This window comes from Papio anubis, chromosome 11 (assembly GCF_008728515.1).
Source record: "Papio anubis isolate 15944 chromosome 11, Panubis1.0, whole genome shotgun sequence".
NCBI lineage: Eukaryota > Metazoa > Chordata > Mammalia > Primates > Cercopithecidae > Papio > Papio anubis.
The window spans coordinates 65899742-65970984 of record NC_044986.1 but is presented as its reverse complement, the minus strand read 5'-3'; the positions used below and the strand labels follow the sequence as shown (position 1 = coordinate 65970984).

Genomic DNA, 71243 nt, shown 5'->3' with positions numbered 1-71243 from the left:
CAGCCTCCCAAAGTGCTGGGATTACAGGCGTGAGCCACCACGCCTTGTCTCCTCTGCCTTTTTGTTTTATTCAGGCACTCAAAGAATTGGATGATGCCTGCCCACATTGAGGAAGGAGATCTTCTTTACTCAGTCTACTGATTCAAATGCTAATCTCTTCTGCGACAAACTCACAGACATGCTCAGAAATAATGTTTTATCAGCTATCTGGGCAGCCTTCAGCCCAGTCAGGTTGACACATGAAATTACCTATCACAGCTATTGTCAAAAAAAAAAAAAAAAAAAAAAAACGGAAAATAACAGGTGTTGGCAAGGGTGTGAAGAAACTGGAATTCTTAGGCATTGTGGGTACAAATGTAAAACAGTGCAACCACTGTGGAAAACAGCTCAGCAGTTCTTCAAAAAGCTAAAGATAGAATTACCATATAACCAGCACCTCCACTTCTAGATATATACTCCCAAAAAGAATCAAAAGTGGAAACTCAAACAGGTATTTGTAAATCAACGTTCATGGCAGCATTGTTCATAATGGCCAAAATGTAGAAATAACCCAAATGTTCATCAATAGATAAATGGATAAACATAATGTGGTATATGCATACAATGGAATTTTTTTTTTTTTTTTTTTTGAGACAAGGTCTTGCTCTATTGCCTAGGCAGGAGTGCAGTGGTGCAGTCTCGGCTCACTACAACCTCCACCTCCCGGGTTCAAGTGATCCTCCCACCTCAGCCTCTGGAGTAGCTAGGACTACAGGCATGTGCCACCATGCCTGGCTAATTTTTGTATTTTTTGTAGAGATGGGGTCTCCCTATGTTGCCTAGGCCAGTCTCAAACTCCTGGGCTCAAATGACCTACTTCTGCCTCTGAAAGTGCTGAGATTACAGGTGTGAGCCACCAACCCATCCAGAAATATTCTTCAGCCATAAAAAGTAATGAAATTCTGACACATGCTATAACATGGGTGAATCTTGAAAACATTATGCTAAGTGAAATAAGCCAGGCATAAAAGGACAAATATCATATGATTCCATTCTTGTGTGGAGCCTAGAAGAGGCAAAATCATAGAGACAGAAAATAGAATAGAGATTACAAGGACTGAGGGAGAGGGAAGTGGGGATGTATGGCTTAATGGGTACAGAGCTTCCATTTATGATGAAGACAATGTTACGGAAATGTATAGGGGCAATGGTTGCACTACATGGTGAATACACTAAATGGCACTGGATTATACACTTAAAAATTGTTAAAATGGGGCTGGGTGCAGTGGTTTATGCGTATAATCCCAGCACTTTGGGAGGCCAAAGCGGGCAGATTACCTGAGGTCAGGAATTCAAGACCAGCCTGACCAACACGGAGAAACCCCATCTCTACTAAAAATACAAAATTAGCCAGGTGTGGTGGCGCATGCCTGTAATCCCAGCTACTTGGGAGGCTGAGGCAGGAGAACCACTTGAACCCAGGAGACAGAGGTTGCGGTGAGCCGAGATTGCGCCATTGCACTCCAGCCTGGGCAACCAGAGCAAAACTCTCAAAAAGAAAAAAAAAATGGTTACAATGGTAAATTTTATGTTATGTATTAATATATTTAGCACAATTTTTTAAAAATCACCAAAAAGTAGAGAAAGCTACTGAGAATAACATACATTTCCATCTATGGATATCCCTAATGAACAAATATTCACATTTGAACATTTTTGCTTCTGATTTTTAAAGAAAATAAATAAAGCTGTTCCTACAAAGTCGAATATCATTTGATCCACAGGCGCATTTCCTTTTCCCCTTACAGAGTCTCATGAATCTGATATATCTCTTTCCAGTTTTTTTTTTACTTTTCTTCTTACAGACATCCAGAAGCTATATATATATATATATATATTTTTTTTTTTTGGAGACAGGGTCTCCCTGTCACCTAGGCTGGAGTACGATAGTGCGATCATAGCTCACTACAGCCTTGACTTCCTGGGCTCAGGAGATCCTCCCACCTCAACCTCCCAAGTACATGGGACTAAAGTCGCAGCCCACCATGGCCAGCTAGTTTTTATTATTATTATTTGTAGAGACAGGGTCTCCCATTGCCCAGACTGGGCTTAAGCTCCTGGGCTCAAGCAATCCACCTGCCTCAGCCTCCCAAAGTGCTGGGATTACAGGCATGGGCCACAGCGCCCAGCCCTATGTATCATTATGCAACTAGCTTATCTCCTCAGCATTGTGTTCTTGAGCATGGATACATGGAATTTTAGTTCCTTCATTTAAAGTGCTGTATAATATTCCATACGGGAACATACCACAGTCCTCCCATTTTTCACTATTACAAACAGCGCTGCAACAGGCACCCTCGTGACGGTCTCCTAGAGCACCTATGTGAGTGTCTCTAGGGCTCATCTGCGGGCAGTGAGTGGGCCACAGGTAGTTGAGTTTCTAATTCCCCAAGCCCAGGGCCTGGGTGCCTCCTCCCTTTACCCAGGGAACTCATAGATATTATGTTTCTCTATAAGCATAGAAGACATTGGGAAGGACTGCCCCATTGGAGTTGCACATTGTTAATTTTACGAGTTCTTTTACTTTTTAAAATCAAGAGTTTATGGCTGGGCATGGTGGCTCACGCCTGTAATCCCAGCAGTTTGGGAGGCCAAGACAGGCGAATCACAAGGTCAGGAGTTTGAGACCAGCCTGGCCAATATGGTGAAACCTCATCTCTACTAAAAATACAAAAATTAGCTGGGCGTGGTGACGCGTGCCTGTAGTCCTAGCTACTCAGGAGGCTGAGGCAAAATAATTGCTTGAACCCACAAGGTGGAGATTGCAGTGAGCCGAGATCATATATCACTGCACTCCAGCCTGAGTGACAGAGCGAGATTCTGTCTCAAAAAAAGGAAAAAAAAAAATCAAGAGTTTACTTCTTTAACAACTTCTATTTGTTCCTCTGTTTCCTTTATTCTAGGGTGGTGGGGGTGTTGGTAGGGGGAGGGTATGGCAGGCACTCGGGTGAGACTTCCGTGACCCTTGTCCTTGTGTGTTCTCAGTGATGCGCTGTCCATAACCTTTTCCTTTGCATCCTTTGCACATTTCTCCATCTGGCCCTTTGATATCTTGCATTTGATTTTTACATTTTCAGGTCTGCTATTTGTTGCGTTCAATGCAAATTGAAGTCAGTTACTGTATTTTTTATCACTGTCTCCTACCACGGATTGTCCTTATCTAATAGAAGTACTCTCTTGTACCTTACATAGAGCCTGAAGTACACATATTCTGTCTTTGCCAATACAATGTTCAGTTGAGGAAGGTTATACTCCGAGTTGTGTGTCCAGTCAACAAAGACTTATTGAGCACCTACTACGTGTCTTGGGAGGTGCAGGAGCTACAGTGATCGTAAGACGCAATCCTCGCCCTCTTGTTCTCCTTTCCCTGTAACTGCCCCCTTTCCCATGGGCCCAGTTTTCCTCCTGGTGGCTCCTCTAATGGAGAGTTATTTCCACAGGCCCTTGGATGCATGGGTTGCCCTGGTTCCCACGCAGGCCCCTCAAACCCTGGCAGAGCCCTCCTCACAGAGCCAAGGCAGGGATATTGGGGTGTGTGGTGCCAGCCGGGTCCTGGCCAAGGTAACATTCTCCACAGGCCCATTCCCCTTCCGGGTATGAGTCCTTCTGATCCCCCAGGCACCATGGCCAGGAGCCTCTGGATGTCTGTGCTGCTCTGTGGTGGAACCTGTGTCCTGCTCTCACTGCCCACTCTCTGTCCAGATGGCTCCTCTCATGGGAGTTGGTTTCTGAGACCCACTTTTGCTGCCAGTAAGGCCCAGATGATGCTGAGGGGCCCTCCACCGACTTGCCCAGAGGTTCCCCAATGGAGCCCTTGTCAGACTCAGGAGGGCAGCTAAGGCCAGTCATAAAATCCCCCTTCAGGAGGCTGAGCCCCCGGCAGCTCCTTGCTGATGGTGTCGGTGTGGGCTTCTGCTAGAACTGCTCCAAGTACTGCCTCAAGCGCAGGCTTAGCTTCTCAAACTTGATGTGGATATTTTCTATTTGTGTGATTTATCCGGGTGTTTCCACTGGATATTGGGACTGGGGGCAGCCCTGGCATGCTGACTTTGGCAGATGGAGGAGAACACACAGGAGCAGCGAGAGGACGGGACAGTGCAGCCACCAGCGAGGTGACAGGTGGCATTAAAGGGCACCCGTACATCTGGCACAGCCACTCCCTGAGCCATTACACCTGGAAAGCCTTAGATGCCCCTTCTGGAGAGGAAAAGGTAGAGGCCAGAGAGGGACAAAGGTTTGGCCACAGCCTATAAGGAGTCCAGCACACTGAGCCTGGCCCTCTGGGGCTCACACATGGGATCCAGTGAGCCCACTGAGTCCTGGGGACCCAGACAGTGCAGGGGCCACAGTGCCAGGCCACTTCCGTTCCCTGGGTTGGCACCTGCTTAGTGAGCACCCCTTATGTCTCAGGCACCACAGCTTCATCTCTCGGGAGACAGCAGAGCAGAAAGCAGGTCACGATCCCATGCCCCAGTGGGGGAGACTGACCATACACAAACAAATCAGTGAAATGGATACCTGTGATTGCGGTTTATTATCATGACCTGTTACTATAGCCTGTTCAGTGCAAGGGCAAGTGCTGGGGGAGGGGTGGGTGCTGAGCCCTCGCGGGGGCTAAGAACTTTCCATGCATGATCCCATGTCCTCCTCACAGAGACCCGACCAACTGGGGATCATCCTCTTGCTTTTGCAGACGAAGAACCTGCCCTCCAGAACCCTAGCACTCCCACTTCTCATTCTGGCATCTAAGTCGTGGCCACCCTCCCCAGCCTCAGTCCAGGGCCCTCTGCAGCTGTCTAAAGACGGAGGCCTCCCTCTGGTGGCCACATGATGCCCAGGTGGAGGCACTGCTGGGAGACTTCACCTCAGATCCTATTGGTGGGGGAAGGAGGCAGCACTGGGCCAACAGGTGGCCCTGATCCTACTCAGCTACTCAGATGCAGGCAGAGTAGTTCAAATCCTGGTTCTTCCATTTATTCCACTAACTGTATGACCTGAATAAGTCAGCTGATCTCTAAGCCTCTATGTCCTTACTTGCCAAATGCAAATCATAAAGGCCCTGCCTTTTTGCTGTGATGACTAAATGGGATGAAGAATGAAATGTGCTAAGCAAATGCCTGGTACATAGTGACCGAATGAGAGCCAACAACAGTAACCTTGGTTGCTACCCCTATTGTTAGTATCCAGCCTGTTTCCCAGCCTATGAAATGGGAGTAGGAAAGTCTCATCTATCCCAGCTTCACAAAATGATCACTCTTTTAGTCAACAATTGTTTATTGAGCACCTACTATAATCAGGACCTATAGTATTTTAGGTCCCCCCCCTTGTGATCTGCTCTTTTTGGGGTACGGGGTGGAAGGCAGACTCCTGCTGCCACCCAAGCAGGTGCCCAGGCTCTAGGGAGTGGAGAGGGTGGAGTTGCTGAGTGCTGGGTGCCAAGCAGTGGGTCAGCTGCGCCACCTAGCGACCACATGCCCCCAAGTCAACTCTGCTCATTTTCTTGCTGGGAACACTTGTGCCTTCTGCCTGGGCTCTCAGGACTGCAAATCAGGCTCCCTCCAAGGTGTCACAAGCTATAGAAAGCCAGGACCTTGTGCCAGAGCCAGTGGCCCCATAATATTTCCAGGTGCTTCTCAGGCCCCAGGAAGGTGGTAGGCAAGGCAAGAGCTTGGAAGGAGCCAGGCTCTGGGATTGCTGGCAGGGCCTCTTGGCCTGCAACTTACTAAGCTAGTCTGGCCTTTATCTTTCTCTCCTGCAAAATGGGTTATCATAAAAGAAGTCCCTCCACACACAAAATTGAAATGAGCCTCAGAGGAGATGGGAAGGCGGGGGAGGATGTGAAAGTGTTGGGAGCTAGATCTTCCTGTGAGAGGACAGATGGAATCGTGTGAACTACGAATGAACCGAGTCAGCCCTGGTGACCTGCTGACTAGAGCAGGGACCCAGGGCTGAGGCTAGAGTGGTGGATAGGACCTCAAATTCCAGGCTGGAGGAGGTCAACCAGGGATTGTGGATAGAAAAGACAGATGAGGCCCTCAAATGCTGAGGTTGGGAAAGCGAAATCAACAACTGAGACTCATAAGAGGGGGCCTCAGAAGTAAGAGAAAAACTAGGTTAAGTTGGTGTCTTGGAGGAAAAACAAGAAGGCATTTCAAGGAGGAGAGAATGATCAACTGGCCACATGTGGCAGACAAGCCAAGGAGCTGAGTAATGCCACGGGGACATAGGACCTGGCAATGCAGTGGTCACTGGTGATGTTGATGAGAGCAATTTGGGGTGAATGGGACAAGAGTCTAATTAGGGACGTCCAAGAATGATGGGAGAAGAGGAACCAGAAACAGAGAGGACAGACCCTCTTTCAAAGCAGTTGCTGTGAAGGGAAAGAGAGACAGGGCAGGGGCTGGAGAGGAGAAATCATCAGGAGACTTTGCTTGTCTGTGTGCTCGTTTAAGATGGGAATACTAAGAGCCTATTTATATGCTCATGAGAATGGTCCAGCTGGCCCTTTGAGAAAATCTTTAAAATCCATAAACCCCAGTCAGACTAATTAGGGAAAAGAGACAAAAAGACAAATTGCCAATATCCAGGAATAAGAGAGATGAAACCACTACAGGTTCTAGAATAATAAGGGAGTGTTATGAACAACTTTATGTCAATAAGTTTGACAGCTTAGATGAAATTATAAAATTCTTTGAAGGACAAAACTACCAAAGCTCTCAAGAAGAAATAAGTAATCTTATATCAATTAAAGAAATTAGATTTATAGTTTAAAATCTTTCTACAAAGAAGATTTTCCAGGTAGCTTCACCAGTGAATTTTATCAAACTTTTAAAGAAGAAATACCACCGATTCTACAAACTCTTCCAGAAAATTGAAAAGAAAGGAATATTTCCCAGCTAATGCTATGAAGCCAGCATGACTCTGATACCAAAACGAAACAAAGATTTTACAAGAAAACAATCCTCCTAAACAAAGGTGCAAAGATTCTAAACAAAATTTTAACAAACCAAATCCAACAATGTATTAAAAGGGTACTTCATCATCACTGAATGGGGCTTATTCCAGGAATTCAGCATGTGAAAATCAATGAAATTCACCATATTCGCAAATTTTAAAATAGGCAGAAAAGGCATTCGACAAAACCTAACATCTAGTCCCAACAAAAATGTTCAGTAAACTAGAAATACAAGAGAACTTAGTAAACCTGGATAAAGAATATCCATGAAAAACCTACATCTAACATTATACTTAACGATGAAAGACTGAACACTTTCCCCCTAAGATCAGGACGAAGTCAAGGATGTCTGCTCCAACATTTGCTATGCAACACTGACCAAAACGTAGTGAAAAATCCAGAAGTAAACCTACACATATATGGTCAATTGTTTTTCAACAAAGGTGCCAAGGCAATTCAGTGGAAATTCACCTCTGCTTTCAACAGGTGGTCCTGAAACAATTGGATATGCATGTACAAAACAGATTAACTTTGATGCATACTTTGTAGCATATTAGAAAATTAACTCAAAATGAATCCTTGACTTAAATGTAAGAGCTTTACATAATTGTAACATAACTATAAAACTTCTAAAAGAAAATGTAGGAGAAAACCTTTGTGACCTTGGTTTAGGCAAACATTTCTTAGCTATGACACCAAAAGCATCATGCATGAAAGAAAACATTGATAAATTGGAGTTCATCAAGTTAAAAACTCCTGCTTTTTGGAAAACACCATTAGGAGACTGAAAAGACACACCACAGAGCACAGTAGCTCATGCCTGTAATCCCAGCACTTCAGAAGGCTTAGGTGGGAAGATCCTGAACCCAGGAGTTCAAGAGCAGCTGGGGCAACACAGTGAGACCCAATCTCTACATGAAAGAGAGAGAGAGAGAGAGAACAAGACAAGCCACAGACTGAAATTTTTCAATCATACAACTAATCAAGGACCTGTATCCAGAATATATAAAGTGTTGTCAAAATTCAATAATACAAAAACAATCTAATTTTTTAAGAAAATATTTCGAAAGACATTTCAGCAAAGAAATTATGTTGATGACAAATATGTCTAAGAAAAGCACTCAACATGATTATTAAGGAAATGCAAATCAAAACCACAGTAAAATATCACCACACACCCATTAGTATGACTAAGAAAAATGGCCATACCAACTGCTGGCAAGGATGAAGGGAAACCAGAACTCTCATACACTGCTGGTGCAAATTGTGCAACCGCTTTGGAAAATAGTTTGGCACTTTCTTAAAAAGCTAAACATATAGTTACATATAATCCAGCCATTCTACTTCTAGATATTTACCCAAGAGAAATGAAAGTACGTGTTTTTATAAAGACACATGCACAAGTGTTCATAGCAGCTTTATTTTTAACAATCAAAAACTAGAAACACAAATGTCCATCAGTAGGTGAATGGATAAATAAACCATGGTATATCCATATAACAGTATACTGCTCACTTTGGGAGGCCGAGATGGGCAGATCACGAGGTCAGGTGATCGAGACCATCCTGGCTAACACGGTGAAACCCCGTCTCTACTAAAAATACAAAAATTAGCTGGGCGCGGTGGTGGGCGCCCCCAGTCCCAGCTACATGGGAGGCTGAGGCAGGAGAATGGCGTGAACCCGGGAGGCGGAGCTTGCAGTGAGTAGAGATCACGCCACTGTGCCCCAGCCTGGGCGACAGAGCCAGACTCCGTCTCAAAAAAAAAAAGAAAGAAAGAAATGAACTTCTGATATATGCTACAAAATGAATGAATCTTAAAATGATTACTGAGTGAAAGAAGGCAGACAGAAAGAGTGCATGCTGTATGAGTCCACTTATATAACATTTTAGAAAATACCAAGTAATTTATAGAGACAGAAAGCAGAGCTCTAGTTGCTTGAGCATAGGGTGTGGGTGGCGGGAAGGGTTATAATAAACAGATTACAAAGGGACAAGAGGACATTTTTTAGAGTGATGGAGGTGTTCATTATCTTGACTGTGGTAATGGTTCCACTGACACATTTGTCAGATTAAATACATGCAGTTTATTTTATATCCAGTATACCTCCATAAATTGTTAAAAAATATATTTCAAGAATATTGTATTGGACATTTTTATGCAAAATCAGTCTTCCTTAATGCATCTTACAAAAAATAATTATATAATAAATCGAAAAGCAAAGCCCAAAATCTCCCCAACTTCACCAATGATGTAGGCTGCACAAATATTATTATTTTCTATGTGTGTCATGGTGTGGGAAAGGAATCGTTTATGGATCATTCTTCCATCCTTGTGAGACAAGAGGCCAAGATAATGTCATTGGCTTTGAAGCACAAAAGGGTGTCATGGCCAGGGAGTCCCCAACCACAGGATGGACAAAGCCCTCTCCTGGTACTCTGCTTCCATCCATTTCTTTTTTTCTTTCTTTCTTTATTATTATACTTTAAGTTCTGGCATACACGTGCAGAACGTGCAGGTTTGTTACATAGGTATACATGTGCCACGGTGGTTTGCTGCACCCATCAACCCATCGTCTACATTAGGTATTTCCTCTAATGCTATCCTTCCCCTTGCCCCCCACCCTCTGAAAGGCCCCAGTGTGTGATCTTTCCCTCCCTGTGTCCATGTGTTCTCATTGTTCAACTCCCACTTACGAGTGAGAACAAGCAGTGTTTGGTTTTCTGTTCCTGTGTCAGTTTGCCAAGAATGATGGTTTCCAGCTTCATCCATGTCCCTGCAAAGAACATGAACTCATCCCTTTTTATGGCTGCATAGTGTTCCATGGTATATATGTGCCACATTTATTTTATCCAATCTATCATTGATGGGCATTTGGGTTGGTTCCAAGTCTTTGCTATTGTGAATAGTGCTGCAATAAACATACGTCTGCATGTGTTTTTATAGTAGAATGATTTATAATCCTTTGGGTATATATCCAGTAATGGGATTGCTGGGTCAAATGGTATTTCTGGTTCTAGATCCTTGAAGAATCGCCACACCATCTTCCACTATGGTTGAACTAATTTACACTCCCACCAACTGTGTAAAACCATTCCTATTTCTCCACATCCTCTCCAGCATCTGTTGTTTCCTGACATTTTTATGATTGCCATTCTAACTAGCGTGAGATGGTATCTCATTATGGTTTTGATTTGCATTTCTCTAATGATGAATGATGAGCTTTTTCTCATATGTTTGTTGGCCGCATAAATGTCTTCTTTTGAGAAGTGTCTGTTCATATCATAACAAACAGTCTCTCAGACCACAGTGCAATCAAATTAGAACTCAGGATTAAGAAACTCACTCAAAACTGCACAACTACATGGAAACTGAAAAACCTGCTCCTGAATGACTACTGGGTAAATAATGAAATTAAGGTAGAAATAAATAGGTTCTTTGAAACCAATGAGAACAAAGACACAACGTACCAGAGTCTCTGGGACACAGCAAAAGCAGTGTTTAAAGGGAAATTTATAGCACTAAATGCCCACAAGAGAAAGCGGGAAAGATCTAAAATCGACACTTTAACGTCACAATTAAAAGAACTAGAGAAGCAAGAGCAAACAAATTCAAAAGCTAGCAGAAGACAAGAAATAACTAAGATCAGAGCAGATCTGAAGGAGATAGAGACACAAAAAACCCTTCAAAACATTGATGAATACAAGAGCTGGTGTTTTGAAAAGATTAACAAAATAGATAGACTACTAGCAAGACTAAAAAAGAAAAAAAGAGAAAAAAATCAAATAGACACAATAAAAAATGATAAAGGGGATAGCACCACTGATCCCACAGAAAGACAAACTACCTTCAGAGAATACTATAAACACCTCTGGGCAAATAAACTAGAAAATATAGAAGAAATGGATAAATTCCTGGACACATACACCCTCCCAAGACTAAACCAGGAAGAAGTCGAATCCCTGAATAGACCAATAACAAGTTCTGAAATTGAGGCAGTAATTAATAGCCTACCAACCAAAAAAAGCCCAGGACCAAACAGATTCACAGTCAAATCTACCAGAGGTACAAAGAGGAGCTGGTACCATTCCTTCTGAAACTATTCCAATCAATAGATAAAGAGGGACTCTTCCCTAACTCATTTTATGAGGCCAGCATCATCCTGATACCAAAACCTGGCAGAGAGACAACAAAAAAGGAAAATTTCAGGCCAATATCCCTGATGAACACCAATATGAAAATTCTCAATAAAATATTGGCAAACTGAATCCAGCAGCACATCAAAAAGCTTATCCACCACGATCAAGTTGGCTTCATCCTTGGGATGCAAGGCTGGTTCAATATATGCAAATCAATAAACATAATCCATCACATAAACAGAACCAAAGACAAAAACCACATGATTATCTCAATAGATGCAGAAAAGGCCTTCAATAAAATTCAACAGCCCTTCATGCTAAAAACTCTCAATAAACTAGGTATTAATGGAATGTATCTCAAAATAATAAGACCTGTTTATGACAAACCCACAGCCAATATCATACTGAATGGGCAAAAGCTGGAAGTATTCCTTTTGAAAACCGGCACAAGACAAGGATGCCCTCTCTCACCATTCCTATTCAACATAGTATTGGAAGTTCTGGCCAGGGCAATCAGGCAAGAGAAAGAAATAAAGGGTATTCAGAGAGGAAGAGAGGAAGTCAAATTGTCTCTGTTTGCAGATGACATGATTGTATATTTAGAAAACTCCATCATCTCAGCCCCAAATCTCCTTAAGCTGATAAGCAACTTCAGCAAAGTCTCAGAATACAAAATCAATGTGCAAAAATCACAAGCATTCTTATACACCAATAACAGACAGAGAGCCAAATCATGAGTGAACTCCCATTCACAATTGCTACAAAGAGAATAAAATACCTAGGAACACAACTTACAAGGGATGTCAAAGACCTCTTCAAGGAGAACTACAAACCACTGCTCAAGGAAATAAGAGAAGACACAAAGAAATGGAAAAACATTCCATGCTCATGGATAGGAAGAATCAATATCATGAAAATGGCCATACTGCCCAAAGTAATTTATAGATTCAATGCTATCCCCATCAAGCTACCACTGACTTTCTTCACAGAATTAGAAAAAACTACTTTAAATTTCATGTGGAACCAAAAAAGAGCCCATACAGCCAAGACAACCCTCAGCAAAAAAAAAAAAAAAACAACAACAACAAAAAAAAAAACCTGGAGACATCACGCTACCTGACTTCAAACTATACTACAAGGCTACAGTAACCAAAACAGCATGGTACTGGTACCAAAACAGATATATAGACCAATGAAATAGAACAGAGGCCTCAGAAATAACACCACACATCTATAATATCTGATCTTTGGCAAACCTGCCATGGGGAAAGGATTGCCTCTTTAATATTTAATAAATGGTGTAGTGAAAACTGGCTAGCCATAAGCAGAAAACCGAAACTGGACCCCTTCCTTACACCTAATACAAAAATTAAGTCAAGATGGATTAAAGATTTAAATGTAAGACCTAAAACCATAAAAACCCTAGAAGAAAACCTAGGCAATACCATTCAGGACATAGGCATGGGCAAAGACTTCATGACTAAAACACTAAAAGCAATGGCAACAAATGCCAAAACGGACAAATGGGATCTAATTAAACTAAAGAGCTTCTGCACAGCAAAAGAAACTATCATCAGAGTGAACAGACAACCTACAGAATGGGAGAAATTTTTTGCAATCTATCCATCTTACAAAAAGCTAATATCCAGAATTTAAAGGAACTTAAATTTACCAAAAAAAAAAAAAAAAAAAAAAAATCAAACAACCCCATCAAAAAGTGGGCAAAGGATATTAACACACACTTCTCAAAAAAAGAAGATATTTATGCTTCCATTTATTGAGAGGTGAGTGACCAAGGTTTGGAAAAGATGAGATGAGTGTCTGCTGGAGCTTAGCCATCTGTGACACCAGTGCTGGTCCACCGAAGCAGCTGGCCACAGAAGCAGTGTGAGGTAGAGGGGTGTCTGTGAGTGGTGCTGGAAAGAGGGAAGACAGGGGGTCCAGGTTCCGGGTTCCAGGTAAGGTGACCTTGGATAAGCGATTCGGAGCAGCCCATCTCCCACGGTGCCCCTGCCATCCTGCTGCCCCTAAAGGCAGCTGCCGTCTCCCCTCTGGGCACAAAAGGGGTTCTCAGAACAGCCAGAGTCTCCAGGACTACAAGTCCTCCAGCCAGACACAGAGCTTGACCTGGCCTTGTGTTCATTAGGTCAAACTGGGACAAGACAGAGGCTGCAGCAGTGGCTACAGTGAATATCCCCGGGACAGAGCTTCAGAGGCAGCTGCAGCCTCCACTGGTTTTGCACGCCTAGTACCGTGTGTGCAGAGAAGGCAACAGAGGCAGTACAGCAGAGGGGCTGAATGGCTCAAGAGATGCTACCTGGGCTCAAGTCATGGCTTTGTCACTTACCAGCTGCCTGCCTGGGCAAGTTACTTAACTGCCCTGTGCCCAATTTTCCCACTAAAAAAATGGAGATAAGAATTACCCTAGTCGTGAGGATTAGAGTTAATATTGTTCCTGGCAAAGTATGCTCTATGGTGTGTTTGTTATTGCTGTGTTATTGCATACTTTTAAAAACCCTCCTCCTGCCCCTTCTTACACATGGGGTTGGTACACATGGCAGACCAAGCATCTGACCACTTGACTTCTGGGTGTATAGACGGTTCCCACCGTTAGAGTTCTTCACGTTTGGACGTTTGGGGCTCTTGCTGCTTTATTTCTTTGTCTTTTTTTTTTTTTTTTTTTGAGACAGAGTCTTGCTCTGTTGCCCAGGCTGGAGTGCGGTGGCGGGATCTTGGCTCACCACAACCTCCACCTCCCGGGTTCAAGCGATTCTTCTGCCTCAGCCTCCTGAGTACCTGGGACTACAGGCGTGCACCACCATGCCCAGCTAATTTTTGTATTTTTAGCAGAGATGGGTTTCACTATGTTGGTCAGGCTGGTCTCGAACACCTGACGTCGTGATTGGCCTACCTCGGCCTCCCAAAGTGCTGGGGTTACAGATGTGAGCCACCGCGCCCGGCCTCTTGCTACTTTATTTCTATTGCCCTGGCTACTAAGAGCCTCACAAAAAATCTAGATCCCATGTCTTGGGGCCGGAAGGTTTGGGTGGACTGATTCACGCAAGTCCCGGCATCTCCAGCAGGGGTCGACGGACACCACGCTCTGCATGCGTTGCGCGGCAGCCACTGGGCACACTGAGGGCTGCAGGGAGAGCTGTAAGTGGACCTGTGGGCAACTCCGCTTCCCTGGTACCCCGTTCACCCCATTTCCTGGAGGTGGAGTCTCATGCTATACCTGGCCCAGGCTCTTTCCCTCGGTTCTCGGTAAAACAGGCGTGGTCACCTCTGGCCCTGTGGCTTCCCCCCACCACCACCCCCGCCTGTGTCCCAAGCTATGCGAAGTCTTCATCCCATGCTCCCTCTTCATCCTCGCATCCACAAGAGGTTTCCAAATCCAGGTTGCAGCCTTCCTTACCCCCGCCCCAACAAAACAGCACACAGGAAAGGCAAATAAATAAATAAATAAAAATAAATCATATTTTTATTGTTTGATTAACAAACTGGTTGGGGGGAGGGCAAGAATAAGACATGCGGGGAAATACCAGCTTTGATTAGTCAGAAACTCCTGTTATCTGTACAAAAAAATGAATGTTACAAAAATCACATAAAAAACTAGGCTCAAGGAAGCAGCCGCCCTTGCAAAAGAGGGCTCAAGGCACCTGGGAGGCTGAGAAGAGGCCAACCTGGTCATGGGCGTGGCTGTGGGGACAGCCCTTCCTTCTTTCCCTCCTGCCCTTCCCCAGATGCCCTTCCCTCCGGCCAGAGGGGCACACTCCCTCTCCCCGATTACAAGTGCTACAAAACTGCCTTGAATACCACCGGCCAAGGCACTGCCAGAGATGACATGGGCCCTGAGTGGAGCCCCAGGCTCTCCCTCCCCTGTGGCCCAGGCCTGGAGAAAGGAGGGCCTTGTTCCCCAGGCCCCAGGCGGGCACAGATTCTGGAGCTGCCTGAAGGAAGCCTCTTAGGGGAGGCCCAGGCTCCGCCCCCTGGGGAGGCAGCGGCCGTGGGACCCACACACAGGCACACACACCCCTGGTTTTGGTCAGTACTGAGTGTGGGCAGAGGGGCCGCAGCCCTGTCCAGTCCCATGATGTTGACTGAGAGGTGCTATCCCAGACGGTCCTTGCTGGAGCTGCCATCGCAGGCTGGGCCCTAATTGGGGTAGCACAAACAGCATCCCGTGCCCGCCGCCTCCACGCTGGCCTTGGCACCGGGTCCCAGGAGCCCATCAGTGACAGAGTGCTCCATGATGATGTCCTCCACCCGGGTGATGTACAGCAGCGTCAGCAGCACCCCCAGGAACTGAGAAGAAGGGGCAGGGCTGGTGAGGGCCTGCTGGGCATCAGAGCAGCCCTCCCCGCAGCTCCTGGCTCCCAGAAATCCAAGCAGCCAGTCCCAAGCCCTCATGGCCCTGTGTGACCTGGGCAACACCCACAGCAGAGACTTCTCTCAGCACCCACACTGCCCAAGAAGCTGGGCCCCCTCTCCCCCACCTGGGCCCCCTTTCCCTCTCCCAGGAAATCCCAGAGTTCCTCGCTGTGCCCGATCAGCAAGGGCCCCTCCCTTCTGGGATTTCTGCCTCCACCCCAGCTCTGTTACACACTATCTAGGGGATCTTGGCAAGTCACTGAAGCTTGTGGCTCCTCAGTTTCCTCCTCTGTGAAATGGGCATCGTAATAGTGCCTCCCTCACAAAAAAGAAGTGAAGCAGCAGTGCCTGCGCAGCACTTGGAAGAGCTTTGCCACCACTGCTATTGCCATTCACCCCTCCTTCCAGCCGTGCAGCCCTCCCTGGGCAAGTTCTGGACTTCTACGGAAAAAGCCCCTTCGCTCTCCCGCTCTGCACCTTCTCTGCCCTTCTGCAATCACCAAGCCACACTTTCTCTGAACCCATGGCCGGCCCACCTGGGGGAGCAGGATGCCCAGAAGGATGCCCGCCATGATGGTGTAGTTGTCCATGAACCAGATGATCACGGCGTTGGTGCAGCCCCGCACGTAGATGACATCCTGCACGGTGAAGCGCTGCATGGGAAGGAGCTGGGTCAGCGCAGAAGAGCACCTGGGCTGGCAAGAGCCACAGTCCCGACTCTGCCAGTTACACAATGTCCAGGCTAGTCCCTCAACCGCTGTGATCCTCAGTTTCCCATATGCAGCATGAGAAGGTGGCCCTAGATTCTGGTTCTTAATGGACAGTACTGTTCTCTAGAGAGGACTGGGGACACCGTGGTGGCACTTTTGGTTGCCCCAGCAATCGAGGTTGGGGGCTGAGGGACTGCAGAGCTCAGGGTAATCCTACTCCACAAACAACTGCCCTGCCTGCATGTTTCTCAGATATCCCTGCATGAAAAGCCTCACGGATGTTTTCCATACATGGAAAGCCTGTCTATAATTATCCAAGCCAATAGCCCCACTCCAGGTACATATAAAAAACAAAGCAGAGCTGGGCATGGTGGCATGTGCCTGCAGTCCCAGCTACTATGGACGCTCAGTTGGGAGGACTGCCTGAGCCTAGGAGTTTGAGGCCAGCCTAGGCAACAGTGAGCGTTTTTGTCTCGGAGGTGGGGGGGGGGGGGGGGGGGGAAAGCATTTCTGCATTGGTTTTAACATACCATGAATTTTCCAGAACTACTACTAGGTAAATTAAGGAATGATTATACATTTTTTTTTTTTTTTTTTTTTTTTGAGACGGAGTCTCGCTCTGTCACCCAGGCTGGAGTGCAGTGGCCGGATCTCTGCTCACTGCAAGCTCCGCCTCCCGGGTTTACGCCATTCTCCTGGCTCAGCCTCCCGAGTAGCTGGGACTACAGGCGCTCGCCACCTCGCCCGGCTAGTTTTTTGTACTTTTTAGTAGAGACGGGGTTTCACCGTGTTAGCCAGGATGGTCTCGATCTCCTGACCTTGTGATCCGCCCGTCTCGGCCTCCCAAAGTGCTAGGATTACAGGCTTGAGCCACCGCGCCCGGCCGATTATACATTATTTAATTCAGAACTTTATCAAGAGTTGTTCACCGTTTTTAAAAACCATGCCCATGCCAATGGCAAAAATGATGCCCATGGTATGTGAGTCGCCAACACAATGCCTCCTATCAGCTGCCCTGTAGCTACTGCAGCCTCAGGGATGCCTCACATCAGTGCAGACACCTGACTACATTGTATCTTCTCCTGCACCCCTCACTGCCTAAGCACTTACATGATGAACTATGTTAAAGAGCTGTAAATTGCTGTATTTCATTTCTACTTTATCTCAGATCATTATGTTAATTGTTTTGGAATCGGGCATGTAGGCAGGTTATCTGTGAATTTCACTTGGGGATAATACATAGGACATTACCACTGTTTGTTATTAAAATGGCCATTGGTTCTGAGGGGTTGAGAACCACTGCTGTTCTATGGCTCTCAAACATGTGTCAGAATCAGCCACTAGCCCCATCCCAAGAATGCGCATTTCTCACATTCCCAGGGGATGCTGTTGCTGCTGGACTGGGGACCCCACTTTGAAAGCCACTGCTCTGCATGTCAGGTCACCATTCCTTTTAGGTCCCTTCTCAGCACCACCCCTGCTTCTCTCTTAGACCAGGAGTGTTGCCCAGGAAGCTGACCCAAGGGCAGCCCCCAGAGGGGGTTACCATCCTCTAGGACTCCTGGGTCCCAGTGGAGGCAAGCTGGTACTGAGCATGGCTGAGCGCACAGCACACTGCGGGTACCAGGAAGGGCCGTGGTGGCTTCATGTGGACCAGCCCACAGTAGGTGCTTGGTAAACCCTGACAGGTGGCATCCCCCAGCCTGGGGGAATTCTTGGTTCCTTGAGCCCTTCTGTGTCTGAGTGGGGGTGGAAAACCCCAGCAGCCCTGGCTCTGGGTCACAGCCAGGAATGTTGGAAAATCTCAGTGGCCAGAACCCCGACCTCAATAAACCCCTCCAATCACCCCAGGGTGGAACAGGAAGAGCAACATTTCCAGGGAAAGGCGTTTCAAAGACATTACCTCCTTGTCAATAGTTTTGTAGCCACACATGGTGTTGACAACTTCTGTCTGAAATGGAAATGTATAATAGCTAATATTTATAATGGTTCTAACTCAAAAAGGCACTATTATCCTACCCATTTTACAGATGAAAACTGAAGCACAGAGTTGCACTGTCCAGCAGGGATGGAGCTGAGATTCCAACCCAGGCAGTCTGGCTTGAGTCTCCATCATAACCACCTCCTCCTCCGAGAAATGCCCCGTGAAAACACTGTAGGAACGCAGGTTCCATGACTTTTACAAGGGAGAACCGCCCCTCCACAAGCAGCAGATCAGGACCCCAGAGAAAGGCGTGCTGCCCAGGCTCCTGGGCTATGACCGCCTCACAGCACCGCTTCGCTCACATGGTAATGCACCGTCTCAGAAGTCAGGGTGGGGCTGTTCCTGTACCGCTGGCTCTTGGGGAGGAAAACCTCAGACCACAGCTGGCACAGGGTCAGCTGTGGTTTACCTGAAGTCCAGGCCAGGGCTCCTGGCCACACTTCCCTGTTCCATAGACCACTGCTCCACCAGCAGAGAGGGCTACCAAAACTTCCTTCTTGGGAAGAGAGGTGCTCTCCAGATTTCCCAACTACTGATTAATTCAGGCATAGGGAAAGCTGTGGTCACGCCCTAGACCTCGTCAAACCCCTCCCCAGGCAGGCCCTAACTCACAGGCTGCCGCGGGCACCTCCCATCACCACCTGTGCCCTGCAGGGTCTCCTTCTCCAACCACCAGGGAAGAGAGTGAGACTCCCTGGTCCAGCCCGTGACCCCCACCAGCCCTGCTGCTCTACATCTAAGTGAACACTGCCGTGGGGGATGGATGCCACAGGCGCCAGTGATGACTCAGGGAGTCAACAGCAGAGCCCCCAGTGTACCCTCTGGTGTTACATTTCCTGGGTCCAGATCCTGCTGTGCCACTTAGGAGCTGTGACCAACCTTAGGTGGGCTGCCAAGGAACCGGCACGCAGAGGTACTTAATACATATTTGTTAACTGAGCGAATGAATGAATGAATGAATGAATGAATAGGCTGTGATGATCACAGAACCCCACCTCCTAGGGCTGTTCTGGACATAAAGTAAGATGCACATGTAAAGTGCTTATCATAGGGCCGGACACATGGAGAAGCACAGGAATGCTGGCAGGTGTGATTTGTTCATAATTCCTGCCCTTGGAAAGGTAAGGGAGGGTGTCTTCTCTCCTTCCAAGAAAGAGGGTTGGGCTCCAGATGTCATCTGGGTCAATCTAAATGTCAGGGCTTGATGTGCAGGCAAGATAACTTCCCTCGGTCTAGCTGGTTCTCCAGGTAGCCTCAGTTCCAGCCAGTGTTTTTGGCCCTTCCAGGCCATAAACACGACCCCAATGGAGAGGGTCAGGCCTGGAGAGCAGGTGCACGGGCACATGATGGGAGTGAATGCTTTCCATCTCGTTGGTTCATCATTCATTCGTTCATTGAACAAATATTAACTGAGCACCTATTGCATGCCAAGCCCAGTTCTAGTCACTTGAAATACAAAAGTCTTGAACAACAAGACAAAGTCCCTACCTTCATGGAACTTACGCTGCAGAAAGGGAGATAATGAACATAACAAATAGGTAAGCTGCATGGTACGTAAGGAGGTGACAAGAGTGACTTCACTGGGCCAGCCCTGGTGACCCGGGGGTGATAAGTCTCTTAGCAGACAGGCGACTGGCATAGGCCTCTCTGGTGCCAGAGCCCAGAACCCTTCTCCAGGCCCAGGGGGGACTCACCTCGCCCTGCCAGAGGATGCATCCATAGTCTTTCCAAAAGTAAAGCCTGCCTGGGTTTACCTGCCTGACCACAGAATCGATATTCTACAAGAGGCTCTGCTGAAGTTCACAGGCCCCAAGACCAGGGTCCAGCAGCCTCTTCCATCCTGCACAGGGCCACAGGACAGGAAGTCAGAAAGGGGACTCCTGGGCAGCCAGAAGATCACAGCAACGTTCGTGTGTGCATCCTCTCACCCTGAGCAGACTGAGCAGCTAATGGGACAGGGAGGGGGGCCTTCACGACAGGCCCCTAAGGGGTAGCCGACAACAAAGAAGGGGAGGTTCGTGAAAATTTGTCCTAAGAGCTCAGCAGGCACAGCAGTCTGGAGCCATTTAATGTAGAAGCACGCTGCCCTCCGCACCAACAGCTCCCAAGGATATACCCTGCTATAACCAGATTTTACAGCCCTATGTGAACTTCTATGGCTCAAATCCTCTATTGGAAGCTCATTTAAGACATTTCTGTTAAAGCTGAGTGTTAGAGAAAAAGTTACTTTTCCTGAAGAACTGGTATGTTCTGCTGAACAGTAACAATGTAACAGACCATGTCTCCCTTTTCCTTTTGGCTGCCAGGAAACTCTAAGCTAGCGGCCTCCAACCTTTCTGGCACCAGAGACTGGTTTCAAGGGAAACAATTTTTCCACAGGATGGGGTGCGGAGGGGTGGGGGAAGATGGTTTCAGGATGAAACCATTCCACCTCAGATCATCAGGCATTAGTTTGATTCTCATAAGGAGCACGCAATCTAGGTCCCTTGCATGCACAGTTTACAATAGGGTTCGTGCTCCTAGTGCCACTGCCAATGTGACAGGAGGTGGAGCTCAAGCGGTAATGCTCCCCCACCCTCTGCTCACCTCCTGTTGTGAGACCTGGTTCCTAACAAGTCACTGACCGGTACTGGTTCATGGCCTAGAGGTGGGGGAGCCCTGCTCCAAGCCACCAGAAATGAGGCTCAGCTCCTTTTCAGTGAGTCCATGAGGCCCTGAGGCTTAGATAGCAGGATTTTATATTTTTCTCCACCATCTAGGCCTCCTATCTGAGAATACAGTTTCCACAGTCCTGATTTTTAATGTTATTTTAGTTTTTTACACTACATATTTCCTGTGTACTTGTTCAAATCCTAGGTTGAATGGTATAGTGTAAAATAAATAGATTTGGACACAAATCAACCAGTTCTATGGAGGAAGGGAATGCCCTGTTTCACGTTTAGAGAAAATCATCCAGGTGTGGTGGCACAGGGAGAATCAATGGTCATGTGTAACACAGGGTCAGATAACCCCGGCCAGGGGAAGGCTCCTCCCTACCTCGGTGCTCTCATTCAGATGCTGTCTTCAGATTCTACCCTCTCTGCAGACGGTGTCCGTGTTTATACCCCCAGCCTAGTCGTCCCCAGAACTCCAGACTCCTATATCCAACCGCATCTTTGACATCCCTGCTGGGATGCTGAACAGGCTCTCAAGCCCCCCATGTCCACACTGAGCTCCTGGTCGCCTCCTGCCTCCTTTCAGTCCTCCCCTCTCAGGCAGTGGCAGCTCCATCTTTCCTGTGGCTCAGACCAAAACCTGGGTATCCTCCTTGATTTCTCTCTTTCACTCATCGCCCACATCTGCTATGCCAGCAAATCCTGTAGGCTTACTTGCAAAATACAGCCAGAATGTCACCACTTCCAACACCACCACCACCACCCAGCTCCAAGCATCTGTCTTCTCCTGCCTGGTGCAGGGATGCTGCGGGCAGCCCTTAGCTGTCAGCCCCCTGCAGTAACTACTTCATGTGATCGTTAATTTTATATGTCAACGTGACCCGGCCATGGGATGCCCAGATATTTGGCCAGACATTATCCTGGGTGTCTCTGCAGGGATGTTTCTGCATGAGGCTAATGTTTAAATCAGCAGACTAAGTAAAGCAGATGGCCCTGCCCAAGGGGGAGAGGTCTCATCTGATCAGTGAAGGCCTGAACAGAAGACTGCCCTCTCCTCAGTAACCATAAGAGATTTCTCCCTGCTTGGCTACCTTCGGGCGTGAACTGAAACACTGGCTGTTCCTAGGTTTGGAGCCTGATCAGCCTTTGAATGGGAGCTCCACCCTCAGCTCTCCTGGGTCTCTGGCCTGCCCACTCACCCTGCAGATCTTGGAACTTGCCCGCCTCCATAATTACACAAGCCAATTCCTTATTATCAATCAATCCCTCTCTTTGCTCTTGGTGTATTAGTCTGTTCTTGGCTGAACAGAGCCAGCAAGTCCCTTCTTGGGTGGACCACTGGACTCATGCAATGCCTGGTCAATGTGGGTGGGAGTGTGAAGGCCTGGCCCCCTCATCCCAGTAGGGGACAACTCTGAAGAGCTGTCCTTGTAGATGTGGCTGAGGCCTCCAGCCGAACTGAGCTGAGGCTGCATCACTGCTCAGCTCCCTTCATTGCCCAGTCCCGCTTCTGGCTCCCGCTGCCACAGGTGCTGATCCAAGAGCACCTTCCTGGACAAGATGACCTGTGACCCCTGGATCACTGCGTATCAGCCCCTAACTCTATCCCTTCATCTAGCATGTTCCTCACAACAGCCAGGCTGATTCTTGTGAAACCAAGTCAGAGTGCCGCTCTTCCATGCAGCCCTGTATGGCCCCTGTCACTCCTCCCTGACTCCACTCCTACCATCCTCCCCTGTAACTCCCTGTGCTCCAGCCACTCCGTGCATTTCTCAAACGCCCTGGGGTGATTCCCACCCGGGGCCTTGGCACAGCTGTTCTTGCTGCCAGGAATGCCCCTCCTCCAGACACCTTCCTCGCTTTCTTCAGAGCTTCACCCAGATCTCACCTTTCTCAGTATCCCAAACTGCAATCCTCTACGCCCTACTTTCTTTTTCTCCTTAGCATTTATGACCCTCTAACTATCTTTTACTTATTTTGTTTGTCAGTTTTCTCCAGTAGGATGTCACCTCCACGCAGGCAGAGACTTTGTTTGCTACACCCCCAGAACCTGGAAATGTGTCTGGCATAGAGTAGGTCCTCAGCCAAAATGTGTTGAATGAATGAATGAATACAACTTCGGCTTCCACATCTCAGCTTAGGTATTCAGATGCTGCTGCCCTGGGTGACGAGGCTCAGGATCGCCCCATGCAGGCCTCTCTGGAAACTCTGCTCCTCCTCAGCAACCCCCTTCCCAGAGAACTACCCTAAAATGGCAGCTAACATTTCCAAACAAAGTTTCCCTCCTGCCCAGCCTTTTTTAGAGCTAGTGCACTTGGCACTGGCTCTCTGACTCATGGGCGAGGCCCCCACCCGCAGCTGCTCAGTTTACAGAATCTGGCAGTGGGCACAGAATGGTGGGGATGTCAGGAGAGAAACTTTCCATGATTATCTGGCCCATGAGTAATTGCAAAGCTCTCCACCTCGTTCCAATCCTGAAACAGTTTCTGGACACATTTGTCAAACACAAGGACTGATGAAGACTTTCACTTAAGCGCTGACTACACAGGACATTATCCCAAATGACCAAGGTGACAGAGCCGAGAGGATTGTGCTGGGAAGAAGAAGAGGCTGGCATTTACGTCATCAGACCCCCTTCCAAGCACTCTGCTGCTGAGGATCACCAGGACCTCAAGACTAAAGACTAATAGAGATGTCCAAGGTACAGGTTCTACCAGGCTCCACTAACACTGCAGAGCCAGCTCTCCCCGGCTAAGCTCCCCTGGCCTAGGCGCCTCTCCCTGCTGCCCTCACCTGGCCTGCACAGTTCTCCAGAGTGTAGCTCAGGTAACAGCTGCCTGCACTTCATCCCAGCCCTGCCAACCTTGGGCAAGACACCCAGCCTTTGGGTGCCTCAGTTTCCTCATCTGTAAAGTGGGTAAAATAACAGTACGTACCTCACAGGGTTGTGAATACTAAATGAGTAAATACCACCAAAGTGCCCAGAGCAGGCCTGCACAAGGTAGGTGCTCAATAGATGTTAACCAACACCACTAAGAAAGATATGGCCTCCCCACCCCCAACCCCTAGAAGCTCCATTTTCAGGAGCCCTTGAGAATCAGGAAAGCCTCCGCTCTGCCACCAACTCCTACTTCCCCGCCATCCACCCACACCACCCATCTTCAACTTGGGGAGAGAAACAAGAGAAGAGTTGTACCATCTGGGGTCCCTGACAGCCCCCCACCCCCCACAGGAACAGTGTCTACCGTGTTCCTGATGCAGCAGGTGTAGGGCACCCCACAGGCTAGGGGTCCAGGGGCACTGCAGTCGTGGTACTGGTTCTTGCTCCAGTCTCGGTAGTCCTCCCCGCCACAGCACTTGAACTAAGGAGGGAAGCAAGCAGGAAAGAGGAGCTGCCGTCATCACCCAGGCCCCGCTCCCACGACAGGAAAGGGCCCTGCCAGAAGACGGACGCAGTTCATGATGTGGGTCACCCTGGTGCAGGGAGAGGCTGTACACTTTCAAGTCAGAGCTGTCAAAGTGTGGCATGGCTGCCTACATGGTAGTGAACCCCCTGTCATTGGAGAGGTATGGAAGCCAAGGCTGGGCTGCCTCTTGATGGAATATCAGGATAGTGACTAGACTAGACACTGGGAGGAAAGGGGCTTCTTTGACAACTGGCCTCTACCTTCTTCATCTTCGTGTCCCCAAGTGCAGGTGCTGGGCTGGAAAAGATGGCCCTTAAAGTCCCAGAGACCAAGCATGACTCTGTGAAAGTCCCTGCACCTCAACTGACCTTTGCACCCGCCCTAGGAGCCACCCTGTCCAGCTCAGCTGGCCCTGCCCTTAGCAAGGAGAGCACCCGAACCTCACAATCTGCCTGGGACTCTCCCCTTAGCCAAACCCTCCCTGCCTCCCCTCCTTGCTCCTGTAGGAAGTAGTTGCTAATCCTCCTGATGGCAGGTATGTGACTGGCATTGTCCTGAGCACTGGAGAGACAGGGTGAGCAAAAGCAACGCAGCCCCTGCTTAGGTGGAACACATTCCAGTGGAGAGACAGAGTGAGCACTGGATGGAAAGGTGCTGTGCACCCCGGAAATGGAGAAACAGGGGAAGATTGGGGAGGGGCGGCTCTAGGTTGGAAGGTCACAAAAGGGCTCTCTATAGAGAGGATATTTCCTCTGAAACACGGAGACAGGAAGAAGCCAGCCGACTCATGCAAAGGCCCCACACAGAAACAAGCTTGTATTTCAGCAACAGGTGTGGAGGCCAGCAAGCCTGGAACAGAGAGAGCGCAGAGCATGAGGCTGAGAGGGCAGCACAGGCTGGACCATGCAAAGCTTTGCCAGCCAGCTGAAGCAGGGAGCTGGGACTGGAGGGCTCAACCAGGGCTGTGGTACATGTCCTGGTAGCCAGACACCCTTCAGAGTCCCCACAGTGCCCCTTAAGCCATCAGGTTTCGGGACCTGGAAGTGTCTTTCTGCAATGCAGTTCAAAGGGCATTTGCTTTGCAATGGAACAGACCCAAGGTCAAATCCTCAGACCACCACTCCCTGCTGTGCAACCTCAGGCAAGTTGGTCAGCCTCTCTGAGCCTCAGAGAGTTGTCTGTAAAGCAAGAATAAGGATGGCAGCTCTGCACAGCTGAGCTGTGATTACATATAGTGCCATGCAGGAAGCACTCAGCACTGGGCCTGGCACCAAGCAAGTGTTCATTCAGCATTAATCACCTCCTACCTCCACCCCAGGAGACATGAAATCCCCAAGCCAGCTAAAGGCTGGTTCCAATAAAAACATGTCACTCCACCCGGAGCAGAAGTCAGCTCTCCCGGCCCAAGCTGGCAGGCACATCCCTGGCAGGAAAAGGCCTTCCAGAGGCTGCACCTGTTGTGACTGAAGACAAGGTCTGGGCCAAGGGTGCGGCCACAGCAAGTGGCCCTGCGTGTGGGGAGAGGCTGGTCCCCACTGAGGGCTGGCACAGGGGCCCAGGCCAGCTGAGGCCCCCAAGATTATGTCCCAGGAAGTGCTGCCCCGGCTGAGTGGTCCTGCGGCCCTCACTCTGTTTGTCCTCACCCAGGAGAACATACCAACGATCCCCGCGGCTGGCGCTGTGGTCTCACCCTGTGCCTGGCACTGTTCTAAGCACGTCTCCTAAATTAAGTCAAGGTAATCCTCATGACGACGCCCCAAGAGCTTCCTGTCATTATTCCCCTTATGCAGGTGAGGAAGCTGAGGCTCAGGACCAAGTGAAGTTGATGTACAAAAGCCACCCAGGACAGCGGCTGGCCCTACCACTGCTATTATTGGTAGTAGTATTGCACCAACAGATTTGGGTGGACCTAGAGGGGAGAGATGTGTCCCAAAAGGAACAGGATCATCATCACATTCAAGAAGTGTCATGGAAGTAAGAGGAGTCTGGTTCAGTGTCCCATATTTGGGGGAAACTGAAATCAGTGAAGAGCTTTCTCCCGATCAGGGCTGTCTTTCACTTGACAAGGAGTGAGTTGTCACTGAAGAGACTTGGCAGAGGGGGCTTTGGACTGGGGGAGGTTTCTCCCCTCGAGGTTGCTCACCCTCAAGGAAGGAGGATCCTTGCCCATTGGAGGGTGGTACCCTAGGACCCCGCAAGGTTGCTTATAGCGACGCCTGACTTTGTATTTGGGGGTGGAAGATAGGAAGCCAGTGTAACTGGAGAGGGACAGAAGGGTGACAAGGTTTTGGGCCAGGAATGTGGGCAGAGGACTGGCTGAGAAGGTTGGGTCCTGGCTTCCCCATCCTTGGTGGACCATCCATGCTTACCCTTGCCTCCCAACCTGGCCAGTCACCTGCTTTGGGAATGGATAAGTCACCTGGCCCCTCACCCCATCTTCTTGAGCAGGGGCCTGAATGGGGGGCTAAAGGCACGGGGGGTGCATCTCTACCCCAAAGCACCTGGCTCACCTTTTTCTGAACAAAGTCCATGATGTTTTTGAAGTCCAGATCGTCATAGTAGTTCTCAATTCCTCTTCGAATGTTGTCGTTAAGGAAGGCAATGGTCTATTCAAAAGGAGAAATTACAAAGAAAAAGAACCACACACTCCTGGAGTCCAACTCAAGGTTCCCCGGAAGCCTGGATGGGTAGAGAATGCCATGTGCTGGTGCCTCCAGTGTTCACCTGATGCCTGAGTCCCTGTGCTATGTTCCAGCAGGAGTAATTCACTCCACTCCCTTTACAGACCAGACAGCCCAGGCCCTGAGAGGCTGGGCTGTGCTTGGGGACACACAGCCCTGATGCCGCCATGCCTGAGCTGAGACCTGGCTGTCCTGGTCCCAGGCCCAGTGTTCTTTCTACCGCCCGGGGATGGGCCCACACTGGAATCTTCCCTTTGCCCTCCAGAGCGCCTCTCCACACTCCTCCACTATCCAGCCTCTTGTTTTACAGATGAGGAGACCGAGACTTGGGGAGGGAGTGAGGTCACAGAGCAGGCTGGGTGGGGTATTGCCAGGACTGGAATTCAGGTCTCCTGACCTCCCTCACATGGACCGCTCTCTTCATCACTGCAGCGCTCAGTCCCCCTCGGCTGGGGCTGGGACAATTCCTGCCAGGAGGAACATGGCAGGCCGCCCTCTCCCAGTCACGCTGCACTTTCTGGATCAACAGCCTGGCTGTTGTGCTGAGACCCAGGAGCACAAAGGGCCCCACAGTGGGAAGGGGCGGGGGCAGGAGCGGGGGCAGTCCAGCTCACTGTAACAATTGCAGCTTTCAGAGCACGGAGGTCGAGTATCAGCAGAGACTGGGGACAAAGGGGGCATTCTCGGCTGCGCTGCCGGCCTGAAGAGCCAGACAATTCCCGGGGGTGGCACCACAGCGTACGCTGGGACAACAGGATCCTGGTTCCAGGCCCCATCACGGCTTACTTCTCCTCTCTGGGCCTCAGCTTCTCCACTGTGAGCCAAACCCGTAGGCCTATCTTTAAGGTAACTTCCAGCTCTGAGGATCAAAAACCAAGTCCCAGAGGGGCTGTCAAGCCTCATAATCAAGGACACGGTCCCCACAGCCACCCAGGCCTCTGCTACTTCTTGTAACTTCTGAGCCTCTGTTTGCTCACCTGAAAAATCAGGAGGAAAACACTCTCTGCCTCATAGGAATGTTGTGAGATTTAAATGAACAAAAGCTGTGAAGGTGTTTAGCAGGACACCAGGCACATCGTAGGTCCTGGTGTTATTATTCAAGATTTGTCTGTTTTTCAAGGAGACGAATACTCTATGGTACTACTTCGCACCCACATGTCGGTGGGAAACAAATCCCATGGGAAACCGAGGCTCCAACTCTTATTCAAAAAACTGACTGTGATGGAGGCAGCCTCTGAGGGTCGAGTCCTGGCCAGCCCCACTCTCACAAACACCCTGCAGCCCATAGAGCGATGTGGCTAGTCCAAGGTTGTCCAGCTCGCCACTGGCAGAGAGCCGCTGGGACCAGGGTGTCAAACTCCCAGTCTGACAAACTTGCTAAGAAACCAAGTTTCAGGTTTGGAGCCATCTCCCAAAATTATCTCCAGGATCAGGAAAAGATGAACAAAGCCTGTAGCACCCACCTCCTCCCTGAGCCTCACTCTGCTCAAAGTCAAGGTAAAGAAGGAGATCGAGGCCTGGCGCGGTGGCTCACACCTGTAATCTCAGCACTTTGGAAGGCTGAGGTGGGCAGATCACCTGAGGTCAGGAGTTCGAGACCAGCCTGACCAATGTGATGAAATCCCGTATCTACTAAAAATACAAAAATTAGCGGGGCATGGTGGCATGCGCCTGTAGTCCCAGCTACTCGGGAGGCTGAGGCAGGAGAATCGCTTGAACCTGGGAGGCAGAGGCTGCAGTGAGCCGCGATGGCACCACTGCACTCCAGCCTGAGTAACACAGCGAGACTCCATCTCAAAAAAAAAAAAAAAAAAAAAAAGGAGATGGGCTCGGGGAAACTGGCCTTTGTAGCCAGAAGGAAAGTCCTCTGCTGATGATAAACGCAGCTCTGGAGCAGGCCTGGGACTGCAGAAGACTGGAGTCAGCCCCAAGAGAAAAGAGGAGATGCAGGCTCCTGTGAACGGCTGTCAACTCACCAACCCATGGCCCTTCGCGGGCCTGGCACTGACCCCCAGGGCAGAAGTTGGGTGGGAGCATTGCCTTCCAGCCGAGCAGCCTGAGCAGAACAAGGATTCTCCTGGCCCCGGGCCCACCCTCCCAGAGGCCCCCAGCTCACGAAGCTTTTTCATCCTTGGGTGCCTGCTCCTCTGGGTGATGAAGGGACAAGCCAGCTGGCTAGGGTGTGGTTGCGGGTGCCTAAAAAACAGGACACCAGGGTGGGGCCAGTCTGCCATCCAGGGTGGGGCAGGGGAATGAGCTTACAGCATTGAACGACACGCTTGGCTGAGCTACGTACTCTTGGGGTGCCGCCAGGGTCAGGGCCTTGCCTAAGGCCACACGTGGGGAGGTTCCTCCCAGGCGGCTTGCCCTTACTCTCGAGGCACCACAGACACAGTCCTGGCCCACCATGTCCTCTGCACCTACCTGGGCCCACTGGCCCACTTACAGCACCCCCACTGGCCACTGTGCTGTTTGGACTCTCCCAGGGCTGCCAACAGGGTGTGATGAAGGTGGGAAGCCCAGGGCAGGAAGGAAGGGAAGTGGCAGAGTAGAGGCTGCTCTGTGGCTGTGGGGAAAGGCTCTGCATCTCTGGTGAACAGCCACAGCCTGCCTCTCCAAACCATCCCCAAACCATCCCGGCTCCTGGGCACTTTCCAAGGTTCGGACTTCAAGAGGGGCCTCGAAAAATTAGGCCTTCCATCTGGTAAGCTGAGCCCAGTTTTTGGGGGAAGGGGGGCCCTGCAGGAGCAACAGATGTCCCTGGGCTTCATGGACAGCAGCTGCCCCGAACACCCATCAGGGAGCAATTTGGGGCCTGCTGGCTCTTGCAAGTGTGCACTACTTGTATTTGTGTGCACGTGTGTATGTGTACCAGGGAGACGAGGAGGACACTGAGATGGTTCCTGTGCTGTGAGGGGCGATGGCGGGGTGGGGGGTGTGTGTGAGAAGATCCCATGAGGCAAGCTGGCTGTGCAGTTTGTTAACTGGAAAGTGCTTATGCCCACGTTGACAGTACTGGTAATGTTCTGAGAGACCAGGGGAGCCACTCAGAGGACAGGGAAGAGAGAATTCTAGCTTCCTCTGCCATTCTCAGATGCCCAACATACGCAGGGCCACTGCCCCCACCCCATCCCCCTCCAAACCAGGCCATGCCAGCAGGAGCAGTTCCAGTGAGGACTAGAAAACCAAGCTAAATTAAGCAAAGAGTAAGCAAACATCAAAGGCCACAAAGTTTGAAAGCATGTTGTTTAAAGCACCAAAGAAAGCTATGAAGAACTGCCCTTTCTAGCTTTGTCTTTTAAACCTAGTTTTTATCTGAAGCCTCCACATCACCCCTCTCTCAGGGTTTTTAAATGAATGAGGAACTGAGGCAGGTGAGGCATGTGGCGGCAGCTCCTCCAGCACAGAGGACAGAGGGGTAGGAAAAGGAGTGGAAGGGGCGGCTGCTGGAGTCTCCTACCAGGCCAGCTGCCTGCATAGGACTAAGACCCCCTCTGGGGAGGGAGCAGGCTAGGGGTCCCCTAGGCTGCCTCTGGCTAACACCACTTCCATGTCAACCTGAGACCTGAGGCTGGGAAGGCCCTGCTGCTGGTCTAGTGCGGGCCTAGCTCTCAAACTTGGAGGAGGAGCTGGTCACGGTGGTCCCTGCCTATAATCCCAGTACTTTGGGATGCCAAGGCAGGAGGATCACTTGAGTCCAGGAGTTCGAGACCAACCTGGGCAACATGGTGAGACCTCATCTGCACACACACACACACACACACAATTAATTATCCAGGCATGGTGGCATATACCTGTAGTCCCGACTACTCAGGAGGCTAAGGTGGGAGGACCGCTTGAGCCTAGGAGCTGAGGCTGCAATGAGCTGTGATTGCACCACTGCACTCCAGTCTGGGTGACACAGCAAGACTCTGTCTCAAAAACAAAACAAACACTTGGAGGAGAGGTGCTTGGCCCAGGATTTTCTTCCTTCATTTGCACCTGGAGCCAAGCCATCATCTCAGCCTTTCCCCAGTCCCTCTAGAATGGGGACTTGTCCTCATTGCCCCTGGACCCTAGCCTCTGCTCCAGTCCCGATAGAAGCCTAATGTGACAACCAGGAATGGAAGAGAACCCAGGGAGCCAGAAGAAAAGAGAATGCAGGAAGGGGCGTGTGGAGTGAGCATCTGCCAGACCCTTCCTCAGAGCCTGGCCGGGGTCACAGGCTCATCTCCATGGTAGGGGAGGGTTATGTTTCAGTGTCCTTGGGACTGGGGGCTCCAGCCTCACTCCCCGACGGCTGTCCACAGTGGGGCACACCTGTTGGGGAGCCTGGCCAGACCAGCGAGGAGCACTCTCTACTTCTGGACGGCCAACAGCTCTGCTGTAGGTGGGAAAGACACACAGCCGGCCCTCCACATCCACGGGTTCTGTACCCGCAGATTCAAGTAACCGTGGATGGAAAATATTTGGGAAAAGGAAAAATAAAAAATAACAACACAACAGTAAAAAATAATACAAATTAAAGAACAATACAGCATAAGCAACTATCTACACAGCATTTATACTGTATTAGGTATTTGGTTGTTTTGTTTTGTTTTGTTTTTTGTTTGAGATGGAATCTCACTCTGTCACCCAGGCTGGACAGAGTGCAGTAGTGTGATCATGGCTCACTGCAGCCTCTGCCTCCCGGGTTGAAGCGATCCTCCTGCCTCAGCCTCCCTAGTAGCTGGCATTACAGGTGCCCACCACCACACCCAACTACTTTTTGTATTTTTTCTAGAGACAGAGCTTCACTATGTTGGCCAGGCTGGTCTCGAACTCCTAACCTCAAATGATCCGCCTGCCTTGGCCTCCCAAGGTGCTGGGATTATAGGCATGAGCCACCATGCCCGGTCCTGTATTAGGTATTTGCAAGTAATCTAGGAGTGATTTACGGGAGGATGCGTGTAGGTTATATTCAAGTACTACACCATTTTATGTAAAGGACTTGAGCATGCGTGGATTTGGGTATCCTTTGGTGGGGGGGCATGTCCTGGAACCAATCCCCCTCGGACACCAAGGGACAACTGTATATATTCAGGTGTTGGCCAAGACAGCCATGGTGCCACCTACTTTCTCCTGCCTCTGACCTCAAGGTTGTGCCCAGAGCCAGCTTGTGCCAGTGCCATGATAAAATAGGCAGGCTGGTGCTCCCCACTGTTCCCTGACCACAGTGTCAGGTAGGACCACAGTGTCCACTGATCCTACCGTGGTGGTAGAGAGAGGAGGCCTGGGATGGGGATATACACACCCGCTACTGCCCGGACCCTCCAGGTGTCCATGCTCAGCTGCACCTGGCTGGGAACATGAGGAGCTGCCCACCTCTGACACCTGACACCCTCACGAGAAGTCCCAGAACAAGCTGGGACAAGAGCAAGTATCAAGAGGGCTGAGACCCAGACAGCTGGGGAAGTCACTCAGGTCCTCCTCTGGCCCCTGGCTGGGGTCAGGGTGTCATACTTCTCCTGCTCCTAAGGCCTGCTCTGTGCCCGGCTCCCCAGCGCATGGTCACTCGCCCCTGTATGAGTGGAGAAGCGGCTCCAGTCCGACTGTCAGGCCATGCCTAACAGCAGAAATCTTGCCTGGGGTCAAAGGCTGGGGGAGTTTCCTTCTTATATCCAGGAGTATGTTTAGCTTTCAATGCCTGGCTGTGGCTGTGGTCTGTGCACCTCGCTGAGAACCCAACATGTAATCCTTAGCCTAATGACTTGTTCTGATTTGTCATAACTCAGAGTTAACAGGGCCCGTGGCACTGGAGACTGAACTTGTTACGTTGTGGCTCAGAGAAATCCTCTTGATCAAGGAAAAATGGAATTGGGAAATCACCTCTTCCTGGAGGTTGACCTTGATTGCTCCTCACCTTTTTCTCCATCTTACACTGCCCTTCCTACCATCATCAACAGCCAGGCTACTCCTTCCCCATCTCCACCACTGGCCTGACTCCTGTTTTACAAAATCATATCACATTAGAGTTGGAAGGGATATTGTTTTTCTTTTTGTGATATTTTCCCCTTGATTATTAAAAAAAAAAAAATTGAGAGCTAGGGAAAAATATAAAGGGGAGGAGAAAAATCACCCTAGTCTCATCCCTCAGAGGAAATATGAGTTCACATGCTGATATTTCCATTCCTTTAAGTCTTTTTCTAGACCTATTTTTTTTTCATTGTAGAGATCTTACTGCATTTATAATTTTGTATCTCATTTTTTAAGTTTTCAAGATGATGAATCATGGCCTGAGCCTCCAAACAGCGGAGAGGCGTCAGTGAAGACCCTTCCTGGGCTGCATACCAAGGCCCTCCCCATGAGGTGACACTACCCAAGGGGAAGGAGCACCCTTCACAGGCTACCGCACCTGCAAGGTCTGGGGATGACGGGAAACCATCAGGCCTGACCTCAGGCCCAAGGAAACCTAAGCTGTGAGCACTGAAGGGCCCCTGGACGTTCCGCCAGCCAAGGCCTTCATCTCAGCCCAGCTCCATCACTTGAAAGAAGGAGGTGATGTTCTGTTGACCTACAGGGCACTGGAAAATGACAAATCAAATGGCCTTTGCAGCAGTGCGCTAGAAACTAGAACTGCTGCCCATCATGGAAGGATGGTTTATGAAGGCCATGCACGCTGCTGACCACAAACTGGACCTGGGCTCCAGCCAGGAAAGCGCTAACCCATAGTCCCTGGAAAGCCGCAGGCCGGCCGGGAGCTCTGCTGGCTGTACAGAGAGGCAGCCCCATGGTCAAATGGAATAAAGATCTCTCCCCTCACAGCTGCTGAAAAGTGAACCAGCATCCTGGATCTGCCAGCTCAGAGGAGAGGCTCTGACAAGTAGAAAAGAGAGACAGGGAGGGGCATGTAGCAAGACAGGACTGGGAAGCATTCCTGAGGCGCCTCTGCCTTGCTGTGTGCTCTCAGGGGAATTCTTAACTTCTGTGTGCCTCCATGACTCCATTGATGGGATGGCCACTTGCCCCTGTATGGGTGGAGAAGCCGCTCCAGTCTGACCGTCAAGCCATGCCTAGCAGCAGAAACCTTGTCTGGGGTCAGGGGCTAGTGGAGATTCCTCCTTCTATCCAGCAGTCTGTTTAGTTGGCCACAAACTGGACCTGGGCTCCAGCCAGGAAAGCACTAACCAGTAGCCCCTGGAAAGCCGCAGGCTGGCCAGGAGCTCTGCTGCCTGCACAGAGAGGCAGCCCCATGGGCAAATGGAATAAAGCTCTCTCCCCTCAAGTCTGCTGGAAAGTGAACCAGTATGCTGGATCTGCCAGCTCAGAAGAGAGGCTCTGATAAGCAGAAAAGAGGCAAAGGGAGGGGCAGGTAGAAAAGAGGAAAAGGGAGAAGCAGTCTCACGGGCAAATGGAATAAAGCCCCTTTCCTGGGGCTCATAAGACAGTAAGGCCCCTGGATTCCAGGTGTGCAGACTTGCCTGTGGTTAGGTCCCACTGCAGGAGGTCCCAGCAGAACTAGTGTGGTCCCTGCTCCCACCCGAGCTGGAATCACACTCCCATGAACATTTTCACAGGGCCAGACCCTGGGCCATCTGAGAGGTCTGCACAACGCGGGCTGTGGGACAGCACCTGCTGCCTTAAAAGCAACTGCTGACAACAAAGATAATTTGGCTGGGCACAGGGGTGCATGACTGTAGTCCCAGCTACTTGGGAGGCTAAGGCTGGAGGATCACTTGAGCCCAGGGGTTCGAGGCTGCAGTGAGCGATGATCGCACCACTGCTCCAGCCTGGGTGACAGAGTGAGACCCTGCCTCAAAAAAATAAATAAACAATTTTTTTTAAAAAAAGATAACTTGGCTCACAGCCCTAATGCATGTCCCAGCAGCGACTGTCCAGCTGCACCAGGACCAAGCTATCTGGGGCAGGGAGGGGTGCAGGCCAGGCAGTGGACACAGAGAATGGGGTTTCTGCAAACGCCCTGCTCCTCGAGCCCCACCTATGGCAGCAATGCAGGATGAGGACAAAGGAAGAAGATTATGGGAGGAAAGACGGAGTCCTGGGTTGGAGTCAGCCCTGCTCCACCACCAGCTTCTTGTGGGGACTTGACCACTATGTGCCAGAACCATGACTAGTCCTTCACATGCATTCTCTCATCAGATCTGTGAGCTAGGTGTCCCCTAATAATCCATGAGGCCAAGCAATTCACCCAAGGTGGCACAGCTAGTATGAAGTGCATACATCCTGCCTGAAGGAGCCAGAGCCGGGAGCCATGAGAACCTTTCTGGCTCTAAGGCGCCCTGATTCTGCAAACCCTGCCAGGGTCAGGATGCCAGGCATCATCCTGTCAACCTGCCCCTCTCCTCACTCCTCTAGACAGCACAACAGCCTCTGACGGTACTGCCTCCAAAACACACACCAAATCACCTTTTCAGCCCAGGCCCACCGCCTCCACCTCAGTCCAAGTCATCTTACCCCATTCCCAGGATGACCCCCACAGCCTCCCAGCTGGGCCCCTGTGTACACCTTCAACTCTTCCCTGTCCATTCCCCAACTCAGCAGCCATGGTAAAATATAAACTGGGTCACATCGCTTCCCACGTAAGACTCTCCAAAGGCTCCTGCCACCTCTAGAAAAAACTCCAAGCTCCTAACTCATGGCCTACAAGGACCTCTGTGACCTGCCTGACCAGCCCTTTCGACGTCACCTTCCACCCCTCTCCACCCCACCCATCCTCAGCCACATGGCCTCCACGCTGTTTTGCTCACATGCTAAGCTCATTTCTGCTCAGCTTCCCTCTGCTGGGACCTCACTCGGCTGGCTCCTTTTACCATTTCAGCACGGTCCTCCCATCTCCTCCCCAGGCACTCTCATGTCAGCCTGCTTCATTTTCTTAGTCACTGCTTTACTTGTTCAGTGTCTGTCATTCTCTTTTAGCAGAATGAAAGCTCCATGGGGGTTATCTGCCCTGCTCACTGCTGCACCCCTAGTTAACAGCCTAAGGCACCCACAGTGGGTGCTCCGTACACACATGGCCGATACACAAATCCACAGGCCCACCTGGTTCCGGAAGGTCAAGGCCACCACACCACCAATGAGCTCCATGATGAGGCAGATCCCAAGGATGTACATGAACTGGAAAACAGAATTCAGAGACTCACCTGGAGAGGGGCAGAGGGCATGTGTGGGGTACAGGGGATGCACCATCTGCTCCAACAGCAAGCACAAGGAGAAGCGTCCCTAGGGGAGCTCCTATCAGCTCCCAGGCCTCTGCCCCTTCCTCCCCTGAGAACGTGGACGTGGACAGGCAGGCCCCAGGAAAATCTGTCTCTGGAGCCGGAGGGCAGGCAGAGTGACTCAGCTGTCCCAGCCAGATCGTCACCTCCATTCGTCTTGGGGGTCTATGTGGAAGAGCACACCCTTCCCCCACCACCATAAGAGAGCTGGACCTCACTGCCACTGAGCCAGAGGGGCTGGGCCTGGCTTAATGGGCAGGCTGGGGCAGTATTTCCAGCTCCCCACAGAGAGCCCTCAGATGTGACCTCCCAGATCCCCCAGAGTGGGTGAGGGGGATGGCTGAAGCTTAGAGGATATGCACCCCCACCTCTGCCCTTTACTAGAGAGCAGGCATTATCCAAACTGATTTCGGCAACTTCCAGCCTCAAGTAGCACCCAAACCCGGTTTATAGCGGATTGCAGGGGCTTCCCATATAGGGGGAGACAATGAGGTCAAGAGACACACAAGTGCAGAGTGAACGGATCTGCCTACTCACTACCCCCAACTTTGGGGAGTCATCCCTCACCCCACAATAATGGGATGCAGATAGGATTGACTCCCCATGCCCCATCCCAGAATGGGCACATGGCCCAAGCCAGGCCCACCAGAGTCCTGGGACTTTGGCCAGAGCTGGTAGGAAAGACTCCCTGAAATCTAGAACCATAAGGACTCTGCTGGCCTGAGGCCAGCAGCGACCACCGCAAAGGGGGCAGCCCCGGCTGGCAGGGGCTAGGGAGATTGCCCAACCCTGCCCAGTGGCGCCATCTAAACCCCTGGACCCAGTGTGGGTTTGCTGGTTGCATGAGCTAATGACTCACCACCTCCTTTTTTTGTCTTTCCTTGCTCTCATTTGAGTGTGGTTTTTCCTACTCACAACTGAGCATCCAGATGAACACAGAGTTTAAGTAAGAGCAGTATTCCAATCAGCTTTAACATGCAGAAGGGGAGGTGGCCTGGGCACTCTTGGGCCAGTATGATCAGATGGGCTGATCTAAGGAGCTCTCTAAAGGAGGTGGTTTGAGGCAGGGACCAAAGAAACTGAGCTGCCCAAGGGCACAGGGGCAGGTGCCGCAGCTCTCCTGGGGAGTCCCAGCTGAGGGGTGGTGTGGTCCACTCACTGCTTGGAGAAGGTACAGGTTGTCACGGAGGGACGCCAGCACACCAATGAAGGAGACCATGAACATGACGACGCCCAGGAGGATGAGGATGATGGCTGGAGCCAGGAAGGCACTTTCAAGGGTTTTATATTTCTGCCGCTCGACCTCTGCATAGATGCCCACAGATAGGACCAGGGCCCCGATCAGCTGCAGCAAGAAAACAGAGGGTGAGAAAGAGACTAAGGTCACTTGATTTTCCAAAGCAAACAGTCATCTGGGGCTGTGGTACCTGCTGCGTGGGAGACTTGCCCCAGGTTACGGCACATAAAGGGTCCTGTTAGTGGCTGAACTGTTTCCCCAAAATTCCTCTATTGAAATCCTAACCCCCGGTACCTCGAAATGTGACTATATTTGGAGACAGGGTCCTTAAAGAACTAATTAAAGTTAAAATGAGGTCACTAAGGTGGCCCTAATCCAATATGACTGGTGTCCTTATAAGGGGAAGAGATTATGATACAGACACGCACAGAGGGAAGACCGTGTGAACACGCAGGGAGAAGGCAGCGTCTACAAGTCAGAGACAAGCCTCAGAAGAAATCAGCCCTGCAGGCCGGGCACGGTGGGTCATGCCTGTAATCCCAGCACTTTGGGAGGCCAAGGCGGGCAGATCACGAGGTCAGGAGATCGAGACCATCCTGGCTAACACAGTGAAACCCCATCTCTACTAAAAATACAAAAAATTAGCCGGGCGTAGTGGCAGGTTCCTGTAGTCCCAGCTACTCGGGAGGCTGAGGCAGGAGAATGGCGTGAACCCAAAAGGTGGAGCTTGCAGTGAGCCGAGATTGTGCCACTGCACTCCAGCCTGGGTGACAGAGTCAGAGTCCATCTCAAAAACAAAAAACAAACAAACAAACAAAAAAACCCTGCCACCTTGATCTTGGACTTCTAACCTCCAGAACTGTGAGAAAATAAATGTCTGTTGTTTAAGTCATTCAGTCTGGTACTTGATGTTATAGCAGCCCTAGCAGACTAATACAGACCCAATCTGGAGATGCCACTTTAGAGGAGAGTACAGATGGGTTAGGGGAAATGCCACTGGCTGGAGGGTCAGAGAACATGGGTTCGAGCCCCAGCTCTGCTACTTGCTAACCCTGGCCTTGGACAGGCATTTCCATGTGATTCTGTGTTCTCATCTGAAAGACAGGCATGAAGACATTCATTTCTGCACTGCTCACACCACGGCTCTCGTGAGAGAATGAACGTGGAAACACTACAGACCTGGAAGTGTGAGGCCGCCGTGACCTGTATTAAACAGGCAGGTCACCCAAAAAACATTCCAGAAGTGCTCAGGGCGACAGACATTTCACACAGTACCATAACACAGAATTTACTTTCAGGATGACCACAGAGAAGGCCAAAGGGTGAAGCAGGAAGAATTTTGAGGGAATTCGCAAGTAGAATCCCTCACTCTCAACTTTTCTAACAGTGGACATGCTGTTACAGAACACCCTGTAACTTTCCACCAGGAAAACCCAGGCTTCTTGTTGCTTGTCAACTGCCATGTGTGCTCACCCCAGGGCCTTGGCACAGGCAGTTCTGACAGCCTGGAATGCTCTTCCCTGACACCCGCATGGCTCACTCCCCCACCTCCTTCTCTTCTTTGCTCAGTTACCACCTGCAAACGGGGGCCCTTCAGGGCCACTTTATTTACAAATGGGAAGTTCCTCCCCGTGAAACTCCTGATCTCGTTTCTCTTTTTTATTTTCTCCTTAGAACTTACCCATATTTAACATACTACACTATTTCTGGTTGGTTTTTTTATGTTTTTGTTTTTTTTTTTAATTTGTCTTCCTCACTAGAACATAAGCTCCAGGAGGGGTTTTTCAATTGCTTTGGACATCCCCAGCACCTAGACATTCTGACACTGAGGAAGTAGAATCAGCATTTATGATCAACATCTGCTGAATGAACAAGATCTGGGCTTTCCAACAGACCCTCTGAATTCAAGTCAGGCACTGTCTACCCAGTCCCCTGACTGTCCAAGGATTCTGATTTTCTGGGCCACATATTCCAAAGGGCAGGGACAAGTCATCAGATAACTGGACTTCTCCACTAAGCTGAAGGCAGCATGGGAGAGTAAGTGGAAGACACGGTGCTGTCAGCTAGGGTCCAAGGAAAGGAAGGGATGATACAGACAGATGTTGGTGGGAAGTGACATGAGCACAGCCATCCCAGTGTCACCATGCAGAACACCGAGGAGGCTGCCCCTCCAGCCACTCACAGGGCTGCCTGAGCCTTAAACTGACTTCATGGGTCTCCTTACTGATCATCATGTCCTCAAGTAGATGTCCATGACCTCCTTCTAAAGAGAGCTAAATCCTGAGTAAAGGGAAGTGACTGCTTCCTCGTAAGCTTTGATGCCTGACAGGGAAGCCAGAAGTCAAACAAGCAGACAGAGCTTATGCAGAAACACAGGATAACAGAGGATTACCAGGAAACCATCTCACTTGGATCCAGTACGCTGCTATGTTTCAAGGCTAAGTGCCATTCCCCTTGGCTTGAAAGTTAATCCAGGATTAGTGAGACCCTTCCCCCAGTCTAGAAGGATGCCTTTCCAACACATGGGCCAGGAGGGACTCAAGACACTGACAAGCTCGGCCACCAGCCACTTACTAACAAGTTGGCCTTAGAAGGCAAGACACACACACACACACACACACACACACACACACTCACCCTCTACAGGAAAATGGAGACCATGAAAATATTTACTTTTGGTAAAGAAAGGTAAACCAGAGACTATCCGGTCAGTCATACTCCAAAACTCAGAACATGGAGAAATCACTGTTCGAGGGCAGCCTAAGTACCCCAGGTCCTCGGAGAGCAATGGTGAGCAGCCATTAAAAAGCCAAGTCCAGATTGGGCACGGTGGCTCATGCCTGTAATCCCAGCACTTTGGGAGGCTAAGGTGGGCAGATCACCTGAGATTAAGAGTTCGAGAGCAGTCTGGCCACCATGGCGAAACCCCATCTCTACTAAAAATACAAAAATTAGCCGAGCATGGTGGCACGTGCCTGTAATCCCACCTACTCAGGAGGCTAAGGCAGGAGAATCGCCTGAACCAGCGAGGTGGAGGTTGCAGTGAGCCGAGATTGTGCCACTGCACTCTAGCCTGGGTGACAGAGCAAGACTCCGTCTCGAGAAAGAAGAAGAAAAGACAAAAAAAAAAAAAAAAAAAGGCCAATCCCCCTCCTCAGTGACTCCACCTGTGAGGAATCACTCACTAAACTCAACCTGGACAAATAAAAGAGCCCTGAGGCTCATCCACCTCAAAGCAGAGAATCATGGTTAAATAAGAACCCCATAGAGCATGGAAGTTTTCAGAGCCCAGGCATGGAGTAAATAAAATATTCAAGGACTCGGGTACTTGAGGGTGGCAGAGGTAGGGTTTTATCTTCCATTTTGATAAAAAGCATAATTCTCACCCTGTCGTGGAACCAACACAACTATTATATCTTAACATTTTCAGAACTGGCCCAATATACTTTTGGAAGTTCTATGTTCCCTGTTGTAAAAGAAAAAAAATCCTTTTCTTCCTTGGCAGGATGGGGACAGCTGACATCCTTCCCCGTTCCCCTGCCCCCAGCCTGTTCCCATTCCTCCTTCCTGCCTGAGGCTGTGCTTCTGAGTGAAGGTACTCTGCTTTGGAAACCATCCCCCAAGTACCGGAGCTGCCACTGGCCCCACTGCTGAGCAGAACTGACCCCAACCCGCTCCATAAAGGCAGTCAGTGGCTTCTTCTATTTTTACAAGCTCCCCAGAGCCCTGGGACCCACTCCAGAACACCCTTGCCAGCAGAAAACAAAACTTCCCTTGCTCTGATCTCACTCTCTGCTGTTATAAAGCATTGCCATTTCCTTGCTAGTTAGCCTTGAGACATTCCCAGACCATAAACCCCATGGGAAAGCTCCCAAAGCAAATGTAAACCAAGGACTCCCTCAAGCCATCCTAGGCCCTATTTCTCCTGGTCTAGCAGAAGGAGCTGCCACCCCAACCCTCCCAGCAGCCTGGCAGGCAACTCCCAGGCAGCTCCTCATACAGCACAGGCCTCTCTGGCCTCCCCATTCAAGTGCCCCCAAGAGCAGCAGGCATGGGGAGAGGCCGGCATAAACCTTCCCAGGAACTTCGAAATTTCCAAATGATATTTACATCTCTGATGACATCAGTTTATCCATCTGAGGATAAAATTATCTGTCAATGCCAGCATGCAATCCCATCCGCTCCACTCTGCTAATTATAGCCTTCCACTAGGCAGCCGGCCACTCAGCTCTAGCACAGGAAGCAAATGGCCCATCTGTCAAGCAGGATGGCCTCAGCTAAACAGGGCTGGGGGTGGGGGGCACATGGCCATGCCCATTTAGGGCCAAAGAGGGAAAATGCGAGCTGCTGGCAGCCCACAGCCAAGCCCAAAAGCCCAGGCTTTGTGAACCACATGGCATCTTCAACAGGCTGCAGAAGAGCCCTGTGGCCCCACATGAACCAGGCCTGAAGGTCCCCTCTGAGCCCTGCATCCTGGAACCCTGCTTCCCCCTGTGCAGGGGGAGGCCCAGCTCCAGGCAGCTGCTGGGAAGCAGGAGACTCTGTGAGGCATTCCAGCACCTGTGCCTCCTGAAGGAAGCATCTGGTCACCCGTCCCGGCTGGCTCACCACAGCTGGGGCAAATCTGTGCTTAATGAGGACCTGCAAGGCCCATTTTCAGCCCTAAAAGGCAAACGCTAGGCTCTGTTGTGTTCCAGGCCCTGTATTACTCTCTGTAGGCTCACAAGGGGCCAGAAGACTATTGAGAAGGGAGGGTAAGAGAGGCTGGAACTGATGGTCCCATGGATGGAATTTAGGGAGCTTTCAAACTGGAGATGGAGAAAAATCAATCCACATCTTTACTTTTGTTTACTTTTAACTGAAATATCCCTTCCATGTGGGATGTGGCAACAAACTGAAGTAGTATTAACAGCACCTGCAATTTTGTCAGCAGTAGAAATCTCATATCTTTAATGTCATTTACATTCCTCATTACTTCAAACTTACAATAGTATTCGACTCACTGCTAGTCACTGCTAGATCTTGTGATTGAATGCACTGATAAAGTTGCACATTATTACATCAAAAATTTGGTTGTATAAAATGTTAATAATTGTATCCTACTATAATTGGTTTCTTTTGTAACCGTGTGTATTTCATTTTATGCATTTAAGTATCTTGTCCTGAAAAAGGATCCATCCACAGGCTTCCCCAGAGAACCAAAGGGTCCCTGGCACACAAAAAGTAAGAACCCCTGGTTTACAGGAAGCAAATATCATTCCTGCCAGGAGAGGTGAAGAGGGCTCTAGGAATTTGAATGAAAGGGACAGGGAAGAGGGAGAGTGCGGGACTTCAGGATGAGCCCCCTGTCGGAGCCCGCAGTTCCTGGAAGGCCCTGAGAACCACTTCATTCTGCAACCGTCTCATGGAGCAATCGAGGTCCAGGGCTCCATGTCGGGCCAAAACAAAGCGCTTTTCAGACTTTCCAGCTTGAAAGGGGGTGGGGAAGAGCTAAACTCCAAGGCTTGAGAGAGGTTTTGAATAAAGTGAGACTAGCAGGGCCCCCTCCTCCTGCCCAGAGAAACCCTGCACCTCCCTTCCTGAGGCCCTCTGCCCCGAGGCCCATCCTGCCTGGCCCCGGGCCAAGCCCACCCTGCAGACAGTCACCTGCTCTGCACACTGCTGCCCCAGCTTCCCCTGTCCCAGAGCAGAGTGCTGGCGGGAGCAGCAGAGGCAACAGAGGAGGCAGGAGTTCTGGGCCTCCATGGGTGAGCTCAGTACCCTTGGCCGTGTCACTTCCCGCTTGTGGGCCTCATTTTTCACCTGTAAAACAGTAAAGCCTGTTGGCTCTTATAGTGATTATGCTGTGCCACTATCCTGTCAGGGGTCATACCTGCATCATCTCATTTCCTTTCATCAACATACCCCCTCAAACACCCAAGAAACGACTAATCTCGTTTCACAGACTAGGCCCAAAGAGACTAAGCAGCACAGAACCCATGAGAGAGTCAGGATTCACAACCAAAACTCTGCCTGGCCAGCCACTAGGGCTACCAGACGGGCCTTTTGTGAATAACTGGGGGGAAAGAGGTGGAAACACCTTTGCAAAATACAAAGCCGACAATAGCAGAGCAGCAGTGCTGAAAGAACTTCCTAGATGATGCCAACACCTAGTGTGGTATCCACGAGCCACGTGTGGCTAGCAAGCTCTTGAAACGGGGCCCTGGTGCCTGAGGAACTGAACTTTCCATGTTATTTTGCTTTAAGTTAAATTCGACCACAGGTAGCTGGTGGCCACATATTGGACAGCACAAGTCTAGAGCGTCTCTCACTGGTGCTGCCCCTCACCACTCCTTCAAGGTTCCTTTCTGAAGGTAGATTCCATCCTTATAAAAAAGGTGGCCAGGTGCGGTGGCTCATGTCTGTAATCCCAGCACTTTGGGAGGCCAAGGTGGGTGGATCACAAGGTCAGGAGTTCGAGACCAGCCTGCCCAATATGGTGAAACCCCACCTCTACTAAAAATACAAAAATTAGCTGGGCGTGGTGGCGCACACCTGTAGTCCCAGCTACTTGGGAGGCTGAGGCAGGAGAAGCACTTGAACCCGGGAGGCGTTGGTTGCAGTGAGCCAAGATCGCGCCACTGCACTCCAGCCTAGCGACGGAGTGACACTCTGTCTCAAAGAAAAAGAAAAAGGCACATGCTTCAACCCTCCTGCCACAAGCTAGGGAAGGCTCAGCAAGTGTTCACCAACTTAGGAGAAAACAGTCTTCTCTCCTACATCGCCAGGGCAGCTGGGTTCCTGCCTTCCCACTCCCCTTTCCTGTAAGGAAAGCAAAACAGACCAAGGATAGGAGGTCCTGGCAGTGCCCCCAATCCAAACTGCTATAGGGCCCATTCTCTCTCCCCTAGGGAGCACCAGCCCCACCTCCAGGACCACCAGGCCGTACTCTAAGCTCTGGGGACACTGAACCTCCATCCCACTGACCTGGCCCTACTTATGCTTGAGGAACGGGGCTCCCTCACAACCCCAAATCAAAGTCAGCTCTTGAGAAAGCAGCAGAGGCTGCCTCCTGCCGCCAGCAAAGACGCATTCACTTGTCTTTGTCACTAGTACTTTGCTGTCAATCCTGCCTTGACTCTGGACAGGACTTCTTCCTTTATAAAAACTGGACATCAAGTACAGAGAACCTAGTTAATTGTAATCCTTGGTCCCCGACATTCTCTGACACAGCCTCTTTTGTTACTCTTTTTTTTTTTTGAGACCCTTTGAGACAGGGTCTCACTCTGTCATCTGGGCTGGAGTGCAGTGGCGTGATCATAGCTCACTGCAGCCTCAATCTCCTGAGCTCAAGCGATCCTCCCATCTCAGCCTCCCAAAGTGCTGGGATTACAAGTGTGAACCACCATGCCCAACTTTGTTTGTTACTTTTGTTAATGTCAGAGCACCATTGATCAAACCAGTCCTTCTGTCCCCACTGATCTGCTATGACCCCACTGTCATACTCTAAGGTTTTCCATAAGCCTGGGGCTGTTTCTGGCTATCTCCTCCATTGGTTGTTCTGTCTGTTTCTAAACAAACCTCCTTATTGTAATAACTTCAGTTTTACAACACATCATGCCATCTGGTAGGCCAAGTCTCTTCTTCCTGTCTTCTTCAGAAGTGTCGTAGATATTCTTAGATCTCGAATCTTCCATACACATTTTAGAATCATCTTCTCAAGTCTCAGGAAAAAAATCAACTGAACTGAACTTTGATTGGAACCACAATGAATCTATAGATCCGTTTGGGGAGAAATGGCATTTCTACTCTAGCAGGTCTTCCTGCTCCTACATGGAATAAATAGTAAATAAATATTTATTATTTGTAAATTATCCCTTTATTAATATTATTAAATAATAATCCCTTCTTATTTTATGTCTTCTTTAAACAATTATGGCTTCTTTAACAACAGTTCTCATTGCCTCCCTCAAGCTTTCCATGGTGTCTGAGCAGAGCTGGAGAAAGACATCTAAAGTCTTGGGTTCATCAGTTCAAAGGTGACAAACATGGCCTTTGGAAAACAAACCTCTCTAGGAAGCAAAGTGGGCACACCAGTCTGTTTTGCTACCCCTCCTGTTGGCAATAGTTGCAGAAACTTGATTTAAGACTCCCACAGGCACACAGCACATTCCAGGCTGTGAAGGAGCTATGCTGGGAGTTTTGCAAACCCCAGTTATTCAATCCAGCCAGGGCAGAGAGTGGAATTTCTCATCAAGGACAACCACAAATGAATGAAGTACAGGGTGGGAGTGGGGGTGGCATGCCTTGGGCTGTTTGGGGGAAGAGTTTGGGGACAGGCAGGTAGAAGTGGTAGAACAAATAAGTGACCAAGGCATTCTGAGACAAGATGCAGAGCAATTACTTCCTCCTGGGGAAACCAGAGAAGGACTCTGAAGGATGCACGGAGTTTGACTTCACGCAACTGGACCCTCCCTGAACACAGGGACTGGCCTAATATATCTGCTGGAAGAATAAATCTGAGAAATGGTTTATGGCTTCAGATGCCTGTAAGCCCAAAGAAGGAACTCTGCGATGATCCCAGTCTGGAACAGAGCCTTCCAAGGCTTAAGGATAAGAATGACTCATGGTTAATCGGAGAACCACAGAAACAGCCATGGGAAGGAGAGTCAAGAGCGACTTCATCTCCACCCAATACCCTCCTCGCCTTGCTTTTCTTTCTCCCTTACTCTCCAGACCTCTCTGTCTCTCTCTCCCCACCTTCCATGTGTCTGAACCAAGAGAGTCAGAGCCTGCCTCCCAGGGCTGTGTCCCCAGCGTACATGGGAAATGGTGTCTGGTGATTTTGTTCACAGATCTCAGCCCCGGGTGGACCTCCGGCCAGGCCCCCGCAGACCCAGCTGACTGAGTAGCCAGAGGTCAATCAGAGCAAAGACAGTGCTCCCGGATGCACCCTGGACGTCTGGCCCTGGTGGTGAGACAGGAAGCCCCAGCTCAGGCCACTGCTGGCAGCATCCTCTGTCTGGGGTTGGAGCTCCAGCTGAGGGGTAGGAATGGGGAATGGAGGCTGGAAGTCTGGGTATGGGCTTAGGGAGCCCAGGAATGAAGAGCTGGGTGGGGTGGGGTGGGGTGGGGCTTGCTTCCTCCCAGGGTAACCGCTCACGGGTATATTCCTGTGTCAAAGCATTGCTGGTCACCCCTCCTCCTCCTTCTGGCCAGGACCGTGTCCCTCTGCAGCCCACAGCACCCAATCAGCTAAGCCTCCACCACTCACAACTGTAGGCCGCCGCCAGCAGGAGTGAGTAAGATGGCCCAGGTCTCCCTTCTCTCAGACCCTTTGAAAGGAGACACGGGCTCACAGAGATGACAGGAGGCCTTTGTCCTATACAACAGCCTCCAGTCCAAGGTCCTGGCAGCCTTTCAGAGCCCACCCTGTCTGGGAACTGCTCCATGCATCCCCTGTTCCTCCACTGGCCTAGGGTCTTCCCTAGAGACTGCCTGAAAGTTATCCTCATGGGGCCCGACCGTGAGGGCAACAGGAGTTCCAGGGAAGGGGTCTGGGAGTGCCCTGTGGTCTCACTCTCCTGACCCCTCTGGGCTGCCGAGACGAGAAGCCACCATGAGGGAGAGCCATCTGAAAAGGAGCAGGCGGTGGGGAGAGCAGGTGCGGGGAGGAGGTGGGCGGAGATGAAGGGAACTCCAACAGCAGGAGCTGAGGATGTGAGGCTCAGTCAGAACTGCCGGCTCCCAGGAGACACCTGGCTGAGTAGGGCATATATAAACTATCTCTACACAACTTGGGCAGTGCTAAGGCTTATGATTATTTCATGGATCTTGTTTTTAATGTCAGATGTAGTTCTCTATATAAAAAAGAAATGCATCAAATTGCTTTTTACATATGTGGCCCTTGGTTTATTCTTTCCCCCTTTGCATGGAATCCCACATCTGAACTGTACCCTTTGCCCCTGAACTATGATAGAAGGCAGAGGCGGCAATCAGATCTCAAGTGTCTGGAATGCGCAGGGCCTTAATGAAGACATAGGGCCCCAGTTCAAGGGCTCATGTCTCCAAAGAGGACAAAGGGGAAAGGAAAGGAGCACTGGGCAGCTGGTCACATGGGCACCCTAGGCTCCAACCCCAGTTCTGCTACCAACTCTTTGTGACCTTGGGGAAGTCCCTTACCTTTTCTGAGCCTCAGTTTCCCAGTTGGCATGACAACCCCCAGGGTTGCTCCACTGCTCTGGGAGTCCATGGAAACTCCCCTCGAATCCTGGCATATAAGCAGACTGCGGGTGGCCCGTCTCCTCCTCTCGCCCCACACAATGCTCTGACTCCGTCCCCACGGGCTGCCCTCTGCTCTCCCACCTAGCCCAAGGATGTCACATTTCTGCAAGGGTAAAACCCTAAAGCAGACAGCAATGCCTTCCCTCCCCAGCCTGATGAAGGCACACACCTCCAGCACTGCCTCCCATAGCAGCCTCGGAAAGGACATGGTTTCCTGGAAATAATAAAGCCAAAAGGGGCTCATACCCATCTTCCAAGCTCAGCTCAAAGCCCTCCTCCCATTGCTTGAGCCCAGGAGATCACGGCTGTAGCAAACCATGATCGTGCCACTGCACTCCAGCCTGGGTGACAGAGCAAGATTCTGTCTAAAAACAAGCAAATGCCCTCCTCCCCTGGGAAGCCTTCTTGGATCACCCCTGCTACAGGGATATCTCTCCACTTCTGAATATCTATAAAACCAACAATGGGAAGCCCTTGCTGGTAGTGACATTGACAGCATTAACTATGCTCTTTGGACAGAGAATTCCAGGTATTTCTTATGGACAGCATGCAGGACATGGTGGCAAGATCCAGCAACACACACAACTTTGCCCTCAACAACTTCACAGTCTGCACGTACTATGCAAATGCATTAGGATGTCCCAGAAGTTCACAGAAGTTTGGTGGCTTAGTTACCAGACCACACTCTCCTCATGGAAGCCAGACAGAAAGTGGTTAGGGCCCAAGCCTGTTCACAATGGCCAAATAAACCACAATGTCCTGAAGCCAGATGCCACGCGAAAGCTCCTGGCACCCAGCAGGCGCTTAGTAAATGTTACTTCTTCCCCAGTAACCATGCAGTGCTGTTGTAATGCTGACATTTCAAAACCCAAGTCAGAAGCCAGAAACCATTTCCCCTTCAGACCCTCTTTGGTCCAGGGTTAATTCCAGGGAGGGAGGAGTCCCTATTCTGAATTCCAAGGCAGCACTCACTGATTCCACATACATTAAGCACCTCTTATGTAGCAGACACTGGGAATAAGCAGATGAGTTCCTGTCCTCAAGAAGCTCTGTCTGGTGAGAGACCTACCAGCACATCAACACATGTGGGAGTCATCAAAACCCTGGGGTAGATGGGATCAAGTGTGCCAAGGCCCCGGAGAGGAGACACTAAATGAGAAAGGCAAGATCAGGGAAGGCTTCCTGGAGGAGGTCATGTTTGAACTGAGTCCATTTAATGGACAAGCAGGAATTCCTAAGGTGGACAAGAGGGATAAGGAGTTCCAGATGCCCATGAAGGTACCACAGAACAGCAGGTCAGGTCAGCAGAGCTGGAATCAAGGACAGGCAGAGGATGAGGGAAGGGGAGGCAGACAGGGAGGTTCACAGAAGCCACAGCACCAAGGCCAGGTCTCATGGGTTAAGCCAAGAAGTCCATTTATTCATATGACATCTATTGACTGAGTGGTTGTTGCACACCATGCATTATTTAAAGCCAATGGGTCTCAAAGTTTTTGGCCTGAAAACTCCTTTTCATTCTTAAAAATGTTTGAAGATCTGGAGCTTTTGTTTATGATGATATCCATCAATTATTTACCATAAATTAAAACTAAGACTTATTTTAAATATTTATTAGCTCATTTGGAAATAACAAGAGACAGCTCGGAGCAGTGGCTCATGCCTGTAATCCCAGTACTTTGGGAGGCAGAGGTGGAAGGTTCACTTGAGTCCAGAAGTTCAAGACCAACCTGGGCAACACAGGGAGACCTCATCCCTACAAAAAGTAAGAATTAGCCAGGTGTGGTGGCACGGCTCTGTGATCCCAGCTACTTGGGAGGCTGAGGTGGGAGGATGGCCTGAGCTCAGGTCAAGACTGCAGTGAGCCGTGATTGCAACACTGCACTCCAGCCTGGGTACTAGAGTCGAAAGAGGGGAGGGGAGGGGAGGAAAGAAGGGAGGGGAGGGAGAGAAGGGAGAGGGAGAGAGACAGAGAAAAAAATAAATAAATATTGATTTATATGTTAAATAGCATATTTTTTTATTTAAAAAATTCCCCCAAAAAAACACACAAAAACTGAGTGAGCAGAGTGGCGTGGGCTCTGCATGTTTGTAAATGTTAACGTCTGGCTGCTGAGAAGGCAGCTGGATTCTCAGATCTGCTCCTCATCGGCTCCATTGCCACATCGAGTGTTCAGGTGCCTCTGGGACACTCCATCACATGCTCCCGAGAGAGTGACAATAGGAGTCTTAGTATTACTATGAAAGTGGTTCTAGATGCAAGAGCACCTGACAGTGGAACCCAGAGGTCCCTAGACCCACTTTGGGAGCTACTATTTTAAGAACTGGATGTGCAACGAGAGCAATGAAAGAAAACCACAAAAATCCCAGCTTTGGTGGAGCTCACATTCTACTTGGGGAGAGGCAAATATGTAAGAATAATATCTACTATGCTATGGTTATAAGTGCTACCAAGAAAGATAAAACGGGGAAGAAGGCTAGGGAAGCTGGGGAAAGTGGCCATCAGTGTGGCCAGGGAAGGTGACATTTGAGAAAAGACTTGGAGCAGAGGAGGCACCAAGCCACACGGATACGTGAATGAGCATCCAAGCAGGCACCATGGCCTTGGGATGTGCCTGTGTTTTCAAGAAACAGCAAGGGGGATGGGGCTGCTGGAGAGGGAGCATCTAGGAGATGAGGCAGTGGGCTGATCAGGAAGGAACTCTGAGGCCACTGAGAAGACTGACTTTTGCTCTGAGTGGGTGGGAGGCACTGAAAGTTTGCAGAGAAGTGCTCTGTTGCAACTGTGATCTTATTTTATTTTAAATAATTGAGACGGGGGTCTTGCTATGTTGCCCAGGCTGGTCTCGAACTCCTGGGCTCAAGCAATCCTCCCGCCTTAGCCTCCCAAGTAGTGCTTGCCACCACGCCTGGCTGTGATCTTTAAATGAGTTGCTTGGACTGCTATGCCAAGAAACTGGGAGATGGAGGTGGGATGGGCCGGTCAGGGAGCTACTGTGGTGACCAATGTGAGGTGACAGTGGCCTGGACCACAGTGGGCATGTGAAGGGTGTCCAGAAGCAGGCAGTGTATTTTCAGGCTGGAATAGGGAAATAATTGAAATAATTTAAGCAGGGGAGTCTCATATTCAGATTAACTTTTAAAAGTTCTTTCACCAGAGTGTTTCACATCAGCCTATGTGTTCATCATGATGGGGAAAGGTGCCATTGCAATGGAGAGGGCTGGTCAAGTTCAGGATGGCCAACCATGGTGTGTGCTATCTGGCTTAGTATTACTATGAAAGTGGGGAAAGTGGCCATCAGTGTGGCCACACACCCCTAATGGGATATTCCGTACTTCCCGCTGCACCCCTCTGTGAAATGCTCCTGCAGGAAATGTGTGGCATGAACCTAATCATGAGGAAGCTGTGAAGCTCTGAAGCAAATCCAGACATTCCACACATCAAGTGGCCTGGAGGCTTCAAAGGACTCAAAAGAAGCAAGGATAGTCTAGGCTGGGGGAGATTAAAGAGATATAGAGCCAGAAGTAATGTACAAACCTTGGTTGGATCCTGGATTGGGTAAAATATCAGCCACAAAGGACATTTGGGGAATGAGGTGCTTTCCAACACCGTCAGCCAGTTCTCTGATTCTCTTGAGAGACCAGCTGGGTGTCATACAATGTAATTCAATTCTGACACCATTTACCTGGAGTTAGCATCAGATCCCACAGGTTAACGTGCTCAAGCCCACGAGATTAGGCTGGGCATGGTGGCTCACGCCTGCAATCCTAGCACTCTGGGAGGCCAAGGTGGACAGATTGCTTGAGCTCAGGAGTTTGAGACCAGCCTAGGCAGCATGGCGAAACCTCATCTCTACAAAAAAATACAAAAATTAGCTGGACATGGTGGCGTGCACCTGTAGTCCCAGCTATTTAAAAAAATATAGTATTATTAAAAGTAATGGCAAAAACTGCAATTACTTTTGCACCAACCTAATACTTGGGAGGCTAAGGTGGGAGGATTGCTTGAGCCTGGGAGGTAGAGGTTGAAGTGAGACAAGATCAAGCCACTGCACTCCGGCCAGCCTGGGCGACAGAGTGAGACTCCGATGCAAAAAAAAAGTCTACAAGATTGCCTGACCTTCAGATGCCAATCACAAGTCCAGGACTCAAAGTCTGGCTGTAAGTCAGGGGTTCCCACAACCCCTTCCCCAAGTTTCATAATTTGCACGAATGGCTCACAGAACTCAGGGTTACTTGTATTAACCAGTTTATACAAAGAAATACAAAGAATACAAAGAATACAACTCAGGAACAGCCAGAAGGAGATGCACTGGGCAAGGTGGGCAGGCAGCTCCCAGGCCCACTCTGGGCCCACGCCCACCCCTCAACACCTCAGTGAGTTCCCAAACCCAGAAGCTCATCTAATCTCATTGTTCAAGAGTTTTTCTCTTCTACTGGTTGAGAGTTGGAAAAAAAAAAAAAAGTTTTACAGAGAGCCCAATCTCCAGCCCCCATCCCCCACCACCCACACCCTTTCTGTCCAGCCTATGGGAGAGGCTGAACTGTCCAACCCTCTAATTATTTGGTGTTTCTGGTGATTCGCCCCATCCTAAGGCCGTCTAGGGCCTTACCCTAAGTCGTTTCATCAGCATAAACTCAGGTGTGACAAAATGGGCTCACTATTAATAACGAAAGGCAGTCTTATCAGGAAATTCCAAGGGTTTTAAGAGCTCTCAGCAGGAACTGGGGACAAAGAACAAACATATTTCTTACAACACAGGAATGTCATAAGAAATGTGGCCTGTATGTAGGACTGAAAAGTCTGATTTCATGGTGATATTTTTTTTAATCAGATGGACAGCAGTGGTGTGAGGAAGAATGCCCTTTCTGGGAAGCCGAATGCTGGGGTATTTAGAGGAGTGGGGTCACAACGATTGCAGTCTCCTTGTAGCTAGGTTGGCAAAAAAAAAGAAGCGGTGTATTTAGAGAGAGCTGTTAAGGCAAGATGTCCACAACTGATAACTCAGAGGTGGGCAGATGTTCTTTGAATTCTTCCTTCCATTTTTCTGTGGGCTTAACTTAAAAAAAAAAAAAAAGTCCATTTCCCCTATCGCAGCTTGATACAGGAAGTATTGATTAGGGGATACTCCAGCCGCCTGATAATGCTCCCCGTCTGGTATGAGAGAAGGGGGCTCTCTCGGCCCTACCCCAGCCTATCCCAAGCATCAGAACCAAGGAACAAAGAGCCGCTGCCCCACACATCAGTGCACTAACTTTCCAAGAGCCATGACCCGGTCACACCGGGGCACACTGGGTCTCCCCAGGCAGGCTGTGGACCGCCAGCTGGGGGTCTTTCAGTCCTTTAGAGCATCTTTCCCCAGTGCCTGGCACGGGGCCCAGTGTGTGCACCTGGTGATTAAGGGTGGAGATTCAGGGAGCCTTGGGTCTAGCTTCCAGAAACCGATCAGCTCTACTAATGAGACTGTGGGGGAGCGGGCGGAGCCTGGAGTCTCGTGGGTGGGGACAGTTTTCCAGGCAAGCCTTTCCTAATTGGCTTTCTGAATTTCCCCTAAGCAACGAAAGGAACCACCTGGCCCCAGTAGGTCTTGGATCAGGGACAATGTAGGCAAGTAACACACAACAGTCCCCACCAGGACCCCAGAACCTATAACATTCAGGGCCTCAGAGGTCACCCCTCAAGTTTCAGATGCACTGGGCCATTGTTTATCAAAAAGAAACCCAAAGCAATGTATAAGCTGTGATGCTGTGTCCTGATTTTTTTTAATGCGCTATGAGAGATGTTTTAGGGACAATTAGGTGTGCTTTGGCATAAACTTAGTATTTTCTTAGGCATGACAATGGTGGTGTGGCTATAACTATATCCAAGAACATTCTTTTACCTTGTCTATAGCAAGCAAGTTCTATGTTTTCCAAGAAGAGTTTTTTGTGTGTGTGTGTGTGTGTGCGTGTGTGTGTGTGTGTGTGTGGGTGTGTGTTGTTTTATTTTGTTTTGTTTAGAGGAGACAAGGTCTCACCCTGTTGCCCAGGCTGGGGTACAGTGGTGTGATCATAGCTCACTGCAGCCTCAACCTCTTGGGCTCAAGCGATCCTCCTGCCTCAGCCTCCCAAGTAGCTGGGACTGCAGGCACATGCCACCATACCAGGCTAAAGGAAGAGGTTTATTTACTACAGGTTTGAATCTTCCTTTGCCTAAAACTCCAGACCAGATTCCATGCCATCAGGAAAGTCTCAGTGGCCACAGGCAAGGGTGAGCTCACCGAGGCCTCGGTCTGGTGGCCTGTTCTGGCCTGAATTAATGCCCAAACCAGATGTTTCACTAACTGCTACCCTGGAGCTAAATACAGGCTGTAATGGGAACCTGCCTATTACACATCCAAGTGCACCTATTAGGAAACAGGGTGCCGAGGGCTTTAGAACATGCTCCTCGCTGCATGGGGAAGAGGCCTGGGGGAAGGGAGAGGGAGGGTCGCTTGTCATCTTAAATCCTTTTCTCCTCTGCTTTAAGAATATCAGGACAAGAGAAGATGCATGCAACAAGCCAATATGACTGTGAAACCCTGTGCAGAAAGTGGCAGCCGGGAAAGGAGGTAAATGTCAGGAACGGGCTCCCAGAGGGCTGGCGCTGATGCGACCCAGCAAAGAGCCTAGGCCAGCTGGAGGCGCTGGACCACTTACGAGCTGCGTGATGCTGGACAGACCATCTCCCTCAGAGCGCCAACTGCCTCTCCACTGTGACATGGGAATATAATGGTCACGCGAAGGAGACTCTGAGGTGGCGAAACTACTTTGTAAATGTAAGATGCTGGACCATAATGAGAAGCCACTTCCTTAACAGTCAGCAGTACACAGACTGTGTTAAGTGCCTGCACCTGACCAGGAGATGCCACACTGCCTACATTCTCAGAAAAGAGGTGGAAGAAACTACTAAGAACTCCCAGTGTCTCCCAAACTCCAGCCATTCTCTTATCACGTCTCCACGTGGTCAGGTTGGCCAGCTACTTGCATTATTATTAACTCAATGTTTTAATAAAACCTCACTGGCTTTTCTTACTCAAGTAAATACGGTCCTGACCTAAACTAATCAAGACCTACACAATCACAAGTTTGAGGTACTAATTATTTTTTTAATACACATCACACTTCCCACATGCACATTAAAATGTTTAAATGTTCCCCCATAGCCCACCTACAATCATCTCGTGCACCACCAGGAATCAGCGGGGGGACGCTGATCTGGCCCAACCCCATGATTTTGCAGATGGGAATCTGAGGCTGAGAGAGAGGCTGGCACGCCCACCAGGTCACACCGCAAATTAGCCCTCACTCAGCAGCTGCAACCCGGGTCTCCCATCTCCCAGGCCAGTGATCTGTCCGCCACAGGCCGCCCTCCCTCATCAGGAACAAGACTTCTCACGCCCTGGCATATCCTCTTCAAAAAAAGAAAAATTTAAGGATGCATTTCTGAAGGACAGTGATGCTGGCCTCACTTCTGCCTTCCTGCGGCTCCAGAGAGCCAATGGGACCTGGGCCCTGGCGTCTGGTGCCACTTCGGGTCAGCTTGCTCCCTCCATCCCAAGGTGGCAACCAGCCCACCTCCCTGGGAGAGCCTGTGGCCCCTGCCCTGGGGAGCTGGTGCTACTCCAGCAGAGATACCAGTCCGTGTGTTAGCAATGTCTTGTAACTTCTACATAAAGTTACTAATCTAGCCAGGATGGCCTTCTGGAAGCGCAGAGCCTCAGGGAGGATCAGAGACACCCTCATGCTTAGAACATGTTTGATGAGTGACTAAATGACCAAACCAAAGGACAAACAACACATCCCCAAAAAGTCCATCTCTCTAAGAAAAGTTCTCCCAAGAAAGAAGAACAAACATCTAGGCCAGGAAGGAAGCGGGTAAGTCTGCCGAGAGAGAGAGGCTTCACACCCCACCTCCAGTTCTCACGAGTGAGTTACCTAACTCTCTGAGCATCTCCTTCCCAAGTGCAAATGAGGCAAGAGCAGCGCTGTCTCTTAGGCTGCTGGAGGATGAAATGAGAGAATGGCTAGAAAACAGCTCAGCCCAGAGCCTGGCACACAGGAAGAGCTCGTTAACTGTTAGTTTGAAAGACAATATAGGACAACCTAGGAGGATGCAGAAGGCACAACCCAGCTAGACAGAGTGTGGGGGAATTCCTGGCTGAAAAAAAGTCAAGTTTCATTCCATGTGAGGCCAGCACCAGGAGACCACAGTGGAGAAGGAAGATACTGTAGAAACAAACAGGCCAGAAGAAGGCCCCACTCCATCTCAGGGTCTGTGGGTACCTGAACAACTCCTGCCCTCATCTTGTCTCTGCTCTCAACATGAGTCTACCCGCCTAGTGGTTGGAAAGCCAAGTGGCCACTGCCACTCCCAGGGGAAGCCCAGAGCCCAACACCCTGAAGCTAAGTGTCTCTGCCACAGCCTCCTGGGAGCCTCTGGCCAGGCCTGCTTGCTCCACCCAGATCACAGAATGTCTGCAGCTGTCGGAGCATGCTGCTAGGACTCAGTGAGCGCCAGCTTCTCAAGGGGACAGGGACAGGGCTGGCTCATCTGTTCCTGTGACCCGGTCCCTCCCAGGTCAGAGGCTGAGTCAGAACCAAGCCAGAGACATGAACAGGGTTCCCTCAGCCTGGGTTCTGACCCGGCAGGGAACATTCTTCTCTTCTCTGTGAGAAGTCACAAGTCAGCACTCTGTCCCCACCCCCTGGCTGGACAGGAAGCTCCTGGTTTGAAACCACTGAGTAGTGTCCATTGTCCCCCCTGCACACTAGAGATTGTCCCATTGGCAGAGTTTTAGAACCAGGGGCACATGCTGGGTAGACTGGGGCTTGGTTTCCTTCTCTCTGAAAGGAAGGGGTAGCACTAGATGCCCTCTATGGCCCCTCAAAGTTCAACCCACTGGAAGTCCAGGCCACATACTAACTGCCCCACACAATGGGTGACGCTCCTGTTCTGAAGCTGTCAGGGAATCCCATGTTTTACAGCTCAGCTTGGCAAGCAGTTTTGATTTAACTGTTTTCACAACTGGCAAGTCCTTCCCGAGAGCTAGCTCGCATCTACCCTCCTCAGTTTTAACCTCTTTCCATCAGGTTTTCCTTGCAAAGGGGAAGCCCTAAGAAACCAGCTGTAGGGCATGGCCCCCGGCCTGACGAGGGGCCAGAAACCTCACTACCCACAGTCTCACTCCTCCCCCAGCCCCCCTGTTCTCACCCTGCTCCTTCCCCCTTGGTTTTGAGCACAACCCACAGAAGGAAGGTGGTTCTCAGGGCCCTGCTCAATTGGGCCCCTCCCTAGTAAGGCCACCTGCTGAGGCAGAAGGGCTTGCATTTTCCTATGGCTGCCCGAACAAATGACCACAAATGGGGTGGCTTAAAACAGAAGTTTAATCTCTCACCGTTCTGGAGGCCAGAGGCCAAGGTGTCTACTGAGCCATACTCCCTCCAGAGGCTCTAGGGGAGAAGCCCTCTTGCCTCTGCCAGCTTTTAGTGGCTCCCAGAGTTGCTCAGCTTGTCTGCCTCCGGCTTGTCTGCCTCCGTCTGCTCACAGAAGGCCATGTACTCAGTTCCCTCTGTGTGCCCATGGCCTCCTCTTCTGTCCATCTCAAATCTCCCTCTGCCTTTCTCTTATAAAGACACTTGACACTGGATTTAGGGCACACTCAGGTCACCTAAGATGATTTCATTTCAAGATTTTGAACTGAATTATATCTGCAAAAACCTTTTTTCCAAATAAGGTTACATTCACAGGTTTTAGAACCTAAACATACATACCTTCATACTTTTTTTTTTTTTTTGAGACGGAGTCTTGCTCTGATGCCCAGCTGGAGTGCAGTATCACCATCTCGGCTCACTGCAACCTCCACCTCCCAGGTTCAAGCAATTATACTGCCTCATCCTCCCAAGTAACAGGGATTACAGGCATGTGTCACTATGCCCGGCTAATTTTTGCATTTTTAGTAGAGACGGGGCTTCACCATGTTGGCCAGGCTGGGCTCTAACTCCTGACCTCAAGTGATCCACCCGCCTCAGCCTCCCAAAGTGCTGGGATTACAGGTGTGAGCCACCGCACCCAGCCAAGAACATACCTTTTTAATGAGGCCACGACTCAACCCACAACAGAGCTCACCCATCAGAGTGAGAAATCAAGGCCTCATCCTTCTGCTAACTGGCCCCTAGCTTACCACCATGACCCCAAGCAACGTTCTCTCCCCTGTTTGGCCCTCTTTCACCATCTGTGAAGTGGGGATAGATCACCGCCTGCCACATCTCTCCTATGGGGGCCAGAACTGGGGTCACTGACCTGGAGATCACAGCCAGCTTTCCAACACGATAATCCTGCATCGAGACTTCTCAAACTCGAGATATCATTTAAGGAGGAAGAATTATCACCAGCCACCCCACAAGTTTCTGAATCCCTGACTCATAAAACTCAAGCCTGATTCTATAGAAACTTACTCGGTTACAAAGGTAACCGCACAGAAACCTTGTCTTTAGAGCACATAAAAGAATGTTTTGAAGATAACCAAAAGGAAAGCAAAATTCTACAACTCACAGACTCCTCTCCCTCCCACAACATACATCCCGGTTCCCTGCAGGAGAAGCCAGCTCTCATAGTCTCCCACATTCCCAGGCCGGTGGTCTCCACATACCTCCACCAACCCTTCCTCACCCACATGGGGCCCTACTGACTCCCCCTACTCTTCTCCCAAACCCCTGGCTAGAGTGTTCTCTTTCTTTCTGGGCCTCTCCCAACTGTGTTTGCTAACTTTCCCCAGCTCAGAGAACCTGTCCAGATTGTAAGAGAGGTCAGAAGAAGGTCTCAAATCACTCAGGATTCACCTACAGAGAAAGGTGTCCTGGAAATCGCCAGTACCATCAGAATTCCCTTACAGATACCACCCGGAGCTGTGGTTTCGCCTCCAGCTGCGGATTAGAATCACCCAGGGAAGTTTAAAAATTATAGGTAGGGCCAGGCGCGGTGGCTCATGCCTGTAATTCCAGCACTTTGGGAGGCCAAGGCAGGTGGATCACGAGGTCAGAAGATCAAGATCATCCTGGCTAACACGGTGAAACCCCGTTTATACTAAAAATACAAAAAATTAGCTGGTTGTGGTGGCAGGTGACTGTAGTCCCAAGCTACTCGGGAGGCTGAGGGAGGAGAATGGTGTAAACCTGGGAGGCGGAGTTTGCAGTGAGACGAGATCGCGCCATTGCACTCCAGCCTGGACGACAGAGCGAGACTCCGTCTCAAAAATAAAATTAAATTAAAAAATAAAAATAAATAAAAATATTACGGATAAAGCTGGGTGTGTTGGCTCATGCCCGTAATCCCAGCACTATGGGAGGTGGAAGCAGGTGGATCACTTGAGACCAGGAGTTCAAGACTAGTCTGGGCAACATGGTGAGACCCTGTTTCTACAAAAAAAAAAAAAAAACACAAAACTTTAAAATTAGCCAGGTATGGTGGCACATGCCTGTGGTTGTAGCTACTCAGGAGGCTGAGGTGGGAGGATCACTTGAGCCCAGGAGGTCAAGGCTGCTGTGAATCATGACTGCACCACTTGCTCTGGGTGACAGAGCAAGACCCTGTCATTATAATTATAATTTTTTTTTTTAAATTACAGGTGACTGGGCCTAGCCCAGACCCACTGAATCAGAAGCTCTGGTGATGGGGGCGGGTCGGGAGTAGACACGTGTCCTTGTGAAATCCTCCCAGGGTAGGAGGCCTTGAGCCATGAAGTCGAGGTCCACTGGCCAAGAAGGTACTGTCTTTTGACTCTGGGAAGTGACCTAGTCTCAGAATCCTGTGCAGTCTCAGCAGCCGACACCCCACCCTACTGCACCTAGGAGATGGTCCCAATCTGCCACAGGGCGGGCCAGAGGCTGGCCTCAGCCCACCACCAGCCACAGTGTGCCCATGCCTGCACCCAGCACCTGGCACATGGTGAGTGCCCAGAAATGAACACCCTGACCCCAAGCACCCACAGTCTCCCCACACTGCACCCAGCACAGCTGGAGAGGCTGGCATGGCCAACCCTCTGGTAGGAGATGGGAAACAGCCTGGGTGGGTAGGGGGTGCTGTGTCACTCGTATAAGGTCACAGGCAACATCCTGAGAGGGACTTCCAGCAGCCCCAGGAATCGGGAGTTCCCGCTCTCCCAGGCAGTGGGAGGGCTCTGAGGAGGGAAAAACAAGCCCGTCTGGGCCAAGGCTGTTTTCCTTCCACCCTCCAGGGAAACATTTGCTTCCCTGCAGGCCCAGATGCAAAATGTCTTGGCGAGAAAGTCCCTTTTGGAAAAAATTAAAACCCAACAGGCACCTTCCCCACAGTGAAACGGTTCTTGTCTCAGGAACAGATGCAAATGATGGTTCTCACACAAGTTACTTCCATGCTCAGGCCTCAGTCTCCTCCTCTGTAAAATGGGACAAGGCACACGGGGTCATTCTGAGAATGCAGAGAGATGACGCAAAGTGTGGCGAGACACGCGGCAGATGGCGTCTCCTCCCAGCATCTGCATGAACGGTTACCCAGCCAGATGCCCACTCAGAGCTCTGTGGGCACTGCCTCATCCAAGCCTCACCCCTGTGGGCAGCACAACAGCTATCCCGTCCCAGCAGACAAGAAAACCAAGGCGCAGAGAGTGTTCCATGACTTGTCACATGGACATTCTCCTCACCCGCCAACCAAGAAGTGCTCATCCTCCTCAGCTCTGCTTGGCCTCCAGACCTGGTCTTCCCAGAGGGCATTTCTGACCTCAACACTCAGGCCCAAGAAACATTCTGTAGCCCGCCCTGCCTCTCCCAAGACTCATCTCCACTCCTCTCTGCGAGGCCTCCCTGCCCAGCGAAGCCCTCAGAGTCCTCCCAAGGACTCCTCTGTAAAACACGACAAGACTCCCTGTCCTGCCCAGCTCGAGGGTCACTCTGAGAATCCAAAGAGATGAAGCAAAATGTGGCAGTCAGGCCACCACAGTCACGCAGCCCAGCTCAGACTGGCCCTTGATGGAACCAGTTCCTCCAGCCAGTTGGTCTGACCCTTTGGGCATGCATGTGGTCTTTTCCAGGGACTGGGCCCTTCCCACCCCTTAGTTCCTGGGTTACCACGGCACACCACCAGAGGCAGAGATGGCTGCCATCTCCTTCACAGGCCGACCCTCTAGCTGGGGAAGGTGACACCGTAAGTCTATGGTGTCTCTTCCTCACCTCCACCGGCTCAGGGGCCTAACTTGGAGCTAAACAACTCATGCTGACTGAGGGCTAGGACCTCTCAGAGCCTTGCAGGACACTTCTCAGACAGCCTGCCTGGCCCTGCGTGCCTGTTGTGGCCCAGTGCCTCTGACAGTGTGCCATGGTAGCCAAGAAACTAAGAGGTGGGAGGGGCCCAGCCTCTAGAAAAGACCACATGCACGCCCAAGGGGTCACACCATCTGACTGGAGGAGCTGCTTCCATAGCCATCTGTTCTAGGCAGGCTGAGTACCCCTAGGGGCAAAGGAGCCTCCTCTGACAAGACAGATTCCAGAAGTTTTCATCTCATCATCTCATCTCATCTCATCTCATCTCATCATCTCCCCAGCTACCCCTGGGCAATGCAAGACTCCCAGGTGACTCTCCCTCCCTCCATCCATGGGCGGGGGGCCCTAGAGTCTCCCTCCCTCCGTGGGCGGGGGTCCCTAGAGTAGACCCTGTGCTTTTGTACCTCTCATCTCACAGGATCCTCCCCATCGCCCTCTGGGGTACCCACAGAGGAGGCATCTTGGAGGCTCAGAGAGCTGGTCCTTTACCCAATGTCACACAGAATAGCCAACACCTGATCTAGGTCTCTGGATGGCAAGACCACAGGGCCTGACAATGAAACCCTGCTTCTCAGTCACTCGAACCCCAAACTCTTCACACAACCAGGCCCCTGCCACCCTCTCCACCCACAGCACGGCCCTTCCTGGGCTTCCTCATCTGTGGCAGCCATGCTTTCGACCTGCCTCAGGGACTCTGCACTCATGGGTCTCTCTGCCTGGGATGCTCTGGACAAGTCTTTATGGCTGTCCAGAGTCTTTATTCTCTGGACAAGTCTTTATTCTCTATTTGAGCTTCAGCTGAAATATCAGCTCCTCATAAAGGCTTTCCTGACCACATCATCGAAAGTAGAAACGCCCATCCCTCCCCACTTGCTTCCTAATTTTCTCCTTAGCACCTATCCCAAGTGATATTTATTTACTGCTCTGTCTGTCTTCCAGGGCCTGGACTAAGCCTGCCTTGTTCATAGTTGTTTCCCACACCTATCACAGTATCACAGCGCCTGGCACTCAGTAGGCATCAAATAACTATTTGTTGACTTAATGAACAAACAAATCAACCAGAGAGCACGGCTGGTTAAGACTGAATGCTCCTGCCTTCCAACAAGAAGTCGAGTCAAACCCATTCGCATCTAAAAGTTCTCTCTGAGAAAACTTGTTTTTTTGTTTTGTTTGTTTGTCTGTTTTGTTTTTTACCCCCGCAAAGTTTTCTGACCAGACTTACCCAGAAAACATCTTTCCCCTGTGGGGAGCCAGTTGGTACAGAAATTTCATTATCAGTCCCTTATCAGGTTGACCGTGAGCCCCACCCCACGGTGGCATTGTGAATCACCTGGGAAGAAAGGGCTCCGGGCAGGAGGGCAGGTGGTTATTCCTGCTTCTCCAGGAACCAACCCAAAGGCAGCAAGGTCCAGTCCTACGACACAAAGCAATTCCCCTATTAAAGTGGGGAAGGAGACCATGTACAAAGTCGAGGCTAAGAGCGAAGGACATTTCTCAGGGCCTTAGTTTGCTCATCTATAAAATGAAGGTGTTGGAAGGTTCTCCACACCCCGGGCAGGGCTGCAGGCCTGATTCTCTGGATATTAAAGGCTCTGTGGCCAGACTGGGGGAGGGGAGGACCTCTCTGTGCCCGAGGCCTGAGCCCAGTCTGACGCTGTGAGATCATCTCTGACGGCCCATTAGGCACGGCTGGCCACTTCTCCAATATGAAGGCTGCTCCACTTTCATCTTCACTATTTGAGTTTCAGTATTTGGATTGCTTATCTACAGCCAGAAAATGAACTTTGCTCGACAAATCAAACACAATAAGAAAAATGATTAAAGAAATAAAATGTCTACATATATTTACAAGATGTCCAGATGAATGTTTACTGACACATAACAGTGGTTGAATCCCAGTGGTAGAATCAGAGGGGACTTTTGTTGTTTTCATTGTACTTTCCTGAATGCCTTAATTTTTTAAGCTATGGACATGTATTATTTTCACAAAAACAAGAAAGCTCTTCTTGAAAGTAAAAATCTCGTCCTGCTGCACTCCAGCCTGGGCGACAGAGCGAGACTCTGTCTCAAAAAAAAAAAAAAAAAAAATCTTCTGGAAACTGTCTCCGGAGAAGTGCTTTCTTTTCGGCCTGGCTTCACCTAGCGCTTCACTGGGAGGCCAGGGACGTGGCCTTTTTCAGAAAGGTTATCTTCCACCGTCACCCTGACAACAGGGAGGAACATACACGGTGCCTGGAAAGGTCATGAGGTCCCGAGGAAGAAACTGGAGTCAGGCAACCTGGGTCTGGTCTTGGCCTGTCACTAACTTGCCGTGGGCTTTCAAGCAACTCACTTCTCTTCAGGCCTCTGATTTCTCCTCGGTAAATTTAAAAGGCTGCACTAGAGGTGTCTTTAACAGCCCTTCTCATTCTTAGTCTATGGCTCTTGAGCAGCAAGGCCAGAGAGGAAGGCAGGAAAAGAACGGCTAATCTGTGAGTAGTTGATGGCGTGTTCGTCATGTGCCAGGCACTGCTCTAAGCTCTTCAGATGTATTAATCCATTTAATCTTCTCAGCAACTCTCAGGTAGGTACATAATATCCATTTAGAGAGGTGCATGGAAGTTATGCCTAGGCCACTTAAACTTTAAGTCTCAGAGCTGGGATTTGAACCCAGGCAACAGCGTACAGAATCCACACTCTTAACCATTAAACTATAAGAAATGTAAGAAATCACAGGCCAAGCTCTGATAAGTAGGTTCATCCTTGGAGAAGGCCCAGAAAGACTTTCTATTGCCTCTGGCGTTCACTGCCTCCACGACCTATCCACCCTCAGCTCCTCCCTACTTGCCCCCAACTCCCACCAAGTCCTTTTCTTCCTGATTAGTCAACACTCCCCAGCCATGACACCTCTACCCACTTGAAAGTCCTACCCTGTTATCAAGGAAATAGGCTTGGTGCTCTGAGGGGAGCCCATAGCACCATGATCAGCCCTGCCCACTTTGCAAAGTCAAGGCCTCAGCAGACCTGACCACTGCGGGTTACACCCCCAGCCAGGCCTCTGCCCCACGTTGGATCCCGCCTTGTAGGTGCAAGTGGGACTCAATCACCATCATGCAACAAGCCTCTCCTGAGCACCTACTGTGTGTGCAGGCCCCAGGGCCAGCATTCAGAGGAGGATATGGATGAGCGACAATCCTGACCTCCGGGAGCCCACAGTCCAGCAAGGAAAGCAGTCCTGTAAGCGGATCTCTAAGATACCCTGTGGGCAGTGCTAAAATTAGAGGTGTGTCCCCAACAGGCTGAGGGTGCATGTGTCAGAATGATTCACCCTGTATGGTGGGAAGAGGAGGCTCTAAGTGCCTCTGTGTGAGCTCATTTCTCCCGCAGACATCTCCATGACTTACTGGAAGGGCGAAGGAGCACTGGCCTGAGGATGCGGAGACCTGGGGTATATGCCAGCTCTGCCAAGTGAGCCTCAAACACACCCTTTTGCAGCCCCAAAGTTCCCTGCTGAAAACAAGAGGGCCCTGAGTGTGGGACAGATAACCATAAGTGGTTTAGGGGCATATTCATAGGGACTTACAGACTGAGCTTTCCTCATTCAATGCCCTTTCCACCCCTCCGATTGCATCAAGGACTTGCCAACCTACCTTTTGAACAGAGAGGGTGGGCATCAGGGTCACAGCCTTCAGCACCCACGACATCTAGCTAGGATTTAGTATCATTGTTTTGTTTTCCCTGTACTATATTTACTTTAAAACTTTACCTGCTATTTATGATGAGGGGTCTTGGTTTCTCATTCATAATACTAACATAAAACCTTCTTTTAAAAATAAATTTAAAGGCGTGTATATTCAGGGCAACTTGAATCTATGTGCCTAGAAAATAAAAAAATATATAATTTAAAAAAGGGAAAAAAGAAAAAGAAATTTAAGTTTAAAAAGTAAGTTTAGGCTGGACGCAGTGGCTCACGCCTGTAATCCCAACACTTTGGGAGGCCCAGGCTGGTGGATCATTTGAGGTCAGGAGTTTGAGACAGTCTGGTCAACATGGTGGGACCCCGTCTCTATCAAAAATACAAAAATTAGCCCAGCATGTTAGTAGGTGCCTGTAGTCCCAGCTACTCGGGAGGCTGAAGCAGCAGAATCGCTTGAGCCCGGAAGGCAGAGGCTGCAGTGAGCCAAGATCACACCACTGCACTCCAGTCTAGGTGAAAGAGTGAGGTTCTGTCTCAAAAAAAAAAAAAAAAAAGTAAATTTAAATAAGCATATTAAGTAAATAATATTATAATTGGTATCACCTCTATATAGGACAATTTAGTAACATCAAAATGTTAAATGCACATACAAAAACAGGCAAAGCTATTCTATACTGCTAGATAATCCAGTGGTGACCACCCCCAAAGGTAAAAGATAGTGCCTAGAAGAGGGCTTGAGGGGTATCTGGCTTCCGCTGTCCATTCTGCTGGTTGACCTGGGGGCTCACTGTACAGGTGTGTTCACTTTGTGAAAACTTATTAAGCTATATACACTGATGACAGGCGTGTGTCTGCATGTATAACATATATTCACATACCCCTTAACTCAACAACCCCACGCCTAGAAATTACTCCGCAGACATATACACCCATGCAAAATGACACATTCAGAGATACTCACCGTGTCACTGTTCTCAGTTAAAAAAAAAAAAGAGAGAGAGAGAAAGAAGGAAGGAAGGAAGGAAGGAAGGAAGGAAGGAAGGAAGGAAGGAAGGAAGGAAGGAAGGAAGGAAGGAAGGAAGGAAGGAAAGAAGGAGAAAGAACGAATGAACATTGGAAACAACCTAAGAGTTCCCCAGCTGGGGACTATTAAATAAATGTGGCATAGATTCCACTCTAGTGGTACATAGTTTTGTGCATAGTGTGCTACCTTATTTTAAATATACATATGTTTGGCCTAGGACATCCTTTGACTAGGATAGCTCAGAAAAGAGTGACAGGAAACTGATAACAAAGGCCCCCTCTGGACTGGGCAGGCCAGGAGAGAGGAGTAGGAGGGGAGGCTTTTCACTAACCACTACCCTTTTCTCTTTTTTTTTCTTTTTTTGAGACAGAGTCTCACTCTGTTGCCAGGCTGGAGTGCAGTGGCGCTATCTAGGCTCACTGTAACCTCCACCTCCCGGGTTCAAGTGATTCTCCGCCTCAGCCTCTAGCTGTAACTGAAACTACAGGCACGCGCCATCACACCAGCTAATTTTTGTATTTTTAGTAAAGATGGGGTTCCGCCATGTTGGCCAGGATGTTCTCGATCTCTCAACCTCATGATCCACCTGCCTCGGCCTCCCAAAGTGCTGGGATTACACCTCACCCAGTCTTACCCTTTTCTACTTCTAAATTTTGTACCAAGCCATCATGATGGAAACCATGCATTTCCATCAATAGTAATTTATTTTTTATTTTTTTGCAAGAGTCTCATGCAGGCTGGAGTGCAGTGGCACAATCTCAAGTCATTTCAACCTCCATCTCCTGAGCTCAGCTGATCCTCCCACCTCAGCCTCCCAAGTAGCTGTGACTACAGGTGCATGCCACCACGCCCAGCTAATTTTTTTATTTTTAGTAGAGACAGGGTTTCACCATGTTACCCAGGCTGGTCTGGAACTCCCAGGCTCAAGCAATCTGCCCATCTTGGCCTTCCAAAGTGCTAGGATTACAGGCATCAGCCACAACACCTGGCCAATAGTAATTTTTTTTATTTTTAGACCGAGTCTTGCTCTGTCTCCCAACTGCAGTGCCATGGCATGATGTCAGCTCACTGCAACCTCCGCCTCCTGGGTTCAAGCAATTCTCATGCTTCAGCCTCCCGAGTAACTGGGATTACAGGCACACGCCACCACATCTGGCTAATTTTTGTATTTTTAGTAGAGATGGGGTTTCACCATGTTGGCCAGGCTGGTCTCAAACTCTGGACCTCAGGTGATCCTCCCACTTCAGTCTCCCAAAATGCTGAGATTACAAGTGTGAGCCACTGGGCCCAGCCCCAGTAGTAATTTTTAAAGTAAGCAAAAAGTCTTACAGAAGGTACAAGCCTGTCATAAAACTCATGAACCCTCTAGACTTAAAAACAGATGCAAATTGTTAGCACTTTGTACTTATAAAGCAAGTAACCCTTCCCTCAACCCCAGAGATGGACCCAGAGATAATGGGCTTTCCTGTAAATGGTTTCCAAATAACAGTAAACCTGGTCCAGGACAAATTACTTAACTCACACTGGGCCCTGCCCTGCAGTCAAACTCTGGCACCTGGAGCTGCCCTGGCAGAGCTGGCAGGTGGCTGAGTTCTTGGCATGAGTGTGGAGATTTTAAACAGAAATACTTCTCCAGAGGGGAGTTAAGGATTAGTAAGGCAACCTCAGTCGGCAGAGGAGGGAGTCCAAGTTCTGAGAACCGCCCTGCCCAAGAGAAGCAAGGCAAGGGTCATTGAGTGGGCTTCTCTGGGAGCTGCAAAGGACAGCGACAGAGCAAAGCCTTAAAAATTAGAGTTTCGGGGGCCGGGTGCGGTGGTTCACACCTGTAATCCCAGCACTTTGGGAGGCCGAGGCGGGCAGATCATGAGGTCAGGAGATCGAGACCATCCTGGCTAACATGGTGAAAGCCCGTCTCAACTAAAAAATACAAAAAAAATCAGCCGGACGTGGTGGCGAGCACCTGTGGTCCCAGTTACTCGGGAAGCTGAGGCAGGAGAAGGGCGTCAACCTGGGAAGAGGCGGAGCTTGCAGTGAGGCAAGACTGCACCACTGCACTCCAGCCTGGGCGACAGAGCGAGACTCCATCTCAAAAAAAAAAAAAAAAATTAGAGTTCGGTTTTATTTAACTGCATGATGTATGTTTGTACTGCACTTGTTTTGCTCATATGTCACTCTTTCCCCATATTGCTAATCCTAAAATAATTCAGTGAGGTGCAGGGCAGAGATTCACTTATTCATTTTACAGATGAGAAAATGGAAGTGTGAGGAGGTAGAGAGATTGGTTAGTAATTTATACATCTGGGGAAAGGGTGAAGCCCGAAATACAACTCCCATCTTCCTACCTCCCTACCCATCAACCTTGGGCTCTCCTCTTTCAATTCTGACCTACAGAGAGAAGGGCTCACAGGCCAGACAAGGGGCAGGCACAGAAATCCTAGGGACGTAAAGGACCTATGAGACCACCTAGGGCAGCAGTTTTCAATACTGACTGCACACTAGAATTACCTTAATTCTGGTAAGTAATTTACTAGAATTAAGCTTAAGTAAATTTAAATAAATACCTATGCCAGGGCACAAGAATCTGTAGATTCTGATGCAACCGCTGATTTCTAGCTCAAATCACCCGCACTCCCATCCCACATATGACCCTCTGTCTCCCTGGAGCTTCCACCAACAGGTCCTTGCTCCACCCTCCCACCCCAAACATACTGCTCATCTCTCTTCCACATTACCTGGAGTCAGAGAATTGGATTGGAAACTGGTCTCAGACTAGTTTTATAGATGGAAAAGTCAACGAACAGTTCTGAGGCCCAAAACAGGTAAGTGACTTGCCTAAGATATCCATAAGTCAGTAACAGAGCTGAATCTGGATCTCCGATTACTAGGCAAGGCCCCACCCACAAAGGGGTCACAGGCAAAACCAGTCCTGATGGCAAATCCAGCAGCTCCTGCTAGCAGAAGAGACCCAGCAAGGGGTTAAGGAGGACAACAGGGGAGAGTGTGTGTGTGTTTGGTGGGAATGGGGTGTCAGTAACCACCCTGGGGTCCCTGGCCAAGTCTGCTCTCCTGGTGTACTGGAGGCAGGGAGTGATCCCGGAGTGACGGGGCAGAGCTGGCCTGTAGGAAGATATCTTCATCTCTAGACCAGGGCCCAGCCTAATCTGAGACACCCTTACAGAAACCCAGTATTTTGGGGCAGCTTACACCACAGGTGTCCAGATTCCCTGCGCATGATAGTAATCATGTCTCACACTTCTTGAGCTCTTAGCTAGGCACCGTACCCGGCCTATTTCATTTAATCTCCGCGAGTATCCTACAAGTTGAAAATAATTACTGTGTCCATTTACAGATGAGGAAACCATGGCCGAGAAGGATTAAGTAACCTCCCCAAGATCACTCAGCAAGTGCTCATTTCAGAAATGCACAAACTAAAATTCGAACAATACAGAGATTAGCAATGTTTTAAATAAAAATTAAAATGTAAAATAAAAGACCACTGGGAGCGACGAAATTCAAAGCTTGGTTCATGTCTAACCCCTACCATCCTGTCCCCTAACAAGGCAGAGGAGGAGGTGAAGCCCAGCGACAGCGGAAACTGAGCACCTAGGAGTGCAGGAGACGTCGTCTGATGGAATCCTCCTCGCCACGCAGGAGGCACGCGCATCCACCAAAGAGGAAATCAAGACGCAGCGGGGAAGCGTCTTTCTTGCTCAGGGGCATCTGCAAGTAATTAGCAGGGACCAGACCCGGAATCCAGGTCTCCCAACCCCGACTGCAAAGCCTAACTACTTAAGCTCCACAGGCCGATGCAGAGGCAAAGTCAGTCCTACAGGGTAGGCGTGGTGGGTGCGGCCAGCGCGGTCACCTCGTCCTAGCCAGTCGGCCAGCGGACAGGTGAGCCAGGTGGCACTCGGCCGGTCGGCAACCAGCTCTAACACTCCCGAAAGGGCGGCTGAAAATTCAGGCTGAGCTCTGGCCGCCAGAATTTTCCGGTTCCCGGGTAGAACAACACACAAGGAGTTCGCGCGCGCTCCCCTGCGCACTCCCTGGAGCGGTTAAGTCTGGACCCAACCCCGGGTTAGTGAGGCGGCGGTCGGAGTGTGGTCCACACCCCCCATCCCGGGGCCCTACTGGGGTCACTCACCCAAAACACGGTGGAGTAGATGATAAGTGAAAACTTGAGCCAGAGGTAAGAGAAGCGCGCGCAGTAGCGCACCTGCTCCGAGTCCCCGCGCGGCATTCTGGGCGCTCCCCGCGCGGGTTACGGGGGCTCCGGGGCTCTCCGGCTTGGTCTCTCAGCCAGAGCTCGAGGCCCCACCTGCGGCTGCCCGGCTACGAGCCCCGCCACCGGCGTTCTCTCCGGGACTGACACTGGCGCGCGGCAATCACAGCCCCAGCCGGGAAGCCTGCCAGCCCTGGCGGCCAATGGGAGGCCGCGGCGGCCCAGCCTCTGGGAGGGGGCGGGCCAGGGGCGGAGCTGCTGCCCTGGGCCTTAGAGGGGACCAAGAAGGGATGGGACCGGGAGACGGTCTTGCAAATAGCTCGAGTGCAACTCTGGCAACGCCTGTGCTAATGAAGGGGGGCGTGGGAGAGTGTGACCCAGAGGTGCTCTACGGAGACAGCGAGCGTGCCTAATCGGGGTACTTAGAAATGCGAACTTTCCTCTGTTGTCAAGAGGGAAAACTATGGGAAAAGGGCAGGAATTAATCGCCCAGGTGTTGAAAGTGCAAATGAGTGTGCCAAACGTGAATGGAATAAGGAAGTGGAGTTATTCGGCCTCAGGGAGGCGGAGTACGGCATCTTGGGATGTGTGGTAGACCAGGGTGGGGCCAATAGGCTCCCATGGAGCTGGAGTCTGGGGTTTGCTCGTGAAACAGATCTGCTGAAGGCCTTCACAAAACGACCTCGGAAGTCCCTTTCTTTTGCCAGGTGATAACCCAGCCTTGGGAAGGGGTCCTCCCGGGAAACCCCATCTTCAAATTAGGTTGAAGTCCTGGCGCGGTGGCTCACGCCTGTAATCCCAGCATTTAAGGAGGCTGAGGCGGGCGAATGGCTTGAGCCCCAGGAGTTCAAGACCAGCCTGGGCAACATGGCAAAGCCCCGACTCTATAATTAAAAAATAAATAAAAAGCCAGGCACGGTGGTGCGCCTGTTGTCCCAGCTACTTGGGAGACTGAGGCAGGAGGATGGCTTGAGTCGGGGAAGTCAAGGCTGCAGTGAGCCGTGATTGTGCCACTGCACTCCAGCCTGGGAGACAGAGTGAGACCCTCTCTCCAAAACAAAAACAAAAACAAGGCCGGGCACGGTGGCTCAGGCCTGTAATACCAACACTTTGGGAGGCCAAGGCGTGCGGATCACTTGAGGTCAGGAGTTCGAGACTAGCCTGGCTAAATGGTGAAACCCCGTCACCACTAAGAAATACAAAAAAATTAGCCGGGCAGAGGCCGGGCGCTGTGGCTCACGCCTGTAATCCCAGCACTTTGGAAGGCCGAGGCGGGCGGATCATGAGGTCAGGAGATCGAGACCATCTTGGCTAACACGGTGAAACCCCGTCTCTACTAAAAATACAAAAAATTAGCCGGGCGTAGTGGCGGGCGC

General features: G+C 50.0%; 1 protein-coding gene across 2 annotated transcripts; it reads right to left on the bottom strand.

Moving 5' to 3' along the window:
- Positions 1–14584: 14584 nt before the first annotated feature.
- TSPAN15 (tetraspanin 15) lies at positions 14585–70010 on the bottom strand. 2 transcript variants are annotated; one of them, XM_003903844.4, is made up of 8 exons: positions 69790–70010; positions 37294–37479; positions 35959–36033; positions 26770–26865; positions 24098–24214; positions 18118–18165; positions 16041–16157; positions 14585–15438 (listed from the first exon to the last, which is right to left on the bottom strand). In XM_003903844.4, exons 1-8 carry the CDS (start codon positions 69883–69885, stop codon positions 15289–15291), a joined length of 885 nt encoding a protein of 294 aa, XP_003903893.1. In that variant the 5' UTR covers positions 69886–70010; the 3' UTR covers positions 14585–15288. The 2 variants fall into 2 exon arrangements, with proteins under 2 accessions (XP_003903893.1, XP_009213045.1); XM_009214781.4 differs by lacking the exon at positions 18118–18165 and having other exon boundaries at positions 69790–70008.
- Between the last annotated feature and the right edge of the window lie 1233 nt (positions 70011–71243).

Bases quoted from the DNA above. Each gene is read 5' to 3' on its own strand.
- TSPAN15 (XM_003903844.4), bottom strand. From the start codon at position 69,885: ATGCCGCGCGGGGACTCGGAGCAGGTGCGCTACTGCGCGCGCTTCTCT. The intron at 36,034-37,293 runs GTGAGTGGACCA...TCTGTTTTCCAG, and splicing joins ACCTGTACCTTCTCCAAGCA to TTCATGTACATCCTTGGGAT. The intron at 24,215-26,769 runs GTGAGCCAGGTG...TTCCCTCCTTAG, and splicing joins TGGACTTTGTTCAGAAAAAG to TTCAAGTGCTGTGGCGGGGA.